The 69,851-nt window shown below is 36.8% G+C and overlaps 1 protein-coding gene across 1 annotated transcript; it reads right to left on the bottom strand.

Moving 5' to 3' along the window:
- Positions 1 to 10,943: 10,943 nt before the first annotated feature.
- On the bottom strand, positions 10,944 to 51,919 carry LOC102926342 (vomeronasal type-2 receptor 116-like). Its single transcript, XM_006990878.2, has 7 exons — positions 51,849 to 51,919; positions 48,155 to 48,446; positions 46,944 to 47,750; positions 45,762 to 45,989; positions 44,964 to 45,087; positions 30,352 to 31,233; positions 10,944 to 11,170 (listed from the first exon to the last, which is right to left on the bottom strand). Exons 1-7 carry the CDS (start codon positions 51,917 to 51,919, stop codon positions 10,944 to 10,946), a joined length of 2,631 nt encoding a protein of 876 aa, XP_006990940.2.
- Positions 51,920 to 69,851: the final 17,932 nt, after the last annotated feature.

The following is a 69,851-nucleotide window of genomic DNA, read 5'->3' as shown; positions in this document are numbered from 1 at the left end:
ATTTTAGACAAAAAGAGAGGAGATGTGGGGGTATTGTGTTCCCCAAAATATTGTGTACCTTAATAAACTTACCTGGGGTCAGAGAACAGACAAGCCACTAGTTAGGCAGTGATAGCACACGCCTTTAATCCTAGCATTGCAGAGACAGAAATCCCTCTGGATCTCTGTGAGTTCAAGGCCACATTGGAAATAGCCAAGCATGGTGACACACACCTTTAATCCCAGAAAGCCAGCCTTTAATCCCAGGGAGTGGTGGTAGAAAGCAAAAAGGTATATAAGGCGTGAGGATCAGAAACTAGAGGCATTTGGCTGGTTAAGCATGCGGCTGGTTAAGCTTCAGGCTTTGGAGCAGCAGTTCAGCTGAGATTCATTCTGGATGAGGACACAGAGGCCTCCAGTCTGAGGAAACAGGACCAACTGAGGAACTGGTGAGGTGAGATAGCTGTGGCTTATTCTGTCTCTCTGATCTACCAGCATGGACCCCAATAACTCGCCTCGGGTTTGATTTTATTAATAAGAACTTTTAAAATTCCTGCTACAGTAAAGGGTTGGGGAAAAACCTTTCCAATCTAATGGACCTAAGAAACAAGGTGATGTAGCTATCTTAATATCTAACATGTGAGAGCCCGTTTTTCAGGTTCCTCATGGCTTTACCCAGCAGGTCCACATAGAGAGGATGATTAGGACCACAGACCTGAATGCCGGTGTCTGAGATGGTCTGCACTTGGCTGTGCTGTGGGGAGGTCTTTTGCTCCACCCCTTTGCATCTCTGTAAATACCCTGGAGCAGAGATAGTCAGGGTTCATTGGAACAAGTTCCAGGCCCTCTCGAGGCTATCCTTTATTTTCTATCTTTTTATCTCCACAGTCTAAATCCTTCTATCTAATGTTTCCTGCTGCTCACACTCATGAAAACTCTAGGGAACTGTGGGACTGGTGGGTAAACACCCTACAGAATGGCACCATGAACTAAAGAAAAAGAAAGAAAGAAAAAGAAGAAAAAAAGGGGAGGGAAACTAAAGACAAATGAACAGGGACTAAAGACAAAGTAAAAGGAACTAAAGACAAAGGAAAATAATAGTAATATTTAGATTTATCAGAGTTTTTGGTGAAAGTGCTGAGTCAGCCCTGCCAGTGGAAAGGGGCATGCCCAGTGTTATGAAATATATATAAATATAAATATATATTTATTATTATTATTATTATTATTATTGTTATTATTATTAAGGGGCAGGGGGTTTTTATCCTCAAGAGAAAATGAAAAACTGGACTGGAAGGATGTCTGATGCTGCAGTGCAAAAGTCTCTTCTGTCAAAATTTTCTATCTTCCATCCCCCTTTCAGTTTCTATCTGTGAAAAATAAGTATAAGGTATAGTGTAGTAATATAGTGTAGGAAAAACTTAGAAATGTAAGACCATATAGAAAAAAATTAAGATAACTAAAAGCAACTAGACAGGAAAACTCTTCAATTTTTAACTTTGGGGGCTATGAATGCAAACTAGGGAAAAAAATCTTTCTTTGAGCTTTACTGTTAGTAAACAATCCTCTTTGAGCTTATCGGGCAGAAAAAAGTTTCCTATGGAAGCTTTGGCCTGGGGACAGCTAAAATGCTAAGTCCAAGTGGCAGGACAAAGTGATTCCTCCCTGAGGCAAAAATGGGGGTGTAAGAAGCTAAGAAGTTTAAAGTTCAGAAGTTTAGGGAAAAGTTGGTCTTTCTCTCTTGGGAAAAAAAATCTTTCTCTTAAACTAAAAGCTTTTATTGGAAAATTTGGGGAAAGAAAGAAAAATCTCTAAAAAGCCTTAATCTTTCTCAAACTAAAAGCTCTCTTAAAAAACTTAAAGGCAGCCGGGCGGTGGTGGCACACGCCTTTAATCCCAGCACTCGGGAGGCAGAGGCAGGCGGATTTCTGTGAGTTCAAGGCCAAACCCTGTCTCGAAAAACCAAAAAAAAACAAACAAACAAACAAACAAACAAACAAAAATAACTCTCTCTCAGGACAAAAATTAGAATCACCTGAAGATATTAGTATGGGCACCACCTGTGATTAGCTCTAAGGGAAAACAACAAACCTCTTAAGACAGCAAAACCTCTCTAAATTCTGTCTTTCAAGCTTTAAAAATCCTCCTTGCAATTCAGGAGTCAGGGATAGAGTTCCTAAAAACCTCTCTTCTGAGCTGTCTCTTCAAGCTAGTAAAAGACATTGGGTCAAAATCCCCTGAGGGAAATGCTTAGAAGAGTAAGGGTGAAGAGCCATAAAGAGCCCATTAGGGTAGGAAACTATTTACCTGGGAAAAGCAAAAAAGCCAAGTTACAGCTTTCAGTTTACAGCTGAGCTGAGGCATCAAGGGTTTTGTTTCTGAGTGAGGTCTATGAAAAAGTGCTCCTAATTGCCCTAATGCAAAGATTCCCTGAAGCAATGCAAAATCTGTTAGCAATGTATCCTCGATTTGGACCAACAACCCAGAGGTGACTGGCCGGTGTCTCTGAGTTGAAATGCATTTCAGGGATACTAGGGTCCCTGCAGTTGTAAACTTCCTGGAGCACAGAGCTGAGGCAGCAAGGTGCAGGACCCAGGGGAAGATTGCTAATGAACAAAGCTAAAGCCAGCGGAACAGCACAGTTTTCCGCTTTCCTACAAGTCCCAGGTTGATAGTGTCCACAGCTGCAAAAAGATCTGAGAAAAGTTTTCCTATCACAGAAAGGACCTTTCTGGGAAAACAGTAAAGCTGAACTGTGTTTGAAGCAGATGCACAGCTGAGTCAGAACGCTGTCTGGGGAAAGAGCCCAGCTAGCGCAGCACACAGAACTACCCAGGAGTAAAAGTTTTCTATCAGAGAACATCCTTATGAGAAAAGCTGTGTTTTGACTGACTCCCGCAACCCACTGGGGGATTCGGCCAGTTGAAGACCTGATGAGGCAAAACACCTGTTATAAATGCAAGCTTAGGGGAAACAAAAAACTCTCTTGTTAAAAAATCCGGGTGGTGGTGACACGTGCCTTTAATCCCAGCACTCGGGAGGCAGAGGCAGGTGGATCTTTGTGAGTTTGAGGCTATCCTGGTCTACAGAGCGAGATCCAGGAAAGGCGCAAAGCTACACAGAGAAACCCTGTCTCGAAAAACCAAAAAAAAAAAAAAAAAAAAAAAAAGCGGCAGAAGCTTGATTTTCAGTCTGTATGCAAACCACACTGACCCTGAAATGAAAATAGAGAAGGACTAAAGCCCCTACCTTCAGTAGCAGGAAAAGCCACCACTGTAGTGTCAGAAAATGTTTCTGGGGCAGAAGGAATAACTGAGACCAAACTGAGAACTGTCTGGGAGAAAGACTCTCAGATGAAGAAATGGAGAAGGGACAGATTCCTCACCAGATGATGCATGACCTGAGAAAGCTGCTAGAGTTTGCAGCAGATTCGGAAAAAAAAGCCCCTACCTCCAAAGGCAGCTAGCAGAGGAGCAGAGCCACAGCCTGAGATCTGAAGCTCTGCATCTAACTGCCCTTCCAGAGGTCCTGAGTTCAATTCCCAGCAACCACATGGTGGCTCACAACCATATGTAATGAGATCTGGTTCCCTCTTCTGGCCTGCAGTCACATATGCTGTATACATAATAAATAAATAAATAAATAAATAAATAAATAAATAAATAAATAAATAAATAAATAAATAAATAAATAAATAAATCTTTAAAAAAAAACCCTCCAACTTAAAAAAAAAAAGAAAGAAAAAGTGAAATGAGATAAAGACCTATCAGTGGGAGAAAATCTCTCTGGAGGAGCTATGGAAAAGCTCTGTTGTAAACGTTTTTGTTTTTCACTGACTGGCTAAGGCAAACACAGCCCTGAAGAAAGTTGCTATCAGGAATGCCAGCCTCAATGTGTGCTAATGAGGCAGGTGCAGTTCTGATTCAGGGCTGGTGTCCAATAAAGCAGAAACACCTGTTAAAGCCAACTGAGGAGAGAATAGAAATCTATCAATATTCCATAATTGAAAATTCAAGCTCAAACCTCCCAAGCAAGAATTTGAAAGCTCAGTAAGAGAGAACCAGAAGTTGGCTTTTAGACCTGAAAAAAACTATGGGAAATGAAGTCCAAAAGCTAGCTCGCAACAAAGGACTGATGTAAGAGAAACGCATTCTGGGAAAGATAGTTTTTCCACTAAAGATGGTGAAATTGCCCTGAGAGACTTGTCAGCTCGCAAATACGTTCATGGTAAACTTAAAATACAGCTTTTAAAAGAATAAGAAGAAGGAAAATCTCAGAGTTTTTTAATGTTAGTTCCAATGAAAAATTGAAAGGATACGGAACTCGGAGAGTCAACATTTTTGGCACCTTTGCAAAAATATCTTATTTTTGCTGTACAAGAATTTTTGCTAGGAGCTTTACATTACTTCAACGGGAATTTCACTCTCATCCTGAAGTGATGAATTTGGGTAAAGGGACAGCCTCTAACTAAAAACCGTTTATCAACAAGACATTATGGTGATATTTTATTTGTATTAAAATGTTATTTGTATGTTAATAAATAAAGTTGCCCAGGGGTCAGAGCTATTAGCAAGCCATAGGAAAGCTGGGCGGTGGTGGTGTACGCTTGTAATCCCAGCACTTGGTAGGCAGAGCTAGGTAAGTGTCTGTGTGTTCAGGGATACAGCCAGCATTGGATACACATGCCTTTAATCTATCAATACCAACCATAGAAGACCTGGAGGTCTATACAGACAGGCAGTGACGAGGCGGTCATGTGGTTGGGTTTACAACCAATGAGAAGGCAGAACAGAAAGTCTATATAAAGACTTTAACACAGGAAGTAATTCTCATTTGGAGAGGTAAGACTACCGCAGGAGGAAGGGTAAGGTTTTTAGCTCTCAGCTATTGCTCTGACCTCTTGGCTTTCTTCTTAGCATTGGTTCTGTGTTTCTTATTTAATAAGATGGTTGGTTACATCTACAAGACATTTTAAAATCCTTAACAAGAGAAAGCAGTCTATATACTGAACTTTGTTTTAGAAGAAACGTAGGGGAAATTTAAAAAGTTCTTTGCTTTATACAAACAACCTGCTGAATGATTCCTTTGCAAATATAATAAGGGGATAAGAAAACAGGTATACAAAAAGAAATGACTGCTTTTTAGATGGGAACAAACTTTAGAAAATTTAGCTGTCTTACAAAGTGGAATTGCTTCACCTGAAGTTCCTTATAAGAAATCAATGCTAAATATCAGGGCTGATAATAATAACATCAGGAGTTAAAGCTAATGAAGTGAAACACTAAATCCTGAAAATGCTTTTTCTCAGAGTAAGCTAATGAAGGATATTTTTTCATGATAGAACATCTGTGTTCTTAAGTCCTTTGAATATTAGAAGTTTTGGTGAAAATATTGGGCTAATAAAAGTCTATCAGAAACATCACCATTGTTAAAGAACTCAAGGCAAATACAGCTTAAAAAATTAAGAAGGGGGAAATTGTATCAGAGTTTGAGTATGAAAAGCAGCTAAATTAGTTTTCCTGATATTAAGGTTCCATCTTGCAGTCTGGAGATAGTAGGAGTATAAAGAGGCTTCCAGACTGTTGAGGAGTTTGAGACAATTGTAACTAAGTTTCAGCAACATTTTCAGACCTGCTGAAAGCTGCAGGTCTGGAACCTCACTCCAATTAGACAACTATCTTCTCCTTTTGGGAAATTGACTGTTTTGGAATGACTAGTTAAGCAATTCAGAAACAGAATATTGCTTACAAGGTTTTTCTTTCTTTTTGGGTTTGCCATAAACAGAGATAGCTCTTAATAGAGTTTTTGTAAAAGATCTGAAATGCATAAGTTACTGTTTAGCAACAGAACTTACTAAATCCCAAAGTTAAGGAAGCAATTATATAGATTCTCCTTTCCAAAGAACTCTTAGAACTATCAAAGCTGATTATAAGCTCTGAACTCTAGAAATGATTTGCATACTTCCTGTCTAGTTAAGAGAATCTTTCTAATAGAGATAGTGATAATAATTAAGAGTAAGAAGTAGAAAATTTATTGTCTTGTAAAAAAATGTTAAATCTCTAAGTGTTAAGAAATCTTTAGGTGTTTGCTAGTGTTAAATATATGCTAATGGTAGCCCTATATAAATTTGTAAAATAGATCTATAAAATATAAGAATATAAGCTTGCAAGAAGTATCTAAGGTACTCTTAAGACATGTAGTAATAAGCTTGTAAGAAGTAAAGATACTAATTGTAAATGTAAGTTTTAAATAAGAATATAAGAAGTAAATAAGTAAAGATGCTAGTAGTAAGTGAAAGTTTAAATAAGGATATAAGAAGTAAATATAAGTTTAAATAAGAAGTATATTTGCTAAAGTAGTCTTACAGTTTCCTTATAGAGTTTCCTTAAGGATATAAGTAAATAAGAAGTATATAAATATATGTTATATGTGAGTTTGTAAAAAAGTGTAAATGTTGAATGTGAGTCTAAATGCTTTGCAAGATATGTTATGTGAGTTTGTAAAAAAGTGTAAATGTTAGTGTGAGTCAATGCTCAATTGTATACGGTGAAAAAACCTGAGACACAGAAGATAGTATCATAGTAGACTGCAAAGCAGGCAGTCTGAGTGGGTTTCAAAAATTCAGAAGCCACTAAGAAGCTAAGAGATCCATGCAAAATCAAGCAACACAGAAAAAACTGAGCTAACATTAAAAAGGGCGTGGTTTAGAATACTATAACTAAAAAGATCTGTTCTTGAGAACAAAAGTTGCAGAGACGCTTGTTTTAACTAAAATTGTTAACTGCAAAACGTTTTGGTTGTAACACATCTCTTCATTTTGGGAAGTGAAAGTCTAGTAACCAGAATTTACTTTTTAAACTTAAAAAAATGAGATAAAACTACAAAAAGATTTTTGTTATGTATTTCTTCATATTTGGAAGGCCCGTACCAGAATTTATTATTTGAATTTTGGGACTTAAGAAATGAAATGAACAATAGTGATTTCATTGCAATGGGACAATTTTGAGTTTACTTATAGTAATGACCTGGGAACTGTTTTCTAGAATTATTTGTGTTAAAAATGGAACTGTTTAAATGAAGAAATTTATTATTTCTACCTACAGTCAAGATGCAGTTTTGTGTATGCATATGTTTTATTAACTGGTGATTCATGAACTGTTTTATGGGACTGCTTATGTAAAAATGGAATTACTTATGGAACTGGTTTTGTGTTACAAATTAGAACTGTTTAAATGGAAAAGTTTGGGTTTTCAAACTAGGCTTGAGATTTTGCTTAAAAAATATAAAGAAAAGGGAGAAGTAATATTCCTTAGTGTATTTAATTTAAAAAATATTTTATTTGAATGGATTAATGTTATGTTTTTATTATTAAGAAATACAAATGGGTATACTAAGATTACTTTAAAGTGTAAAGAGTTTTATTAAGAAACTGCTTTTGGATGTTTTGCTAAAAGTTTTCAAAGTATTAATGGTTATGGGTTTGCAGGAATTGTGTAAATTTAGGTTTTTCTAACTAGGTTTGAGAGATTGTTTTAAAAAATATAAAGAAAAGGAGGAATTATGAGTGAATTAAGGTTGAATGTATGTTTGTAGAAATTATGTTAAATTATTGATACCAATGCACCCTGGTTTGAAGTTAAGGAAATATTTAAGTTTGTGTAAACATCAGAAGTTTTCCAATGTTCTGTTAGCAAGAAAATTAAAATGATTCTATTAAGAGTTAAAGTTGTAAGACTGAGATAATTGTTAACTATATATAGCACCATTTATGTTAATTCAAATGGTTCTGTTAAGAGTTTGCTTTAAGTTATAAGAGAGGGAGAATTGTGACTATGTATAGCAATATTTATGTAAGCCTGTTAATGGTAATGATGAAGCTAAGGGATTCTTTAAGCTTGCAATTGCATTAAGTTTTTGGTTTAGAAAGGGCTTGATGCAGCTAAGACTGCTGTAGTCACCTTGGACCTAATCCAAAAAAGAAAAAGTCATCTTTATCATCCTCTACTCCCATACTGGGAGATGTAGCAGCTATGGAGATTTCTGTGAACTCTTAACGAGTTATTTTTTATATATTAAGGAAGGGGGACCCGTGAGAGCCCATTTTCAGGTTCCTCATGGCTTTACCCAGCAGGTCCACATAGAGAGGATGATTAGGACCACAGGCCTGAATGCCAGTGTCTGAGATGGTCTGCACTTGGCTGTGCTGGGGGGAGGTCTTTTACTCCACCCCTTGGCATCTCTATAAATACCCTGGGGCAGACACAGTCAGGGCTCATTCGAACAAGTTCCAGGCCCTCTCGAGGCTATCCTTTATTTTCTATCTGTTTATCTCCACAGTCTAAATCCTTCTATATAACATTTCCTGCTGCTCACACTCATGAAAACTCTGGGCAACTGTGGGGTTGGTGGGTAAACACCCCGCACTAACAGACTAGACCTAAAACTAAAATTAATCAAAAGAGATGGGGAAGGACATTTCATATTCATCACAGGAAAATTCCTTCAAGATGAAGTCTCAGTTCTGAACCACTATGCCCCAAATAAAAGGACACCCACATTTGTAAAAAAAAAAAAAAAAAATACTATAGCATAAATCACATATTAATAGTGGGAGACTTTCCCACCACACTCTTACCAGTTGACAGGTCTGCCAACCGAAACTAAAAAGAGAAATGAGGAAACTAACAGATGTTATGACCCAAACACAAAAGAATATACCATCTTCTCAGCACCTCATACAGCCTTCTCTAAAATTGACCACATACTCATTCACAAAGCAAATCTTAACAGATACAAAAAATTTGGAATAACCCCATGTATCTTATTAGATCACCATGGATTAAAGTTAAAATTCAACAACACCATAAATTGAAGAAAACCTACAAACTCATGGAAACTGAACAACACTCAACAGAATCATCACTGGGTCAAGGAAGAAACAAAGGAGGGAATTAAGGATGTCTTAGAATTCAACGAAAATGAAACCACAACATACCCAAACTTATGGGAAACTATGAAAGCAGTGCTAGGAAGAAAGTTCAGAGCACTAAGTGCCTACATAAAGAAGTTGGAGAAATCTCACACTAGCGATTTAACACACACCTGAAAGCTCTAGAATAAAAAGCAGCCAACTCACCCAGGAGGAGTAGAAGATAGGAAATAATCAAGTTGAGGGCTAAAACCAATAAAATAGAAACAAAAAGAACAATACAAAGAATCAATGAAAGAAAGAGTTGGTTCTCTGAGAAAAAATAAGATTGAAAGACCCTTGCACAAACTAACCAAAAGACACACAGAGAGAATATCCAAATTAACAAAATCAGAAATGAACAGGTGGACATAACAACATACTAAGAGGAAATCCAGACAATCATCAGGTCATACTTCAAGAACCTGTACTCCACAAAATTGGAAAATCTAACAGAAATGGACAATTTTCTGAATAGGTATTACATATTGAGGCAGATAAGCCCGAAAAGAACTGGGCCATTTCTTAAGCTAACAAAGAGCTTCTGACATGCACAGTAGGATCCTGACCCAGAGGACCCTGAAACCAGATCTTTAAGATGACCACTGCTGACATATGACCCACAGCCAACCACGAAACACCACAGCAGCTGGAAGCAGAGCCCATCAAAAAGTAAGCACATAAATACCTCTGTCCTTTGTAATAAACCAGATTGCTTATGACCTTCCAGAGCCTGCATCATTTTGTTCTGTGTCTGCATCAATTCACTCCCTTCCCCTGGGATCAGATACAGTGGGGCCCCAGCTGCAGAGCAAGCAACATTCTGGCGCCAACATGGACAATATGGACCCATTCCTAGAGCTTGCTTTATGGGTCCTCTTTAACTTCCTTTTTTGGACATTCTTTATTTTTTTGCTGGCCAGCTTGCTGTCCTGATTCCAATTATGACTCTGTTGTGATACACCCCTACAGCTGATTCTCCATGAATAGACCCCTCCTTCTCATCTGTTTGTTCTTCTTCCTTAACTGGTGAGTGTTGGGGTCTCCTTCCCTCCCCCCCCCCTCGCCTTCATTGCCTCCCTTCACCATCTTTAGGTTACATACTATTTATTTTCAATTCATCCCAGCATTTCCACATAAGGGCTGGCCACCCGAGAAACAGAATTAAGAACTGACCTCTCGAATAGTCTTTTCCGTTCATAGACACTGTGTGGGGAAGCCCCCCACAAAGCATTTACACTAGGTACCACAAACACAAGCCTTTTCTTTCATATCTGGCCCAAGACTTCATGAAGGACCCTCCATGGCTCTGAACCAAGTGAAGTTTCTTGCCTGGCGCTACTCTCCAGGAGAAACTGAAGGGCTCTCTTCCCACTTCAGGAACCCTGACAGCCCCTTTGGGATGTAGTCGAAGGCTATTAGTCTATTATTCCATCCTTGAATCCGGTTATATGATCATCAGTTGAAAGCCGTTAAGGGCGGTGACCATTATCTAAAATTCTCAGAGAGGTGTTCTGGCTACTCCCTGCAGGAATCTCCTGCTCCCTCCCCCTGGGAGGAGTGGGAATGCTCCTCTCATGGTATGCCAGTTCTTTTAGTTCTGTTGTTCATCTGTCTGTCCTCTCCCACCTTTCCTGCCCATCCTCATCCTGCCTTTGTCCCGCCAGGCTTTGTCCCCATGCAGGTCTGTCTTAAGCGCAGGGAGCTGCTTCAGCTGACTGTGGTCCCACCCAGCAGCAGCATCCCTCCTTGTCCCTGGTGCCCTCAGTGAGCACAGGAAGAGGCTTTCACTGGCTGTCCCGGCTAGCTGCCTAAGGCTCTTCCTTGCAGCAGTGCCCCAACCTGTCCTGGCTGTCCCCAGCGAGTGCAGGGAGAAGCTTTTGCCCAGCCAGGGCTTTGCTTGCCAACCTGTCTTTGCTGCAGTGAGTGAGTGAGTGCAAGGTATCTGCACAGTGGCATGGCTGTGCCCTGAGCTACCAGAAGCCCTGCTCCTGGCTTAGGCTGCCCTGGCGGTGCACTCAGCAACTACCTCATCCGTGGCAACTTGTCCTGGCACCACATGGCTACCCAGCCCTTGGCGGCTTGCCCCGGCTCTGTGCAGCTGCCCCACCCACGGTGGCTTGCCCAGGCAAGGCACAGCTGCTGTGGTGAGCCACAGTGGCTGTCTGGGTATTTGCACGGTGGTGGGGCCACGCACCTCGATCAGGGAGCCAGAGCCACGACCTGAGTGCCCCAGAGAGAAAAAGACTCAGGCGATAGCTGAGGCGGGTGGCAAGGGCCAGGCATAACAAAGGCAGCAGAAGTGTGCTGTCCCACCTTGCCCATCAGGCAGCGGCTCACAAACACTGTCCTGTGCCTACTCATTTTGAGATAAGCCTGCCTCTAAGGCCAAACCAAATGCAGGCTAACCTGGCCTCTCCCCCCTCCCCCCAGGTAAGCCCATGAGCTGTCCCCCCCCCCTGCTGAGAGGGCGTGTCCACCTGAACCCCAAGGGCTTTCTTCTACCCACCAGTCCTGAGGTGGAGAGAAGGAGGATCCCCCTGAACCCTGAGCACTTTCTCCCCCCACCTGGTTGTGGGGGCAGAGGACTCATCCTCCTAAAATCTGAGTACTCTGTTGTGCCCATCTGGTCTATGGGCAGGAGAGAAGACGTGTCCCTTCTGTCTGGTCTCCAGGCATCAGGTGACTGTGGCTGCAGCTGCAATCACTAAGGGGCTTTTTGGCCCCAAGCTTCTGCAGGTTTCATGCCCTGCCTCAGAAGCACCCATCCCCATTCAGTGGCTGCAGTTCTGATCAGAAAAGGGCTACAGCTTTTAACTGCTGATGACAGCTTTCTCAAGTATCCCCAGGAGAGTATAATTTTACCCTCTCTTTAACAATGGGTAATTTCCCTGTTACTGCAAAAGAACCTCAGATATTAGCACTTAAAGCTCTCCTACAGACCAGGGATATTCATACCAACTATGCAAACCTAGCTAGCTTCTGGGCTGAAGCCTCTGCCATAGCACCCTGGAATATCTCCTGGTAATATCTGGGACCCAGCCCTTTGGATGCATATCTTATTCCTACCAAAAAAACAAAAAAACAAACAAACAAAAAAAAAAAAACAGAAGTTCAGGAAGGTAAATCTTCTCATGCATCATTTATTCCTATTTTATTAGGTATTATAGCTTGTATAAAAGAAGGTACCATGGATGATGTTTTAATGACCACTGTAAAACACAAAAGATGGATACCCTCTCACTTGACTTCCCACCTCCAGATGTAGATCCAGATTCTGAGGATGTGGGCAACCCATTAAACAAACCTCCTATACAATCCCCTCCTGCCTCACCTACCAAAGAGGAAAGTCTTTGTCCTTGGTCAGACCTACCTTCATCCTCATGCCCTGAAGAGAATCACTGTGATTCCCTTAAGGCAAAACCAACCTCAGTAACTAAGGCCTGCCCTGCCCCACTCCAGTACCTGAGCCCCTCATGCAAGCTCCAACAATAAAGTATCAATCTACTAATCCATTAGCCTTTCCAGTTAATTTAGGATCTAATGCTGCCACCCAGCCCTGGGTACCCACCCCTCTATGGATCTATGCTTGATTCATAAAGCCACGAATGAATCAGATCCTGACTTGACATATTTTGAACAGGTGCTATGACAATGGACAATACATTTACAAAACTATTATGCTTGGTTGCAATTTAATGTATTAGACCCCACAGTTTTTCTTAATTGGCTGAGTGCTTATGAACAAGCTGAAACACAGGCATGTCTAAATAGTCAATATAATATTGCTATATCCCTAGACATACTGACTGGCAGGGGCCAATATGCTAGTCCCATGACCCAAGCCCAAATTGACCTGAATGCCCATTTTCAGCAAGTCTCTCACCTTGCATTTAAATCTTTGAAATTCTGTACTCCTCGGGAACCAACTGCATACTTTTGTAATCTAATACAGCAGCCATGGGGAATGTTTACTGACTTAGCCTACGTCAACAAGGCAGTGGAGAAATGGGTCAATCCTGGCCCAACCAGGGAAATGATCTTTAAGCAATTAACATGGGGAGGGCTTAATTCTTCTACCCACAATGCAATTGCAGATGTGTGTAATGAGGACATCCATAAATGGGTGATCACTACTCATGATCTGGACCCTCAGGCAGGACCCATAGCTGCCCTTACAGCCTCCCTCAATGCACTATTAGCTTCCAAAGATAATGACCTTGGGAAGTCCTCCCCCTATCCACCTGACCATTCTTTCTGGGGCTGTGGTCAGTCAGGTCACTTTCATAATGATTGTCCCAAAGCTAAACCCAAAATTAAATGCCCCAAATACCAAAAAGGCTTTCATTGGGCACATGATTGTAGGAACTCTACACAAGTTCCAGAATAAAAAGAGACTTTGGAATAACAGCAGCTATAATGGCCACTATTCTGCTTGCTGTGTCAGGTGGCACAGCAGCCATAGCTTCCCTGGTTCAAATGGGAGCCACTGCTTCAACACTTAATAAGGCCATAGAAGAATCAGCCTGAGCATTAAGCACTCAACAGCTGATTAATTTCCATTTCCAGTCAGCTATACTCAATTTACAGCAACAACTAGATTTATTGGATGAAGAAATTCAGACATTAAGATGGCTGGTAAGAGGAAACTATGATTCCCAATTTTCCTCATTTTGTTTAACCCCTTACTCAGTCTCAAATATAACAAAAGCCAGGAGTCAAATAAGGGATTGCATTGGGATCATGGAGCAAAGAGTTCTTAAACCTTTCAGTACAACTCTCTAATAAAATCTTAAGCCTGAACTCCGTACATGTGAAACCACTGGAGGTACCTACAACATTCTTTCACAAATTTGAGATGATATAAGATCAATTATAGACCCTTCAAAAATTATAGCATGAGAAATGATAGGGGGAATGATAATCTTAATAATTCTGTTGCTTAAGTTCATGTTTCCTGGTAGTGCTGCATCAATATAATGACCCTGAAACTGCTAATGGTTCTGGTACACCCCAATCATTGCCCTCCATAAGGAAGTAATAAAAGCTTGGCTCACGGAAATTCGTGATGCCTCTGTCTGATGCATCTGTCTAATGCTCTTGCACCCTAGGCGCTTTCCAGGGGAACCACCCTCTGAGGGCTGGTAGCCAGAACCAGGTAAGAGCCTGTTAGGCAGGTCAACCTAAGACAGACACAGTCACCATGTTGGGGGACCCCTGAGGTGGGGATAACAGGACTAGAGCAAAGAACTCTAATTCCCACTAGTGGCCACAAAATAAAATAAAAAGGGTGATATGAGGTGGATAAGGCCAAAAGCACTGGGCCATGCCTTAAGTTAACAAAGAGCTCTGTCATGCACAGTAGTATCTTGACCGAGAGGACCCTGAAACTGGACCCTTAAGAGGGCCACTGCTGTCATATGACCCAGAGCCAGCCAGGAAACACCATGGCAGCTGGAAGCAGAGCCTGCCAAAAAGTACACACATAAATACCTCAGTCCTTTGTTTAATAAATGAGATTGCTTATAACCTCCCAGAGCCTGTGTCACCTGGTTCTGCATGTATTCACCCCCTGCCCCTGGGATCAGATATAGTGTGACCCCAGCTCAAATCAAGCAACAATATTGCAAAATTAAATCAAGACCAGATAAACAATTTAAATAAACCTATAAACTCTAAGGAAATAGAAGCAGTCATCAAAAGTACAACCCCCCCCCCCCCGGGAAAAATACCCAAAAAACAAACCAACCAAACAAACAAACAAAAAAACAGGACCAAAAGGTTTCAGCACAGAATTCTAGCAGAATTTCAATTCTCGTCAAATTGTTTCACACAATAGAAACAGAAGGAACATTGCCAAATTCTTTTTACAAGGCTACAGTTACCCTAATTACCTAAACCATATAGAGACACAAATAAGAAAAAGAATAAACAAAAATTTACCAATCTTCCTTATGAACCATGATGCAAAAAATACTCTCTCTCTCTTTCTATATATATATATATTACAATAGCAAACAGAATCCAAGAACACATCAAAATATTAACCATGATCAAATAGGCTTCATCCCAAAGATGAAGGGATGGTTCAATATGCAAAAATTTGTCAATGTAATACACAATATAAACAAACTGGAAAAAAAACCCATGATCTTCTCATTAGATGCTGAAAAATCCTCTGACAAATTCCAATACCCCTTTATGATAAAGGTCTTGGAAAGATCAGGATACAAGAAACATACCTAAAAATAATAAAGACAATATACAGCAAGCCAACAGCCAACATCAAACTAAATAGGGGGAAATTCAATGCAATTCCACTAAAATTAGGAATAAGACAAGGCTGTCCACTCTCCATATCTATTCATAGTACTCAAAGTTCTAGCTAGAGCAATAAGACAACAAATGGAGATCAAGGGAATATAGATTGGAAAGGAAGAAGTCAAACTTGTGCTATTTGCAGATGATAGGGTAGTATACATAAGTGACCCCAAAAATTCTACCAGGGAACTCCTAGAGCTGATAAATGCCTTCAGTAATGTGACAAGATACAAGACTAACTAAAAAAAAAATCAGTAGCCCTCCTATATACAAATAATATAAAGGTTGAGAAAGAAATCAGAGAAATATAACCCTTCACAATAGCCATAAATAAGATAAAATATTTTGGAGGTAACTCTAACCAAACAAGTGAAAGACCTGTATGACAAGAACTTTAAATCTTTGAAGAAAGAAAATTTAGGAGATATCAGAAAATGGAAAGATCTCCCATGCTCCTGAATAGGTAGGATCAACATATTAAAAATGGCAAATGTGCCAAAAGCAATCTATAGGTTAAAGGCAATCCCTATCAAAATCACAACACAATCCTTCACAGAACTTGAAAGAACAATACTAAACTTCACTACTTCAGGATGTAACCAAATGGTACTCAGAGAAATGAAATCTGACAGATGGATGTGTTTCATTTGAGCATCTGCATAATTCACTGCTCAGAGATGTGGTAATGGTTCCTGAAATGAGTACTTTAAAGTTTTCAAAGAATGACTTTACCTGTCATCCATACTGTTTTGTCTTCTTGTACACGTAGACACATATCCCACTGCTCAAAATGTATAAAATATTGTTTTCATTTTGGTGGCCACTATTCAATTTATGTAACATAACACAATTCCTGGCATATAGTAGATGACATTTTTCTTGAATATATAATTTAATTTCTTGGTTATAAATATACTCAGGAGATGTATTTTTCAACTAAATAATAATAAAAAGTTATATTACTGTTTGAAATAAAAAAAAAACAAAAACCAAATAATCCAATTAAAATGGGGAACAGATCTAAACAGAGAATTCTCAACAGAATTCAAATGGTCAAAAGACATTCAAGGAATTGCTCAACATCCTCAGCCACCTGGGAAATTCCATCCTATGCCTGTCAGAATGTCTTAGATGAAAAACACTGATGATAGCTGTGGTGGTATTTTATTTGTGTACCCCAATAAAGCTTATCTGAGAATCAAAGGAAAAAGCCAGACACTATTTTAAAAACAGAAGTCAGGCAGTGGCAGCACATGCCCTTAATCCTAGCATTCAGGAGGCAGAGATTCATCTGGATCTCTGTGAGTTCAAGACCACACTGTAAACAGAGCCAGGGATGGTGGCACATGCCTTTAATTCCCAGCATTAGTTAACCGTAGAGGTCTGTGGGTCTGTACAGACAGACAGGAAGTGATAGAGCTGAGTAGAAAGAGGGGGTGATGTAGGTGGGTGGAGAGACGAAGTGAGATGTCAAGGCAGAGAAAAGATACAGGCATAAGCATACAGGAAGTAGCTCTCTCCAGAGACTGAGCAGTCGGTAAGGGAAGGTTGGCTGTGGCTTGTCATATTCCTCTGGTCTCTGAGTTTTTACCCCAATATCTGGCTCTGGATTTTTTTTTTTATTAATAAGACCATTTAGCAAATCATCTCACATCTGGAGACCCAAAGTTGGTGGCATGAATTCATGAAAAAGCTGCTTGCCTGGGGGTCATGCCTAACATGTACTCAGCCATAGTCTCCAACCCACATGGGCCAGAGTCTCTTTGGCTTCTTCTCTACTGGTGTGTTGTGGGCTCTCTCTGGATCCCCATCTCAGGCTGATACCACACTAAGTAGCTGTCTTGAAACTTGCTTGAGCAATATTCAACTTTGTACTGAAAAACCAACACCGAAAAACCTAGGATAGCTAAAACAATTCTGTACAATAAAATGACTTCTGAAGGAATCAATATCCCTGACTTCAAGCTCTACTAGAGAACTATAGTAATAAAAACAGCTTGCAGTTGACATTAAAACTGAAATGTGGACAAATGGAATCAAATTGAAGACCCTGACAATAGTCTGCACACCTATGAACACCTGATTTTTGATAAAGAAGCCAAAACTGTACAATGGAAAAAAGAAAGGATCTTTAACAACTGGTACTGCCATAACTTGATGTCAATGTGCAGAAGATTGCAAATTGATTTATATTTATCACCATGCACAAACTCAAGTCCAAGTGGATCAAAGACCTCAACATAAATCCAGTTAAACTGATAGAAGAGAAAGTAGGAAGTTGTCTTGAGTGCATTGGCACAGCGGACTACTTCCTAAATCTAATACCAGCACAGACATTGAGAGCAACATTTAGTAAATGGGACCTCCTGAAACTGAGAAGCTTCTGTAAAGCAAAGTACATAGTAAATAAGAAAAATGACAACCCAAGTCCCTGAAGCACATCAAGCTACACAACTGTCTCTCTTATGCAGAGGGCCTAGTCCAATGCCATGCAGGCTCCAAATTGTTGATTTAAATTTCATGGGTTCCCATTCCCACCAGCAACTCATACTTTTTAAGCATAATACATATTGTCTGTAAGTCCCTATGCAAATATAAAAATATCAGTAAGTATAAAAGGACATTTCCATCTATTATTCTCTATATAGGCATCACTGAAGTAAATTAAATAGTAACACTGTTGTCTGTCATGAACAGATGTTTCTTTCATGTGGAAAAAAGACTACACTTATTTGCAAAGTCCATGATTTTGTTTTTCATTACCATTGAATAATATTCTACAGTGTATATGTGCAACATTTATACAATCCATTAGGTGATTGTAGAAATTTTAGATTACTTATAATTTTAACTATTGCAAATACGGTAATGAACATGGCAGAGCAAGTATCTGTAGAATAGGATGTTGAGTTCTTTGGACATATGCCAAGGAGTGGTATAGCTGGGTCATATGTGTAGATGTAACCAACCGTCTTATTAAATAAGAAACATAGAACCAATGCAAAGAAGAAAGCCAAGAGATCAGAGCTAAGAGTCTTACCTGCCTGCTGCAGCTAGCCTCTTAAGCCAAGAGACCTCTCCGAAAGAGAGCTACTTCCTGTCTGTTTGTCTTTATATAGACTTTCTGTTCTGCCTTCTTATTGGTTGTAAAACCAACCACATGACTGCCTCATCACTGTCTGTTGTACAGCCCTCCAGGTCTTCTATGGTATTGAAATTAAAGGCATGTGTCTCCAATGCTGGCTGTATCATTGGACACAGAGAGATCTACCTATCTCTGCCTACCAAGTGCTGGGATTAAAGGTGTGCACCACCAACGCTCAGCTTTTGCTATGACTCTAATTGCTCTGACCCCTGGGCAACTTTATTTATTGACATACAATTAAAATCACATTTCAGTACAAATAAAATACCACCATATTTCCCCCTTTCTATTTTAATAAAAAGAAAAAAGGAAAAAGGTTATAACTAACATAAGAAAAACTATATACAGAAGTACAATAACTATATACAATATATAACAAGTAATAAATACCTAAACAATGTCTAGTCCATTTGTATTTGACAAATTCAGAGAAAATAATTCCATTATCTATCCTATTTTGGTAAGTCCAAAATGTATCTAATTCACTTTCTATCCTAATTAATCTTCAACTATAACTAACTAATCTTCAACTCCCTCAGAGACCCAAGAAGGAAATAATATTAGCTAACAAAAATAAAAACAGGAAGTGCATGCAAGCAACTTCCAAAAAATTTGTGAGTTGACAGACACAGCCAGCTGCCTGGACAGTCCACCTGAGGTTTCTCCTCAGTGTTGGGACATCATCTTCAGCCTATAGGCTTAGCATATCTTACAGACTCATTTGTGAAGTAGGATGTACACACGGTCAACAGTTCAACCTCACATTGGGTGAGAGCAGTCCATGTACCAGAAACACCTGAATTCCACTAGTGTCCTGTCATGATTCAGGATTTTAAATTCTGGAAATTCTTGACGGTTTTTGAATTCAGCTGTCCATTCTTCTTGGCTGTGTATATATGGCTTCATCTCAGCATCCTGTTTTTCTCCACATCCCTCTATTAAATGCCATTCTACTATTCAAAGGCATGAGCTTAGTTACTCTTCAAGAATAACTGTTTCATCTGCTGTTCCATTGCACATCAGAAGCCATTGGCCCACTGCCTGTTCAGCTGCCTTAGAAGAAAAGAGCACTGTACCTTTTCCGGAGTGCAAAGGCCACTTCAGGGATGGTGCCATGTTGTCCTGGTCCCCAGAAGATGCCTTTTGATAAAGCCATAACCACACTTGTTTTGGCAAAAATCAGCAGTCCTTTGTTTCGTGTCCTGTCTGTCCTGTTTGTCAACAGTTGATTCGAGGATACTTTGTTGTCCAGTGGTTAACTTTTACCACAATGAAAGTTAACTCCATATGCGGTTTCTTCAGTGCCCATATTCTCTCTGAAGTAGATTGGTACTGCCAGGAGCCGACATGTCTCATAGACATAACAAAAAAGAAAAAATTTCTAAGTTATTAAAATATTTTAAATGCCATATTCTGTAGATTTCTGAAGGGTTTGAAGATGACCTGTCTATCTAAAATATATTTGCTCAATTTTTAAAACATATCTAATATGACTACAAGTTCTATTGTAATGTCTAACTACTAACTTTCATTTCTTTATATCCTAATAGTTGGTAATATTAACATTCAAGGATCAGAATATTGCATTACATTGTTAAATGAACGGTATAAGTACAATTAGAAATATACATATAGCATTTTCTAACAATATCAATTTCTATATATATAATTTGTATACAATATAAAACAATCCAATCCAATGTAAAGTATCTAAAACTAGTAATTGTTTTTTTCTTTTCTTTTCTTTCTTTCTTTTTAAAACAAAAACCTTAAATCTAATCTCGTTTGCTTAGCATTTTTCTTAACCCTTGACAACAACTTGTAACCAACCCCTGTAAACAATGAAAATTATCCCAGATCCAAACCCATTAAAAAGACCAAAAGACCACCCGCGCCACGTCACCTCTTTGGGAATGTGGGTGTCGTATTCTTAAAATTGCTTCCTGCTGGGTATGGGTGAAGTTATCTTTATCCTGAAAGAAAAATCTTAGGTTAATTGTCAAATTCTAGGAAAGGTAACTATATCCTTCATTATCCAGTCTGTGTATAATGCCAAAGTTCAGGGTTTATCTCAAGTCCTTATTCAAGTAGTCTTTGAGACTGGATCATCTCAGCTAGCCCTCTCAAAATTGCTCTGAGCACTTTGTAGTCCAAAGCTGACCTGTAGATGATGTTTGTTAGCTTAATGATATTATTATTGTCCACGTGGAATTGTTGTTGTTGTGGGGCCCCATCTTCTTCCTGGAGACTTCAGTTGATGTTAGGCCTGGCCGTGATTTCCTGCAGAAAACTGATAAGAGACTCAAACACAAAGACATATATATGCAGCTAATTGAAGCCTTTTTTTCTAGAATTAGTTAGTACTCTATATGACCATTCATATCTTTTTTTTTTTTTTTTTTTTTTTTTTTTTTTGAGCTGAGGCTTGAACGCAGAGCCTTGTGCCTGCTAGGCAAGCGCTTTACCACTGAGCTAAATCCCCAACCCCTGACCATTCATATCTTAACAAAGTTTAAAATGTATATATATATATATATATATATATATATATATATATATATTAAATTTCAATATAAAATTTATACTTTAAGAAAAGTTTGGCCGGGTGGTGGTGGCGCACGCCTTTAATCCCAGCACTCGGGAGGCAGAGCCAGGCGGATCGCTGTGAGTTCGAGGCCAGCCTGGGCTACCAAGTGAGCTCCAGGAAAGGCACAAAGCTACACAGAGAAACCCTGTCTCGAAAAACCAAAGAAAAAAAAAAAAAAAAAGAAAAGTTTGAAGAATCAGAATAGAATCAAAGAGTTGAGATTAGTAATGGAATAGTCCCTTAATTAATTTGGCTTTTGTCCTGTACCATAGCAGAAGATGGCTCTTTTCTTCTGGCATGATACAGGGAGTTTGCATTTTCCTTTTAACAACATGCTTGAGTTTAAAGAAGGAGAGAGTCATTCTCCAACTCCAAAGTCAGCTCTAAATTTTAATTGAACTGGAACTATTAGAAGACCAATAGTGTTAAATCTTAAGAGAAAAGCAGAAACAAATATTTAGGAAGACATAGCATACCCATATGATATACCCATATGCCATTTTACTCTGTTTCCTGGGATAGATGATTTGTCCCTTTTCTTCAGTTGTCTCATTTGTCCAGTGTTGTTCAGATTCCTTAACCTTCATTCTCCTAAAAGACAAAAACAAAAACCTTCCCCCAAGTCTAATTTTGGGGATGTTCCTTTTGGCAAGTTATTATCTGATAAATGAAAAGGCATGTGTTACTGGTATAAGTTAGTTTAAATTGGTTGTTCATGCTGGTTGATGAACTATCACCTTCTCTAATTAAGAGGTCTCTCTTGTTCAAATCGAACCTCTTTCAGTTTTGATGGTATCCACAGCTTATCTTCTCCTGTAGAAACAAAAGCAAAACCTCATCCCCAACGTAACACATATCCTGGTTTCCATTCTGAGGTCAGCACATCTTTAAAGTATATAGGCTGATTTAATTCTGTAGTTTTTTCTATTATCCAATGTCTCTCTGCAGCTCTTGTACCTTTCTCATTGGCATTGAGAAAATTCAAAGTTAATAGAGCATTATGTAATCCATTTCTGGGGGTTTTTGTTACCCCTTTCTGTTTATTTAGCATATACTTTAGAGTTCTGTTTGATCTTTCTATAACTGCTTGACCTGTAGGATTATGTGGTATGCCTGTAATATGCTTTATATTATAATAAGCAAAAAAACTGTTTCATTTTAGCAGAGACATATGATGGAGCATTGTCAGTTTTGATTTGTGCAGGTATACCCATGATGGCCATAACTTATAGCAAATGAGTGATTATAGAATCAGCTTTTTCAGAACTAAAAGCAGTTGCCCATTGAAATCCTGAATAAGTATCAATGGTAGGGTGTACATATTTCAATTTTCCAAATTCTGCAAAGTGAAACACAACCATCTGCCAGATTTCATTCCTCTGAGTACCCTTTGGGTTATATCCTGCTGGTAATGGCGTTTGATTGTAGAAGGAACAAGTAGGACATTTCTTTACTATTCCTTTGGCTTGTTGCCAGGTTATGGAAAAATCATTTTTTAAACCTTTACTATTGACATGGTGGTTTTTTTATGAAATTCTGAGGCCTCCAGCACATTTCCTATCACTAATTTATCAATCTTATCATTGCCTTGAGCTAGAGGGCCTGGCAGACCAGTATGGGATCAGATGTGAGTTATATATAAAGGATGACTCCTTTTCCTGATTGTATCTTGTAATTGAATAAATAGTGTAGTTAATTCTGAACCATCAGGGATAAATTCTGCAGTCTCAATATGTAATACTACTCTTTCTGCATACTGAGAGTCAGTTACTATGTTGAGAGGTTCTGAAAAATCCATTAATACCAACAGAATAGCATACAATTCTGATTTTTGAACTGAATTATACGGACTTTGAACCACTTTACTTAAATTTTCTGATTTGTAACCTGCCTTTCCTTGTTTGTTGACATCTGTATAAAATGTATGAACTCCAGATATGGGTTTTTGCCATACAATTCGAGGCAAGATCCAATCAGCTCTCTTTAAAGATCAATTCTCTCGCTTTTGGGATATTTGCTGTTAATTTCTCCCAAAAAATTACTGCAAGCCCTTTCCCAAGGTTCACTTTCTGTCTATGATTTTTCAATGTCCTCCTTAGTTAAAGGTACAACCATTTCTGCTGGGTCTATTCCTGCTAATTGATGAAGTCTCAATTTTCCTTTCCAAATCAAGTCAGAGATTTTTTTTCACATAAGTTTTTAATTTTTTATTTGGTTGATTCGGTAAAAATATCCATTCCAATATAATATCTTCCCTCTGCATTAATATTCCTGTAGGAGAATGTCTAGAAGGTAAAATAACCAAAATGTAATCCAGGTTTGGATCAGTATGATCCACATACCCTTCATGTACTTTCTTTTCTAGCAAGGCCAATTCTTTCTCAGGTTCAGGTGATAATTCTCTTGGACTATTTAAGTCCTTGTCACCTTCTAAGGTTTTGAACAAATTATTCAGTTCATTATTTTTTACCCCAAGAATAGTTCGTAGATGAGAAATATCTCCAAATAATCTTTGAAAGTCATTAAGAGTCTGTAGTCTATTTCTCCTAATTTGCACCTTTTGGGGTCTAATTTTTTGTAGCTCTATTTTGTATCCTAAATTATTAATAGAATCTCCTCTTTGTATCTTTTCAGGAGCAATTTGTAATCCCCAGCAAGGCAAAATTTTCTTTACTTCTTCAAACATTCTTTCTAAAGTTTCTGCATTTGAGTTAGCTAGTAAAATATCATCCATATAATGATAAATTATAGATTTAGGAAATTTTTTACATATCACTTCCAATGGCTGTTGTACAAAATATTGGCACAGAGATGGACTATTTAACATTCCCTGTGGAAGGACCCTCTATTATAATCTTTTAACTGGTTGAGAATTATTATAAGTAGGCACTGTGAAAGCAAATCTTTCTCTATTTTTTTTTCTTGTAAGGGTATTGAAAAGAAAGTCTTTTAAATCAATAACTATGAGAGGCCATCCTTTTGGTAACAGAGTAAGCAAAGGCATCCCAGATTGTAGAGAGCCCATTGGCTGAATTACTTTGTTAATTGCTCTAACGTCTGTTACCATTCTCCATTTACAAGATTTCTTTTTAATAACAAATACAGGAGCATTCCAAGGGCTGGTTTATTCTTCCATATGCTGAGCATTTAACTGTTCTTCTACCAGCTCTTCTAAAGCATGGAGTTTCTCTGTTGTTAAAGGCCATTGCTGGTTAACAGGATGGTCTGTTAACCATTTTAAAGGTAGAGCTGTTGGTGTCTTTGGGAGATCATCAGTTGTGCCCTGTTTTTGTATAATATGGATGGCTGGTGACCACTAAGAATAATGCCTTCTAATATTTTTTTAAATGTTTCACTTTTGTGAATTGTAGAGACAGAAGTCTGACACAATTATCATTAAATTGTTCTAAATAACTCATACTTTTTGAATATTGTAGATGTCATTTATAAAACCCTTTCCTAACAGTCAGTCTATTATCCTTAAATAGAGTCATCTCTGAAATAAATTAAATTGTGAGTGTTTCTGTATATACAATATCATCTTATAAAAGTATCTTTTATTATTTTGCTCACACATTATTTGGTTGTGTAGGCTTGTGAGCTCCAGTGCAATGAGAAAATCAAAGGACAATTCTGTGGAGTAAGTTATCTTTTTTCTCTTCTAACTTGATAATAAATAAGACCAGAAAATAAAATCACATTATACATTATAAGGCTTGTGTAGAAAGGATTTATACTGATTTGAATGAAAATGGCCATGGTGGAGTCATATATTTAAATACTTGGTTCACAGTCAGTGGAAAATTTGAGAAATAATGAGATTAGTCCTCATTGTAGGTGGTGTGTCACTGGCAGCAAGCTTGAGGCTTCAAAAGCACTATGCTCTTCCTAGTGTACTACTTATGCCTTCTGCTTGTAGATCAGATATAAGCTGTCACTTTCTGTTCCATCTCTATGTTCTTTCATCTGCTCTGCCATCAGAGACTCTGTCTTGAACTGTAAGTCACAAAAAACCAATGCCTAGGTGATGGTGTTTAAATCACAACATAAAAGTAACCGAGACAGCATGTTCATATGTTGATTCATTGTAAGAGACCCTCATATATTCTTTTATTTAACATTAATTTATTTAATAATTGACAAATTTATAAAAGTTAATATATTCTAGTCCAAATAAGTCCACCATGTTCTCTAATAATTCTCATCTACAATAAATTTTTTCTTCCAATAAGCACCTCTTTCGCTGTTACATCTCTTTATTTTGTTTTTGCTTTGTGACTCACTGAAGGAAACTAAGTCCAAATATGGTAATTTTGGAGTTGATATATCCACTAGAGATTGAAAAAATTACCTACAGCTACAAAACTTAAGACAATTACTCCCTTTCCCTATGTACTCCAAACAACCAATGGCTGCCAATGAAGTAGACAATATTCTGTAGGAGGAAGTTTCTGAGCCCTGCCTAGTCCCAGAGTCTGGATGAACATCTCACACTTGAGCTCTCACAGCTGCTTATAAAATAATCACTCAGAGGCATACATTAATTACAAACTCTATGACCTATGGCTCAGGCTTATTATTAACTAGCTCTTATAACTTAATCCAACCTATTTCTATTAATCTACATGCTGCCACATTGCTGTGGCATTACCAGTATGCTGACATCTTGTTACTTCTTGGGCTGGCAATTCTCCTGACTCCACCCTTCTTCATCTCTGTCTTCAGTTTGAATGTACTTCCTTACCTTACTCTGCCTTGCTATTGGCCAAATAGCTTTATTTATCAAACGTAAGAAAGACATCCCACAGCAATACCCACTATTTCCCCTCCAATCTATGACTAAATATTGACATGTACAGTCTTGTGAAAAATAGTTTCTATGATTTCATTATTGTATAAGCTGTGCCATGGCCAGAAGACAACATTTAATAATCTTTCCCCTTCATTGATCTTTTGCATTCTAAAACAGTTCCACTTTAATAATGTTTCTTCAGTCAAGGAAGGACTTACACTGGATTTTTCACAAGAATAGAACACACTGCAGTCAACTATGTACTCTCAGCACCCTGACCAGCCATATGGCTTTGAGTTAACTAAAAGTAGGATTCTTTCAGATACACCTTTTCAGGGACTTGTTTTTCATGGTTCAAGTGCTCCATGTTGGCTTCAAAGAAGTGATTTTTATCATTTCCCTTTACATTTCATCTATAGTAATATGTAGAATTCAAGCAGTGTCTTCATTTGGTTTTATGTATATTATCCACAAAAATCTGGCAATTACTGAGACAGACTTACAAGCTCACCTACACTTGTGATTATGTAACTTCATGGTCTTTCCTAATAACTATTTCAAAAACATTTGCAGCATATTATTAACATTATTGAGATTATAGACTTCAGATACCTTAGTTAAGTTAGGTAAAATGTAGAGTTTATTGTTTATATTCTCAATGTCAAAAACAAGAAAGTTGATAGAATTTGTTCTTTGAATGTACCCTACATAGGCAGGAAAGGGGTAGAATGATTATTTCCAAATACAGTGCAATGGCTACCATGTCCTAAATATTCAGGTTAAACAATGTCATAATTGAAATCATATGGACAAATATCATGGTGTTAGAGTAAGGGATTCTTGAGCAATTATTTGCAATAGACATGTTGATGAGATCCATGAATACAGTTAGTGTCAATCATTTTGAATTCCAGAAATGTCCTATTTCAATTCTCTGTCATTCAAAGACAGAACAAACATTTAAAACCAAAAACTAGGCCTAAAATTATCAGTTATTTTCAAATAGCTGAGTTTAAAAAATCTAGCAACAAGTTTAATTTTAATTGTGTCTTTGTATTTAATCCATTTAAACAAAATAGTTTGATGTGCCCAAGAAGCCAGATAAATACCTCAGTACTGAGTGGTGATTTTCATTAACAATTTTATTTTATTATGATCATTATGTGTTTTATTTTTAAATAAAATGGATAATAAGCTCCTATTTTAAAATACACTGTGTGGGAATCATCGATTCATATATGTATACTTCCATAGATACAGATATAGTCAGACACAGATACATAAACACATATGAAAGAAATTTGACCCATATTTATCTTGCCACTGTCATGTCTTCTTCTTACTCCTAATTTGTCCAGTTCACAATACATGCAGAGATCTCTATAACAGCAAAACGATGGAACAACATGATCAATAGACCTTAGGCATTGAGGAAAACTGAGAAGACTCTTGGTGCACTGCAGGTGCCATATAGCCTGGAGATGCCCACTCTAAGTAAAAGACATGTTTTGTGTGATAAAGTGTGGTTATGGTAGAGAGTGTTGGTATGTTTGAAAATTCTCAGTATGGAGAGATTTAGAATATTTTTGCAGATAGGGCAGGTGGTTCAGAATGCTGTTGCTGAACTTGTAGAGCCTTTAATGAGATCACAGTATTGTTCAGGGAGCAGCACTTAAGATAGAGCTTAGAAGAATAGGAAAAGGTGAGCTCTCTAAGGCCGAGTGAATCTCAAGATGTGTGGCTTCTCATAGACATTTTCTGAGTCAAGGAGTAAATGAGAAGTAATAGTAGCCTGAGATATGAAGGCATGGTGAGTTGTCTGATGGGTTTGGAGGAATCTTGTGTAAGAAAGATGGAGAGCATAGGAAGCTGGGCTGCTCAGTGAAAAGGCGAGCCTTGTCAGTAAGCATAATATTAGCTACACATGCCAGTAACAGTGTGTTACTATCTCTAGATAATCATCTGGAAAATCCTTTGGTTCACCAGTTTACACATTCAGTGTCATCAGAAAACATGATGACAACAAGGTGCCTCTAGAAATGATGGTATTGTGGAATAAGTTAGAAGTCAGGATTAAAAGGGGTCTTTATGACTCAGGAAATGAAGTGTTATCCACAGGCAACATGTGGAAGAGCTTGTCAACAACATCACAAGTCATATCCAGAAATATGCCAGGGAAGGAGAAAACAAGGCTATAATTTAGAGACCTGAAATTATTAAGTGTTCTAGATTTCATGTTCCCAAGCTGTACAAAGAAATTGATACATAGAAGTACCCAGCGCCTAATTATAGACTGTCATCTATGAGCAGTGATCCAAGGTTCCTGGTCTAACTGCACCCCCAGTTTAGCTTCCTTTATTAAAATGGAGAAAAAGACATTATCAAAGTCTAGGTTAAAAATCAAACTCAAATGTGAATATATCACAGACACATTCAGAAGATTGTTTCCTATTAGATCCTAGATCCTATCAACTTAACAATAAAGATTAACTATCACAATAAATAATCATAGTTTTATCGGTTGAAGCGTGTGGATAAGGATGAATAAAGATGAATTGGGCTGATAGAAAACTTTGAAGCCCTACCTGTTAACAGCTGTACTAGGTGGACATGGAACTCCTAGCAACTAAATCTCCAAAATGCAATCCTTGGAGAAATAAAGTATCTCTAAAACAAAGCACACCATATATGGAAATAGGTATCACATTTACAGTGTTATTCTAAATAGAGTCTTCAGTACTATTTTAATAAAACTTTAATGAAGATTCCTCAATTTTTGTGAGGGAATATCTCTCAAAATATTGTATTTTGGTGGATATAACTCAAAAAATGCAAATGCAGTAAATCAGATCATTTGAAGAACAAATTTTAATTCCTATTGTCAGATGCACAAGGAAGATATTTTACAACCCTGAAATATGTAGAGAATCTCATATGGTTTATCTCTTCTCACAACCTCTTATTCATCAGTAAGTATTGTGCATGGAAAATAGCAAAACTGCCAACATAAAAGCCACTAATTTGGAAGTTCACCTGCTTGCAGTTTCTTTTTCTTCATTTAGAGCCACTCCTCCCAAACAGCTCCATGGCCAAAGACGATCTGTTTGCCCACTGTGTACACGTTCTAATTGCTCAATCTTTTTTTTTGAGACAAATTTTCCCTGTGTGCCTCTCCTGGATCTCATTCTGTAGAGCAGGCTGGCCTCAAACTCACAGGGATCTACCTGGCTCTGCTTCCCAAGTGCTGGGATTAAAGGCATGTGCTGCCTAACCAAACAATTGCTCAATCTTGTAGAATATTTTTACCCCCCTTTTCAAAAACTTACTTGTAGAGAAAAGAACTGAAATACCACTGTCTAATTGTAACATTATTTTCTTCAAGCATTCTGTTACTATGAAAGTATTCTCAAAGACATGCACCTGTATTACAACATTTTATTATGGAGGAAAAGTGTGAGTGCCAGACAAGTTGGGTTAACACATTTTAGCCAAACAAATAAAACATAGTATGTTTCTTGACATATTTCCACATAGATGATACCTAATATATTAAGAATTACACAGACTTTCTGTTTAAAAGTGAAAATTCCAAGAAATAGGTAGGTTCATGGGGCTATAGACTCCCATTACAAAGATTGAGAAAGATGTGAGTAATCACTGGAAATAAAGTATAATTTCTTATTCAAAGATGTAGATTGATTTTTAAAGTCCCAATTCTTTTAAAACAGTGAACTTCTCAGGGGAAGTGAGGACACAGGAAGTCTTCAGAGTACAGAAGCTACACAAGCTGCAGATACAGGTAGCTTGATAACAGCTGTGCCTTTTCTTCATTTAGATATACTTTTTGGGATTACCCAAGGATTTGTTGCTGGCATTGGCTGAAATTAGATATTTTTTCAAATGTTAAATGATGGCAAATAAAGATACAAATGAATAGTCTCCAAAAACATCAATATAGCAATTCAGCCAGAGTTTAATAGGCAAAGACTCATAAAAAGCCAAAGTTTAAAACTGTTAGAAAAATTAAAGATGATTCAAAAACTGCTGTTAAATGATAAGGTTAAAGTTAGTATATGAAGGGAGTATGTGGATATATTCAATGTAATTTAGAAAATATACAAATACATGTACAATTTAATACATTAGAAGATAAAAATACAATGTAACAATAGGAATTTTGCTACGTGTAATATGAGATAATGAAGTGCAGACATTAAAAGTTTGGTTTGGATGATATAATGTCAGAAAGCAAAATATCTGGACTGAATAAACAGGATACCTGTTTTATCTTCTAAGGTGACGAGGTACATGTTTGAGGCAAGAATCACATTATTTATGAAAATAAATTGGGGGGAATAAAAGGGAAGGGGCTAATGATTACACTTTATAGTGCTTTAAATACTAGAACAATCCAAGAGCCATATGTTTGTAAAAGCAAAACCAAGAGTGCAATTTGATGATTGAGCTGTATTGTAAGTGACCCAAGATCCTCAATTTAGGAAACAAACAAATTCAATTTTCAGAAGACATTTTAGTTCCAAAATGTTTTTTATTCCTACACTGATAACTATAGATTCTTTCTGGCCTTAACAAAATAATGTAGCACTTGGGGAGAAAAATGCATCCTAGTAGGCCAGCACCAGAAGCCAAGATAGAAAATACCTCAGTGGCCACCACAGCCTTACCCCTGGTGCTTTGGTAGACAGGAAGGAAGGTGACCCAGACACTACAAAACACCAACATGCTAAATGTTATCAACTTGGCTTCATTAAAAGTATCTGGCAGGTTTCTCACCAGGAAAGCCAGGGTGAAGCTCCCCATTGCCAGGCAGCCCAGGTATCCCAGGACACAATAAAAGGCAGTGACTGAGCCCTTGTTGCACACAATGATGATGTGATCATATTCTGAGTGTGTATCTATGTCAATAAAAGGAGGTGATGTCCCCAGCCAGATGCCGAAGGGAATAAGTAGGATCAGAGTGCAGATGGGCACTATGAAGTTAGGTACTCTTGATGTCAGGAACCACCTCATCTTTCTTCCTGGAGAGGTAACTCTGAAGGCCAGAACCACAGTAACAGTTTTGGCTAAGACAGTGGAAATGGCTACAGTGAACACAACTGCAAATACAATCTGCTGCAGAATGCAAGTGGCTGTGTTGGGATGACCAATAAAGATCAAAGAACTAAGAAAACAGAAAGTGAGGGAAATAAGCAGAATATAACTAAGTGTTAGATTATTAGCTTTCACAATTGGAGTGGCTCTGTGTTTCACAAAGACACCAAGAACAGAAACTGTCAGTCCAGAGAAGCACAAGGACAAGGAGGTTAAAATCATCCCCAAGGCATCTTCATAGGATAGGAAGGTCACACTTTTTTTAATGCAGTGAATTCTCTGTGTATTGGCATATTGATTAACTCCACACCTTAAACACTGCTCCATATCTGTTGTGAAACAAAAAGGTTTGAGGGATGTTTATTAGTAAGAGACTAGGAAATGAAGAGATTTCTCAATAGAGCTCTCTTGTCACCAAAGGAAACCTACAGTACTTGGAATGGTTTTCATCTAATGGACTGTCCTGAGGGGCCCCTGTGAAAACACCAAACAATACAGGCCTACCTAGCATATTTTGTACACTCTACAAACTAATAGCAAGGTCCTATTGCTGAAGACACACTGCCTAGGAAACTTGATAAAATTTGAGAAAATGATGGGTTGCCTAACTAAAGCCTTCAGTCCTATTAATAACTAATATAAATGATACTGCAAGTTACTCCGAATCTAACAAAAGATGATGGTAAACAGTACCCTAGCTATAAACCCTTTAATCCAAAATGCTAACCTGTCTGTAAGATACATACATTGTTGGCAAAAATGTTGTGGTAATAATCTACCATTTTTATTCATATTTAAGGTCAACTCAATAAGAGGGAACCTATGTCTGACACTACTCATGTGCCCATGAACAAAAGATTAGAAAGGCCATAGTTTTAGAATACCAAGCACTGCACTATGGTTTTGTTAATGCAATGCAGCAGTAAAATGACAGATAAAAGCATTCTGCTAAACTTATATATTACTATCTTGTTCAACAATCATCAGAAAAGCATTATCTTGCAGTGGATTTGAACAAATACAAGCAGCCTTAACTAAACACTTTGCAGAGAGTGAGAAAACTTAGAATGCTCAGTCCTAAGAAAATGTCCATCAAATCCTCCCCTCAGGGCTCAATGACCTCTGATGAAGAGGAAGCTGAAAGTGTGTAAAAGCCATTGCAGATGGATGGAATAAAGGGAACAATGCCTTATGGGCACAATAGAACTTTCACATATAAGAACTCAGTCTGTTGCTGTATGTATAAGACTGGCATGACTTTAAGCAAGATCGGGATCCATGGTGGTAGGGGAAGTGGATACAAGCATCCATACATATCCTAGAAGCTATCTCCAATTAATAATTGCTCATGAAGGAAAAATTAATTTTCTTTTTTTTTTTTTTTTTTTTTTGGTTTTTCGAGACAGGGTTTCTCTGTGTAGCTTTGTGCCTTTCCCGGAGCTCACTTGGTAGCCCAGGCTGGCCTCGAACTCACAGAGATCCGCCTGCCTCTGCCTCCCGAGTGCTGGGATTAAAGGCGTGCGCCACCACCGCCCGGCCAAAAAATTAATTTTCTTAAACAGAGTCTTATTGAGTATACAAACCACATTTAAGTGCAGGTCTTATGCCCATCAATAAATGAATAACACAAAACAACTATTTTTAGTTTTTGTTTTATTTAAATTTTTGTTTTGCTTTGTTGTTGCTGTTTTATCTCACAATGCTTTTTCTGGGGTTTTATCCTTTTCATTTTTTCTTTTTGTCTCATAGGTATTTTGCTTGTATATCATGGTTTCTTATTCAGTTCCTTTATGGAATTTATCAGTGTGTGAATATGTGTGTTTCTACATGTTCTTGGGCATTTTTATGACTCTATTTTTCTATTTATTTGTTCTATCTTACTCTGTTTTCTTTAGTTTTTTTTTTGTTGTATTTTATTTTATTTTCTATTCCTCTTTATTTTCTAATGAAAGAGAAAAAGAAAAGTGTAAATTTGATGAGTAGAGATGTGGAGAGGATCTGAAAGGAGTTGGAAGAGGAAAAAAAAAACACAATCAGAATTTATTGCTGGAAAAAATATATTTCCAATACAGTGAACTTTACTTTTGTAATTGTTAATCTAAAGGCCTGAAAATCAATATAAAAATTACATACCAAAATTAAGCATACAATTATCCTATGCAATTAATGAAACTAAAAACTGTTAGAATTTATATCGGAAAGAGAAACTGGATAGTTTCACATTGAATTTTCCAGTTTCAGAATATTATATATATTTTTTCCATTTTTCTTTATTAAAAAATTTTCTCCTCACTCTATATACCACCCACAGATCCCACCTCCTCCAATTTCCCAGTCCTCCCTCCCAAGCCACCACTATAACCCAACAAAAATCGTAACAAAATTAGAACTAGAGAAACATTTCAATGGAATCTTTTAAAAACAGAAGATTCTGGAGCCATATACTTTAACTTTCAAAACACCACAGTTGCCAAGCAAAACTATCTGCATATTTGAAGGAGAAAGAAAAAACTTTTCAAAATATTAACAGTCTTAGTATGCATGAAATCTTTAGCCTGTTCTATAGAGAATACTAGAATTAATGATTTAGGCTGAGGAAACTAATTAGCATATTAAAGAGGGTATACAAAAAAGTAAATTTATAATTATTGAAGTAAAAAAGTATGACTAAGGACATAAATAGTACAAAATCATCAACATGACAGTGATCCACTCACATTTTTCTGTAACTTTAAATGTTAAAAGATTCAATTCCCCAACCAATAGACACAGGAAAGTTAAATCCATTAAGAAACAAAAGACATACTTTCATTTGTTTAGAAGAAATTCAACTTGTCTTCAAATCAGACATCACCATAGAATTAAATGATTCAAAAAACATTTCTAATCAAATGAGACCAGGAAACAAGCTGGTGTCACTCTTTTAAAATCTGACAAAATGGCTTTCAAACAAATTTAATCAGAATACATTAAATAGGACACTTCATTCTAGTCACAGGAACAATAAGCCAAGAATTCATTACAGTCCTATGCATATGATATCCATACACTGGCACAACCAATTTCTAAAATAACATTTTACTATAAATCAAGATGCTGATTAACTCTAATTCAGTATTATTGGTTTCAATATTTTGCCTTGTCAAACATAAGATCATCTAGGCAAAAATAAATGGAGAGACATAAGAACTAAATGACACTATACATCAAATGTATCTCACAAATACTCCAACCAAACACTAAAGAATATACCTTGTATCCAGCAGCCCATAGACCTTTCTATGAAAGAGATGACAATTCACATATGTTTATAACACAAAAAAGCCAATAATAAAATAAAATTTCAATAACTCCACTGATTATGTTCATAATATAAATTTTGAAACAAACAGCAAAAGAACATCTAGAAATTATGTAAACTGTTAGAGGTTCTATGATACACTATTGAAGAAAAATGTGTTAGAAAGTAAACAACAAGGAAAGTTAAGTTTCTGGTAACATAGAAAATCATATACAAAGCACCAAGTATCTTGGAGATCCTAAAAGTGGGGCTATGAGAGAAACATATGTGCCTGCAAAAAATCAAGTATTGTACAAATACATCTCTTAAATTTTCAACTCCAGAATTAGGTAAAACAAAAAATAAACAGTCCTAAATTCAATAGATTGGACTATGTAATAAAAACCAGTCTAGAAATTAATGCAATAGTAACAAAAGCAAACCAAAAAATGAAACTAAGTGCTAGTTTTTTGAAAACATAAACATTTTGACATAATCTTATCAAAAATTAAAGAAACAAGGAGTCAAAATATATAAAAATTGGAGATAATTAGGAAAATATTATAGCAAACAACAAACAATTTCACAATGTTATAAGGAATATTTAACAGCCTAAATCTTATTATACTGTAAAAAGTTTAAACAAATAATTGAATTTCTATACATATCTGAACGACAAAAAAGTCTAAGAGGTAATGAACAATGTAAACATATAAACAGAAGTAAGATGATTGCTCCATGAATAAAAAAACTTCAATCTAAAAGAGCCCAGGTTAAAATGGATTCAAAATTAAAATCTAACAGATTTTCAAAGAAGAACTATAACCATTACTTCAGCAGTTACTCCAACAGATAGTAATAGAAGGAATACTTGCAAACTGCCTTTAAGATGACAAAATTATTCAAATTACAATGCAAGATAAAAACAACAACAATGAAAAAATAATTGTAAACCAATATCACTGATAAAATTGGCTCCCGTCTCTCAATAAAATAACTGCAAAATGAATGTCATTACATAGCAAACAGATCATCCAGCCAAATCAACTTGGCTTTATCCAAGATGTGCAGGTCAATAAAAACAGTCCATCATACATATAAACTTACAGACAAAAATAACATGATCATCGCAATAGTTGTAGCAAATACCATTAATAGAATTCAGCCCATCATTATGCTTAAAATTCTAGAGAGAAAAGGGCATAATGGAATATACTTTAGCATAATTAAGTATATATCTGACTAACTTGAAGCCAATGTTGTCCTAAAGAGGAAAAACAAAAATCATGTTATTAAAATCAAGAAAAAGTGAATAAGTTTACTATGTATAATAGTAATAATCCTATATGCCAAAATGTGGGACAAGGTTTTCTCCCTAAAACTTGAGAAAGCTTAAAAAAAGATTCTAAAATAGAGCTAAAAGCAGCTTCCTAGATGTCTCTCCCAGGACAGCTGCAGCCTGCAGACTTGAGCTACTCTATAGTGGGTCCATGGCTTGTGGTCTTGACCTACAGCATGGCATATTCCCACTGAATTACACAGAAGTTTATGCAAGCTGTGCAACATGGTGTGTGGTGGATATAGCTTTTGCTACAAAAAAAATAGGTTTCTGGGCTACATGAACTGTTTCCCTCACATATTTAATTGCTTTTTCATGGGTTTCTTGGCTTTCTTTAGGGGATTAATTTTGTTATACTATATGTATATTTCTACTCTTGTTTAAGATATTAATTTGTGCAGCTCATTTAAATTGTAGTAGATTATTAAGAGATACAAATTGGATTGCACCAGAGATGAATGACTCTTCCACACAGAGTCCTGCCACTAGGACCCAGGCCCTGGGACACAGCCAGTCCCCAGGAACCCCCACCCAACTCTGCACCAGTTGCTGACCACCAGTTGCTTCCCCTGTGGGAAGGCCCCACACACCAAAAACCCACAACAGACCCTGCAATCTACAAGTTCCACGCCCTGGCCAAATAACCATCCACCAGTGATCCTGGTAACTTTCAGAGACATGGAAATCAAACCACCAGCTCTTATTGGACCAAGAGTAACTTCCTAAGACAGGGAATCCACCAGCCCTCATTGGACCAAGAGTGGCTTTCTGAGATACAGAGTCTGCCGGCGCTCATTGGGCCAAGAGAGACTTCCTGAGACACAGAATCTGTAAGGTTTGACTGGACCAAGAGCCCTGATAAGACCAAGAGTGGCTCTGTGAGTCACAGAATCAGCTAGCTTGGATTGTGCCAAAAACAGCTCCCTGAGATACAGAGTCTGCCAACTAGACTGTGAGCTAAGATTGGACCCAGAAGGGCCCTATGAGACACAGACACAACAAACACAGAGTGGACCAATAGCAACTCGTTCAGACACAGGCACTTCTTGCACCTATTAGAGGAAGAGATGGGCAAATGTCAATGAAAATACATACAACAAAACAAAGAGCAATATGGCATCACCAGAAGCTAACCCTCCTCTAACAGCAAGACCTGAACATTACAATGTAGAAGAAGCAGAAGAAAGTGACCTTAAAAATAGCATCATGAAGATAATAGAGGCCATTCAAGAAAAAATGAAAAATTCCCTTAAAGAAATTGAGGAAAAGACAAAAAAATGAAAGAAATCAATAAAACCCCGAAGAAAGCGAAGAAAACCATGAAAAATCAATTAAACATGTGAGGGAAACAGTTCAAGAACTGAAAAGTGAAATAGAAACAATAAAGAAGAAACAAACAGAGGGAATGTTGGAAATAGAAAATCTGAGTAAATGAACAGGAAACACAGATGCAAGCATAACCAACAGAATAAAAGAGATGGAAGAGAGAATCTCTGGTGTAGAGGATACAATAGATGAAATAGATTTGTCAGTGAAAGAAAACACAAAAGCTAAAAAAGTCATAACACAAAATGTCCAGGAAATCTAGTACACCATGAAAAGGCCAAATCTAAGAATAATACGGATAGAAGAAGGAGAAGAATACCAACTCAAAGGCACAGAAAATATATTCAACAAGATCATAAAAGAAAACTTTCCCAACTTAGAGAAGGAAATATCTATGAGGATACAAGAAGCCTATAGAACACCAAACAGACTAGACCCCCCCTAAATTCCCCTCACAACATAACAATTAAACCACCAAACAAATAGAAAAAGAAAGAATATTAAGAGCAACAAAGAAAAAAGGCCAAGTGACTTATGAAGGCAGACCCATCAGAATAAAATCTGACTTCTCAATGGAGACTTTGAAAAACAGAAGGAACTAGACAGATATAATGCAGACACTAAGAGACCATGGATGCCAGCCTAGACTAATATACCTAGCAAAACTTTCAATCACCATAGATGGAGTAAACAACACATTCCAAGACAAAACAAGATTTAAACAATACCTATCCACAAATCCAGCCCTACAGAAAGCACTAGAAGGAAAATTCCAACCTAAGGAAGTCAGATACATCCAAGAAAACACAAGCAATAGATAAGCCCAGAGCGGTAAATCCCAAAGAAGAGAAACACACACACCACCACTACCAAAAGATAACAGGAATTAACAATCACTGGTCATTAATATTCCTTAACATCAATGGACTTAACTCACCTATAAAGAGACACAGGCTAACAGAATGCATACATAAAGCAGGACTCAACTTTCTGCTGCATACAAGAAGCACACCTCAACTTCATAAACACTACCTCAGAGTAAAAGGCTGGAAAAAGTCTTTCCAATCAAATGGTCTTAAGAAGCAACCTGATGTAGCTATCCAACAAAAACGACTTCATACTAAAATCAACCAAAAGAGATCAAGAAGGACATTGCAAACTCATCACAAGAAAGATACACCAAGAAAAGGTTCAATTGTGAACATTTATGCCCCAAATGCAAAGGCACCCACATATGTAAAAGAAACATTACTAAAGCTTAAATCAAACATCAAACACCACACATTAATAGTGGCATACTTCAACACCCGACTCTCACCAATGGACAGATATGCCAGATTGAAACTTAACAGAGAAATAAGGGATCTAACAGATGTTATGACTCAAATGGACTTAATATCTACTGAACATTCCACCCTCACAAAAAAGAATATACCTTCTAGGCACCCTATGGGGCCTTCTCTAAAATCGACACATACTTGTTCATAAAGCAAATCTCAACAGATACAAAAAAAATGGAATAACTGCCTGTATTCTATCAGACCACCATGGTTTAAAGTTAGATTTCAACAACAACAAAAATTAAAGAAAGTCTACAGTCTCATGGAAACTGAATAATGTTCCATTGTATCACCAATGGGTTAAGGAAGAAAGAAATTAAAGACTTCCTAGAGTTCAATGAAAATGAATGGACTACATAAGCAAACTTATGGGATTCTATGAAAGCAGTGCTAAGAGGATAATTCATAGCACTAAATGACCACATAAAGAAGTTGAAAAACTATCACATTAATGACCTAACAACACACCTGAAAGCCCTAGAACAAGAAGCAAAGTCACCGAGGAGGAATAGATACCAGGAAATAATCAAATTGAGAGCTGAAATCAATAAACTAGAAACAAAGAAAACAATACAAAGAATCAATAAAACAAAAGGTTGGTTCTTTGAGAAAATCAACAAGATAGACAAGCCCTTATCCAAACTAACCAAAAGACAGAGAGAGAACATCCAAATTAACCAAATCAGAAATGAAAAGGGAGACTTAATAGCAGACAATGAGGAAATCCAGAGAATTATCAGGTCATACTTTAAAACCCTGTACTCCACAAAACTGGAAAATCTTAAATAAATGGACAATTTTCTGGATAGGTACCACATACCAAAGTTAAATCAAGACCAGATAAACTATATAAATAAACCAATAACTCCTAAGGAAATAGAAACAGTCATTAAAATTCCCCCTCCCCCAAAAGCCCAGAACCAGATGGTTTCGATGCAGAATTCAACCATATTTTCAAAGAAGAGTTAATACCAATACTCTTCAAATTGTTCTACACATTAGAAACAGATGGAATGTTAACAAACTCCTTTTATGAGGCTATAGTTACTGCTTCCCAAGTGAAACAAAGAAAGATCAATCTCCTTCATGAACATTGATGCAAAAATATTCAATAAAATATTGGCAAGCAGACTCCCATCAGGAATACAGGGAACATACCTAACCATAATAAAGGCAATTTACAGCAAGCCAACAGCCAACATCAAAGTAAATGGAGAGTAACTCAAAGCGATTCCACTTAAATCAGAAACAAGACAAGGCTATCTGCTCTCCCCATACTTATTCAATATAGTACTTGAAGAGCAATAAGATAACAAATGAAGATCAAGGGGATACAAATTGGAAGGAAGAAGTCAAACTTTCACTATTTGCAGATGGTATGATATTATACATGAGTGACCCCAAAAATTCGACCAGGGATCTCCTGCAGCTGATAAACAACTTCAGTAATGTTTTCAGGATACAAGATTAACTAAAAAAATCAGTAGCTCTGCTATATACAAATAATACATGGGCTAAGACAGAAATCAGAGAAACATCACCCCTTACAAATATCCACAAATAATATAAAATATCTTGGGGAAACTCTAACTAAGCGAGCAAAGAACCTGTATGACAAGAACTTTAAGTCTCTGAAGAAAAAAAATTAAAGAAGATATCAGAAAATGGAAAGATCTCCCATTCTCATGGATAGGTAGGATTAACAGTAAAAATGGCAATCTTACCAAAAGCAATCTACAGATTCAATATAATCCCCATCAAAATCCCAACACAGTTCTTCACAAACCTCAGAAAAACATTAGTCAACTTTATATGGGAAAACAAAAAACCCAGGATAGCTAAAAGAATCCTGTACAATAGAGCAACCTCTGAAGGCATCATGATGATGCCTAATTTCAAGCTCTACTATAGAACTACAGTATTAAAAACAGCTTGGTACTGATATAAAAATCAACATGTGGCCAGGCGGTGGTGGCGCACACCTTTAATCCCAGCACTCGGGAGGCAGAGCCAGGTGGATCTCTGTGAGTTCAAGGCCAGCCTGGGCCACCAAGTGAGCTCCAGGAAAGGCGCAAAGCTACACAGAGAAACACTGTCTCGAAAAACAAAAAACAAAAAACAAAAAAATCAACATGTGGACCAACGGAATGAATTGAAGTTCCTGATATTATTCAGCACAGATATGAACACCTAATTTTTGAAAAAGAAGCCAAAAATGTACAATGGAAAGAAAAAAAGCATCTTCAACAAATGGTGCTGGCATAACTGGATGTCAACTTGTGGAAGATTGCAAATAGATCCATATCTGTCACCATGCACAAAACTTAAGTCCAGGTAGATCAAACACCTCAACAAAAATCCAGTTACTCTGAAACTGATAGAAAAGAAAGTAGGAAGTAGTCCTGAATGCATTGGCGCTGGAGATCACCTCCTAAATATAATACCAGTAGCACAGACACTGTGAGCAACAATTAATAAATGGGACCTTTTGAAACTGAGTTTTTGTAGGGTGAAGGACATGGTCAATAAGACAAAACGACAGCCTACCGAATGGCAAAAGATCTTCACCAACTCCACATCTGACAAAGGGCTGATATCCAGAATCTATAAAGAACTCAAGAAACAAGACATCAAAATAACTAACAATCTGATTAAAAAATGGGCTATAGGGCTAAACAGAGAATTCTCAACAGAAGAATTTCAAATGGCCAAAAGACATTTAAGGAATTGTTCAGATCATCCTTAGTCATCAGGGAAATGCAAATCACAATTACTCTGAGATACCATTACACCTGTCAGAATGACTAAGATCAAAAACACTGAAGACATCTTATGTTGGAGAGGATTGGAGCAAGGGGATACTCCTACATTGTTGGTGGGAATACAAACTTGTAAAACACTTTGAAAATCAGTTTGTTGGTTTCTCAGAAAATTGGGAATCATTCTTCCTCAAGACCCAGCTACACCACTTTTAGACATATGACCAAAAATTGCTCAATCATACAACAGGGACACATGCTCAATTTTATTCATAGCAGCATTATTTGTAATAGCCAGAACCTGGAAACAGCCTATATGCCCCTCAACTGATGAATGGATAAAGAAAATGTGGTATATATACACAATGGAGTACTACTCAGCAGAGAAAAACAGTGACATCATGAGGTTTGTAGGCAAATGTATGGAACTAGAAAATATCAACTAAGTGAGGTAACCGAGACTCAGAAATACAAATATAGTATGTACTCACTCATAAGTGGATACTAGATGCAAAGCAAAAGATAACCAGACTGGAACCCACAGCTCCTGGGAGGCTAGCTAGTAAGGAGGACCCTAGGAATTATGCAAGGATTGTCCAGCAATAGAGAAGTGGATGAGATCTACATGGGCAAACTGGGAGGGAGGGGGATAATGGAGGCCAAGAGATGGGGGAATGAGAGCCCAGGTGAGCGAGAGATTCGAGTTGGAATAGGAACAGAGTGGGAGAGCAAGGAAAGAGATACCATGAAAAATAATGGCACCATGGGGGTATGGAGAAGCAGAGTGCTAGGGATGTTCCCAGAAATCCACAAAGATGACTCCACCATAGACTACTGGCAATGGTCGAGAGGATGCCTGAGCTGACCTACTCTGGTGATCAGACGGCTGTATATCCTAACTATTATCATAGATCCCCCACCCAGTTACTGAAAGAAGCAGATTCAGAGATCCATGAACTTATCCCAGGTGGAGCTCCAGGAGTCCAATCAACAAGAAAGAGGAAGGATTCTTTGAGCAAGAGATATTGAGACCATGATTGGAAAAAGTACAGAGACAACTAGCCAAACTAGTGGAATCACATGAACTGTGGACCAATAGCTAAGGAGCGCCCATGGTACTGTACTAGGCCCTCTGGATAAGTGAGACAGTTGTTTAGCTTGAAATGTTTAACGGGCCCCCAGGCAGTGGGAATGGGACCCATCCCTAGTTCATGAGCTGGCTTTTTGGAGCTTAGTGCCTATGGTGGGACACTTTGCCCAGCCTTTTTGCAGGGAAGAGGTGCTTGGATTTGCCTCAACTGAGTGTACCAGGCTCTGCTGACTCCCCATGGGAGACCTTGCCTAGGAGAAAGTGGGAATTGAGGGTGATTTTCGGGGGAGTGCTGGAGGGTGGGAGGAGGAAGGACAAGGGAATCTGTGGTTGGTATGTAAAATGAGTAGAAAACATCTTAATAAAAAATAAGTAAATAAAAAGAAATACAGATTAATAATTAGTCTTCTATGATAATCAAACTTACAGTCATGTTAGTTAAGTTTCCTAGGAATACATAGATATAATTCAATTAGGTAGGTAATCTTCAAACACTTCAAAGACCTACAGATATGGCATTTGAAATGTTTTAAAAACTTGGACTTTCCTGGAAATGAGATGTATCTGCTCCTGGCAGGACTGATTTACTTCAGAGAGGAGGATGGGTATCAAAGACACTCCATGTGGTGTTTTTCTTTTTCTTGGCAAAGATAGCCATTTGGGTAAAAAACTGTTCTTGCCTGGACTGCTTGATAAAATGTTGCATTGACTGGACATGAAGGACCCATAGAAAGGTAACCACTGACCTTTGCTAGGCAAAATGGTCCTTCAAGTTCCTGATTCACAGAAGAAACAGTCAGATATTCTGTAGGACACAGAGAGAAGTGACTGAGAGACTATAGACTTATGGGCTGAAGATGGATGCCCCAACATTGCAGAAGTACTTTGAGTGACTGTCTGGGCAGCCATCTGTCTCTATCATTCAAGATTTTGGGAAGTTGCTTACTATGCTCTTCCTGTTTCCTTAGATAATATTATATCCTTCTGGAGTCTCTGATGTAATTGAAGACTAGATAGTTATAATTATGGTTTTCCTTGGTTATGATAAGAGATAAGGTAGATATGAAACCTTAGACTCACAAATATAGGATAAATAAAATATTTTCTTTACATTTGCCAAATATAAAGAGACTAGATATTGTAAATGTAGTTCTTTCTTGATAACTGTTTTGTTATATAATTTTACTATGTTAAAACTAAAACTTTCCTTTTTAATTAAACAGAAAAGGGGAAATGCTGTGGGATAATGCTTTTGTATACTGGTTTAATAAAATGCTGACTGACCAGTAGCCAGGCAGGAAGTATAATTGGGATCAGCAGACAAGAAGAATTCTGGGAAGATGAAGGCAGAGCAGGAGATGCCTGTCCACAGTCCAGGGAGCAGCATGTAATGGCATGCAAGTAAGCTGAGGAACATATGGCAATATATAGATGAATGGAAATGGGCTGAGTTTAAATGGAACAGCTTGTCAGTGGTAGGCCTGAGCTAATGGCTGAGCAGTTTTAATTAATTTAAATTAATTTAATTAATTTAATTTACTTAATATAAGCCTCTACATGTTTACTTGTGTCCAAATGGCTTTGGAACTAGCAGGTGAGAGAGATTTGTCCTGATAACAGGCCAGGCAGGACAGAGGAAAACCTCCAGCTACATAAAACCACTACTCCATTCATATTTTGGACACCTTATAGCAGATTCTAACCAAATAAGTCCACCTTATACCTTCCTCCACATGACTTTCTTATCCCCCAGATCCAGATAAAGCCCAACATCCATTGTCCTGGCCTATTCTAAACAACCCATCTATGTTACTCCAATGTTCATTGTCTAAACACAACCCACACTTCCTTCCCACAGACTCTCTCTCTCTCTTTCTCTCTCTCTCTCTCTCTCTCTCTCTCTCTCTCTCTCTCTCTCTCTCTCATATATATATATATGATATATAAAATCTTGAATAGCACACCAAAACTCTTTGCCCAGACAGATACTACACATCTTGTTTCCATTTTTGCATATGAGACTGCTTGATCCTCCCCTTCACATAAAATCCATTGTCCTGGCCTAGACTGGAAAACACTGCTTGGCACTGTATCCATATTCTGTGCACAGATAAGTACATAGATTCCAAATGCCAACCCAATGTACTGTACCGATCTCATTTCACTTCACTTAAGCCATCTCCAACCTTTATGGCCAACCCAAACTGCATATCTTGTATTCTCTTCCATCTTACTGTGTCTAAATCAGTCAGTGAAATGATAAAATGATTCTACATATACAGATCTCATCATAAAAATATAAATAAAATAAAAAGATCAAAAGAGTATTTCATTCTCTGTTAATTCATCATCCTAACAGAAATGGTCTCCCACAAGGATTAACCAGATGAAATACAGGACAAAGAATTTGAAAGAACAATCACAAATACCATCAAAGAATTAAAGGAGTTGAAAGAAGACATGAAGATATAGCTCAATAATTTTTAAAAAGCGTGAAGACAGAATAATGCCTGAATTATCTTTATGAAAACAAAAACATAAGGCTGATTAAAATGATGGTGACAACCTAGAATTTGAAAACCAATTTATTAATGGAATAAAAACTTTGAAAAGAACTAAAGCTGAAATGCAGGTGGGAGATTCAACTAATTTTTAAACAAGTAAGACAACACAAGAATTCTAGTGTCCTGGCAAACACAATGATATCTTCTCCAAAAATATAATTATCAATACAGAGTTGTGTTTCTGTTTTGTACATCATGCATTTTTGTTCTCTCATCTTAATTACAGATTTTTTAAATAAATAACTAAATACAGGTAAAGTTATTTGGTTTTGCGGATATTTTCTAATACTTCTCCATTTCTTGGATTTCAAGAGGAATAATAATTAGATAAGATAATTGTGTCCATAATGTTTATACTTACTTGTTTCATTAGAAATTTCATTTTCTGGGCAAGGGGTACAATCAAAGCAACAAATAGTCTTTCCTTCCACATATGATTTCCTGAATCCAGGATGACAACTCTCACTGCATAGTGATTGCGGGGTCTGAGGAAAATCAGAGATGCACTAGTAATTCCTGAGGCATTCATGCAACTAACAATAAATATCATGACTCAGTGAACAGCAACAATTCAATATAACATTGTGTTTTTCAGTAACACTGATTCACTAAAGGCTGTTCTTGTTCATGGCCTAAAGACAGTGCTCTAATCATGATACTCCCTGAGAACTGGTAGAAGCTGTAAGATTTGGATCCAAGTTTTCACTAAATTGATGCTTTGGGTGTGGATACTTTAAACCTGGTACCAGATGTTTTTCACTTGCTACTTGACTATCATGTGGAGAATAATTTCCTCTGACATACTTCCACTGTAATACGACCTACCATACATGAAAAATATGAATAAATAACCATGGGACAAAACCCACCCACACTATGCATGTTCTTACAGGTTCAGTTCTTTGAACAGTTTTATAGTGATAAATGTTAATGAAGAAATTGTACATGAATTTTATGAAAAACATAAATCTTATGCAAACATTGACAAATACACAAGATCAATTCTATCAGTGTAAACAAAAATTGCTTAAATTATAATTGAGAAATGTACATTGGAGGCCTAAACAGAGCAACCAGAAATCAAGAATAATAAGACCAAGAATATGATGCTAGTTACTTGTTTGTAGTAACTGAAAATGTTATGTTAGCTTCCACCAACCTCTGTAAATCCTAAGGCCCATTCTATCATGTCCTCATGTAAGGACAACTGCTGACCAGGTAGAGCAAATGGAGAAAATTTTCCCACTTTCAAAATGTGTACAAAATTTGTTGGAAAATGGCAATAGTTGAGGATATCATATTCTGCTGCAGATTTTCTTTTCTCATCCAAAATTAGTTGGTTAGAATCCAAATGGTGAGGCTGAATATTTCTTATAAAGAAGTGCAGCTAGGAGAGATGAACGGTTCAGGTTAACAGAAAGCAGCATGTGGGAAAGCTTTTCATCTCCTGTATGCATTATGTCACAATGTAGATTTAGCACAGCAATAAATAAAGTGTATCAAGTTCAATAAGTTCAATGGTATGAGAAACCAAAATATCATAATATTTTAAGTTGTGTAAGATGAGACAAAATATACAATAAATCAGAACAAAATTAACTGTTGTTCATCCAGTCCTCAATAGTGTAGTGAAAGCTTCATATATCCAAAGATGACCTTTATATACATAATGCCATAAGTATGCTCACATAGTTATTATTACATAAAGTCCATTTTAAAAGATAATTTATATACAATACCCATGTTTTCTCAGCAACATTTAGTCATTCCTACAGTTAGGTTGTATATTGTCATCTCTTAAGGAATTCCTAGTCAAATCATCATTTTTATGTAGGAAATATTTTTTGTGGGAGATATAGAACTTATTTAAATTAAATAACTAAACCATAGGATGTTGGGGGGAGGCAAAGAACAACAGATGTGGATGATGACACCATGCTGGAAAAGATTAATTCAATTCTCAGAACCCACAAAGTAAAGGAAGAAATGACTCTCACAATTTGGCATCTGATTTCCTTGTGAGTACTGTAAAAATCCAGTCCCATATGTACATTGGTGAAGTCATGTACACAGACACACAAAAAACACACACATGTAAATTTTACAAAAAAAAAATGAGAATGTTGACTTAAAATGCATTTTCTGTTTCATGCTGGTCCTTTGTTCTTCAATATGATATCATTACCAGTCTTATTCTGACTTACTGAAAAGTGAAAAAGGAGTTTTTTTCTAAGATTTCTATAAAAACATATCCTAAACTGTTGACTTTCTGCTCCCATAAATTCTTTCTTTAGAAAATTATTGTTCTTATAATTTATGCCATCCAAAAAATGTCCATTACCTTCCAGGGGAAATGAACCAGTTCCTTTACACCACCTAATCCCTGAAATTCTACTTGGTGAAGTAATATCTCATGAAGAATATGAGCCACTGCATACACAGCATTGTATAGGTTGTAACTCTCCTCACTTATGGCCGTATCAATAACTGGATGAGATAACATTTCCAAGGAGGAATTGAGTGGACAGTTCTCCAGCATAGTACAGTCATGCTTAGAAAATGAGCAGGCAAAAAAGAAAAACCACAATATAGCTAAGTAAATGTCATTGGGGTATTTAGAGGGGTTAACAGTGTGGATAAAATTTCTAAAACCTGAGATTTCCTTATGGTGGTGTGAAAACATCAGAGAACCATGAGATGGGTGAAGAAATATACTCCATTGTATTTTGGAAGAATGATATGGTGAGGCCATGACCCAGACTTTGTGTGTCATTAAAGATTTTTCTACCATGTGAAAGAATGTGATCAGAGAATCAGAGTCAAAATAGACTATAATCACATTCACTGATGATTTCAAGATCTGATGATGATACGACCAGGAATTTGGCGATACTGACAATTCACTGATTGATATAATTTCCACAAAGGCCACACAGATACTGTTCTTGTCCATTTCTGTTCTAAAGTCTGACCAAAACTGAATGCTTCTTTCATCTTCTGAGATATACAGCCCCACCCAGTTCCAGCGGAAATGAATAAGTAAAGAGATCATAGCATGGGCCAGAAATGTGTCTTTTGGTGCCATCTGATATAAAGAAGTTAAATGAATATTGCCACTCAGGATGGGATCATGACGCCCAAAGGAGAGCTAAGGGAATAATAATATGTTAATTATAATTAATTATAACTTAATAATAATAAGTTAATAATAATATGAAGATGAGTCTCACCCAATTACGAGATCTTATTTGTACTACACAATAGCTGTTTTGGGAAGGAAGATGGACTTACCTCACAGTTATAGTTACCTTCCTATTCCTCAGCTTTTTTTGGAATATTAATAAGTAGACTCATATTCTGAAACATACATTGTCTTTTACAACCTCTACCACCAGTCTATTCCTAATAAAGACAGACCACTGAGTAAGTAACTTTAAACATAATTTTTGCATGATGCATGAATTCAGTCATTATTTTTCATTTTGCTCATGAATATGTCATTATCACTGAATGAGTAATCAATTCATTTCTCTCTATGCCTACAATACTCACCTGTGGAAATTTGTACAGCTCAAGCAATGATCCAATAAGAGCAGAGGTTGTCCATGATGGCCCTGTAAACATTATTACAGATTTTCTCTCTCTCCTACAGTTGTAATTAGGAATCATTGTGTCAATACCTGATAGCCACTTTAAAGAAATATACGTTGTGTTTGCATCAAGAAAAGGGACATTATGCACATCAAATCCCAAAGTTATGTTGGGTAAAATATGGGGGCTTCTGTTGATCTCTTCAATGGCAAAGAGGAAAGACAGAAAAAACAGGTAGGTCTTGGCCTTGAACCTATGAAGATGAGAAGAAATAATTTAGAGGAGGGTACAAGTCATGATTTCATTTAATAAGTTCATACTCATCAATCTACCAATTAACTATATTGAATTTTTAATTACTGACATTTATTAATTATACAAAACAAAGGATTTTATCATTAGATATCATATGTATTTTTAATATAATTTGATCATTTTCATCCTGTTATTAGCAAAATACTGGTTCCTGTCCTATGGTTCCATTTCATCTACTGTAAGTTCTCCTTATACTTTGCTGTATTGTCTCTATTATATTAAATTTAATCATTAATGTTACATGTATACATACTTAAAACTATATGGCTACAACATGCTGATTCCATTTAGTTTTGCTATATATTATATATATATATTAGGTATTATTAGTATATATTTGATATTGGATAAACAATTTTACTGCTCATTCTTGTTGAAGACTGATTATCCTTCTCTTGGTATTCCTAATACCTTGTAGGAAAAGGACTAGGTATTTATGATATTTCCTCCATTCATGTGGCTTTGTCTACTAGTGCTACTACTATTCAAGCCTTGTTTAGACTACCACACCATCGAGAATTCACTTGAACAGCTTTCCTGTCCTGTGTAGAGAACATAATCTCATAGGAGATGGCCTCATCCACTGTCTTCTAGAATCTTTCTAAACCCTCTTCCATGTTTCCCAGACATAGTTGTCGGAATTGAGGGTATATGTATCCATTTGGGTGAGGCACCCCATTGTTGCTTGTTTATTGTATACCAACAAGCTATGGCTTTCTGAAATTTGATTTTCTCTATCTATTGCAAAAAGAGTTTTCTTTGATGAAGATTGAATGCTATATTTATCTGCAAGTATAAGGATAAGTATTTCGATTGTGCTCAGAAATACTGGTTTAAGAGTGGTAACTCCTTCCCCTGTGCTTCATGTTCTGGCCCACAACTCTAACTGCTTTGCCAGAGGCTGGCCAGTCCTAAGCACCACAGCTCCAGACTGAACCTTCTCTCCTGGGCTCAATGTTCCTGCTCACAACTTCAGCTGCTTTACCACAGGCTAGGCTGGTTCTATGGGACCAAGGTTCTTACACCACCCACTGCCTGTTAGCACTCCTTAAAGCCTACCCAACAATTCCAGACTGCACCTCCTCCCCTTGGCTCCATAATCTCTCCCACAACTTTGGCAGAAAACATCCGCCTAACACAAGAAAAGGCCAATTCAAGGGACCTTAGGTCAGATACAGACTACTGACAGATAACATTCTGTAAAGCTGGCTCTACAGCCTACAACTGCACTCCCTCTCCTGAGCTACAAATTCCAGCCCACAACTTTGGGAGAAAACTTCTGCTTTATTGGAAGACATACCATTCTAAAAATCTCAGAGACCTAGCATGTACCCAGAACCCCAGAGACCACACAAATACTTGGAACAGCAGTGGCAAAGTTGGCATCCCAAACCCCAGAGGCCTTGCAGACTGCAAAACACCAGCAGAAACACACTACTGGACCTGAAGACTCACTAGTCACTGAAAGTGTTATACTTTTTGAAGGAAAGATATCCTGAGTGTTGTAAGTCAGACTATACCTACAGCAATGAAGTGGAGGTATACTGGAAGATTACAGCTCTAAAGAAAAAAATATCCTGACTGCCAGAAGTCAAAGAATACCTATAGTTGTGTTCTGGTGGGGGATGATCTCCCTATAGGTTGTGGCAAACTTGCTCCTTTCCAAGAAAGACATTACATTTCAGCTCTGCTCTATTCTGCTAAGATAGTTCCCAGCAGAAATGTCCTTTGCATCTCTGTTCCACTCCACTAAGGGAGTTTCCCAGCACAGAAGTCCATTTCTTTTCTGCTCTGGCAAAATCTGTTTCTTCTTTTTTTGGAGGGGGGCGGGAGGGGGAGGGGGGACAGGGATGGGACCTGCAGGAATGTAGCAATCTTCTCCTACTCCAAGAAAAGTTGTTACTTCTCTAAGGGAGTTTCTCTGCAGAGATGTTCATTGCTCCTCTGCTCCACTCTGACAAAAGAAGCTCTTCATCCAAAACTCATTCAAAAGATTTATTGAGAGGGAGGAATCCAGGAGAATGACTGGCCTCTGCCAGGATAGAAAAAGGAAGCTTCCAGCTGAACAGGCATAGGGCTTATATAGGTAACCTTAGGGATAGTGATCCAGAGTGAAGATTTTTTGGAAAAAGGAATTGGTCAGATTTCAGTCCCTGAGCACCTGAAAAAGTTCAGAGATTGGCTGGATTTCATGCTCAGAGATTGGTTGGTTTTGTGTTCAAGGATTGGTTTGTTTTCATACTCAGAGATTAGTTGCTTTCATATTTAGTTGGTGAAGGGCAGAATGTGTTTCTTTGGCTCTTGTTTCAGGGACAAGGTATATTTCTTTCAATGGCCATTTTTAACATTTTGGCTCTAGTTTCAGGGCCAGGTTGTGTTTTTTTCACTGACTCTGGTTTCAGTTACAATGTGTGCTTCTTTGGCTCTAGTTTCAGAGTCAGGTTATGTTTTTTTCTCTGGTTTTAGGGCCAATGTGTGTTTCTTTCACTGGCTCTGGTTTCAGAGTCAGGGTGTGTTTCTTGCCTGGCCCTTTTACCCTACAGTCATCAGAACCCCTGGCTACTTAGGCCAGAAGTCCAGAAAAGAAACAGAAACCAAGGAACAAAATAAGCATCCATTAAAGACAAACTCATGAATCTACAATTAGACATATAATCATGCCAAATCCAGATGCTTATCAGTGTAAGAACAAAATTATCAACCCAAAGGGCACTATGGCATCACCAGAGCCCAGCTATTCTAGGACAGCAAGAAATGAACATTGCAAAACAGCTGAAACACAAGAAAATAACCTTAAAAATAACTTCATGAATATGGTAGAGTTCCTCAAAGAAGAAATAAAAAAACATTCCCCTAAGAAAATGGAGGAAAAGATAGCAACAACAACAACAACAACAACACACACACACACACACACACACATACACACACACACACAAAAATAACCTGGAGGAAATAGATAAATCCCTTAAAGAATGCCAAGGAAGTCAAGAGAAAACAAAGAGATAAAGTAAACTGTTCAACACCTGAAAATGGAAAGTGAAACAATAAAGAAAACAAAAACAAGGAATTCTGAAAATGCAAAATCTGCATAAGTGAAAAGGAACTACAGATGCAAGCATCATCAACAGAATACAAGAGGTTAAAGAGAGAATCTTAAGCATTGAAGTTACAATAGATTCATTGATTACAGAAAATGTTAAATCTAAAGAATTCCTTTAAAAATTTTCAGAAAGTCTGGAACACTATGGAAAGCCCAAACTTAAGAATAATAGGAATACAGAGATGCCAGCCTTTAGGACCTAGGCCCTGGGTCACAATCCATACTACCCACATGTACCGAATGCTGTCCCAATAGCAGGCAAGTACGGAAGACACAAGCAGGCACAACTCCTCACCAAAAATCTCCATCGTACCCTGCAATCCATAAGACCCATGACAAACACCAATTAGAACAAGAGGTAAGATAACCCCAGAGCATTCAAATTCCAAAGAAGGAAAATACACATACATTACTACCAACAGATAACAGGAATTAACAATCACTCATCATTAATATCCCTTAATATCAATGGACTCAATTCACCTATAAAAAGACACAGGCTAACAGAATGGGTATGAAAACATGATCCATGATTCTGTTGCATGCAAGAAACATACCTCAACTTCACAGACAGATGCTACCTCACAGTGAAAGGCTGAGAAAACATTTTCCAAACAAACAGACTTAAGAAGCAAGCTGGTGTAGCTATTCTAATATCTAAAAATATGGACTTCAAACTAAAACCAATCAAAAGAGATTGGGATGGACATTACATATTCATCACAGGAAAAATTGACTAAGATGAAGTCTCAATCCTGAACATTTATGTCCCAATACAAGGGCACCCACATATGCAAAAGAAATATTTCTAAACTTGATTCATACATCAAACCCTACACATTAGTAGTGGGAGACTTCACTACCCCACTTTCACCAATGGACAGATTTGCCAGACTCAAACTTAACAGAGAAATAAGGGATCTACCAGATGTTATGACTCAAATGATCTTAATGGATATCTACTGAACATTCCACCCTAACAAAAAAGAATATACCTTCTCAGCATCACATGGAAACTTCTCTAAAATTGACCACATATTTGGTCACAAAGCAAATCTCAATAGATACAAAAAATTGGAATAACCTCCTATATTTCATCAGACCACCATGTCTTTGAGTTATATTTCAACAACAACAAAAATTACAGAAAGCCTACCATCATATGGAAACTGAATAAAGCTCAAGTGAATCACTAATGTGTCAAAGAAGAAATAAAGAAAGAAAGACTTCCTAGAGTTTAATGAAAATGATTTTACTACAAACCCTAACTTATGGGACACTATGAAAGAAGTGCTAAGAGGAAAACTCATAGAACTAAACGCCCACATAAGGAAGATGGAGAAATCTCCCACTAGTAACTTAACAGCATGCATAAAAGCTCTAGAAGAAAAGAAGCAAACTCACCCAGGAGGAATAGACACCAGGAAATATTCAAATGGAGAGCTGATATCAATAAAATAGAAACAAAGAGAACAAAACAAAGAATCAATGAAACAAAGAGTTGGTTCCTTAAGAAAGTCAACAAGATAGATACACCCCTAGCTGTGCTAACCAAAAGGCAGAGAGAGAATATCCAAATTAACAAAACTGGAAAGGAAAATGGAGATATAACAACAGACAGTGAGGAAATCCAGAAAATCATCATGTCATACTTCAAAAACCAGTATTCCATAAAATTGAAAAATCTAAAAAAAAAAAGGGACCATTTTCTGGATAGGTACCACAAATCAAAATTAAATCAAGACCAGATTAAGTATTTAAATAGACACTTAAACACTAAGGAAATAAAAAGTTATTAATCCTATATTTCACCAGACCACCATGTCTTTGAGTTATATTTCAACAACAACAAAAATTACAGAAAGCCTACCATCATATGGAAACTGAATAAAGCTCAAGTGAATCACTAATGTGTCAATGTAATACACCATATATACAAACTGAAAGAAAAAAAACAGGATCATCTCATTAGATGCTAAAAAAGCCTCCAACAAAATTCAACACTTCTTCATGGTAAAGGACTTGGAGAGATCAGAAATACAAGGAACATACCTAAACATAATTAAGGCAATTTACAGCAAGCTGACAGACAACATCAAATTAAATGAAGAGAAACTCAAAGCAATTCCACTAAAATCAGGAAGAAGACAAGGCTCTACACTTTCCCCATATTTATTCCATATAGTACTCAACGTACTAGCTACAGCAATAAGACAACAAAAATAGATCAAAGGGAAACAAATTACAAAGGAAGAAGTCAAACTTTTGCTATTTGCAATTGATATGATAGTATACATAAATGACCCCAAATATTCTATGAGGAAACTCCTACAGCTGATAAACACGATTAGTAATGTGGCAGGATACAAGATTAAATCAAAAAATTAGTAGCTCTCCTATATACAAATGATAAATGGGCCAAGAATAAAATCAGAGAAACATCACCCTTTACAATAGCCACAAATAATATAACATACCTTGGGGTAATTCTAACTAAGCAAGTGAAAGACCTGTATGACAAGAATTTTAAGTCCCTGGAGAAAGAATTTGAAGAAGTTATCAGAAAATGGAAAGATCTTCCATGCTCATGGATAGACAGGATTAGCATAGTGAAAATGGCAATCTTACCAAAAGCAATCTACACATTCAATGCAATCCTCATCAAAATCCCAACATAATTCTTCAAAGACATCAAAAGGACAATATTCAACTTCATATGGAAAAAAACTCAGGATAACTAAAACAATCCTGTATAATAAAGTAACTTCTGGAGGTATCATCATCCCTGACTTTAAGCTCTACTATAGAGCTATAGTAATAAAAACATCTTGCAATTGTCATAAAAACTAAAATGTGGACCCATAGAAAAGAATTGAAGATCCTGACAGAAATCTGCATACCTATGAACACTTTATTTTTGACAAAGAAGCCAAAACTGTATAGTGGGGAATAAAAAGAATTCTGGCATAACTGACTGTCAACATGCAAAAGATTGCAAACAGATCCGTATCTATCATGATGCACAAAATTCATGGCCAAGTAGATCCAAGTCCTGAACATAAATCCAGTTACACTAAACCTGATAGAAGAGAGAGTAGCCTTGAATGCATTGGCATAAGAGACCACTTCCTAAATATAACACCAGCAGCACAGACACTGACAGCAATATAATTATTGGTTAATTATAATATATAAAATAAATGGGACCTCCTGAAACTGAAAAGCTTCCATAAGGCAAAGGACATGGTAAATAAGACAAAATGAGAGCCTACAGAACAGAAAAAGATCTTCACCAGCCCACAACTGACAGAGGGCTGATCTTCAAAATATATAAAGAACTCAAGAAACTAGACATCAAAATATTTAAAAATCCAATTAAAAAAAAAATGGGCTACAAAGTAAAACAGAATTATCCACAGAAGAATCCCAAATGTCCAAAAGACATTTAAGGAATTACTCAACAACCTTAGTCATCAAGGAAAGGAAAATCAACATGACTCTGAGATACCACCTTACACCTCTCAGAATAGCTAAGATCAAAATCATGGATAATAGCTTATGTTGGAGAGGATGTGGAACAAAGGGAACATTCCTCCACTGTTGGTGGGAGTGCAAACTTGTAAAGCCACCTTGTTAATCAGTATGACAATTCCTCAAAAATTGGGAATAAATCTACCTCAAAAACCAGCTATACCACTCTTGCTCAATCATACAAGGATACTTGCTCTACCATATTCATAGCAGCATTATTCATAATAGCCAGAAACTGGAAACAACCTAGAAGCCCCTTAACCAAAGAATGGATAAAGAAAATGGGGCACATATACACAATGGAGCAACTACTCAGCAGCAAAAAAATGACATCATAAAATTTGCAGGCAAATGGATGGAACTAGAAGATATCATTCTGAGTGAGGTTAGCCAGACTCAGAAGGACAAACATGGTATGTACTCACTCATAAGTGGATACTAGATGTAAAGCAAAGCAAAGGATAACCGGACTACAACTCACAGCTCCAGAGAAGCTACCTAACAAGGAGGATCCAAAGAGGGATGCACATAGTTATCCATCAACATGAAAAATCAAGACACTAAGATAAACAAGGACATGTGAACAAATGGAAAAAAGGAAAACAACAAATATTGAATGCTGCTTTGAAGAACACATTTTGGTTTTGTTGTTCCATTCTGCCTCTATTTGAGTTACACAATTTAGATATGTTTAATTTTGCTAAGTCAAACTCTGTTTAATGCCATACAATTGCATTACAATTGTATGTATTTGGATGATGGATCTCTGTAATTTCAACTAGATCTGTGTTGATCACATTTTACAGTGAGTAATTCTTTTATTTCTACAACTGAAGACTTTCTCAGTGGCACTGCTTGAAGTGTGAACTAACTTATAGTGGGCTTATATTGTGATTTAAATCAATAGAGAATGGAAGTGAGGAGAGTGAGGAGAGATAGGAGAGAGGATTCCTCAAATTGTAAAATTTTGGACTATTTTAGGAAATATGAGGTTGAAAACAGGATAGAAAATTATATTTCTATCACCAAGGGGAAGTTATAATTATCTCTACCAACACAATGTAAGAAATCAGAAAAGATGTTTCTTAATCTCAGTAGTCCAATAGTTTCAGTAAGCCCTCCAACTGATTGTGATTCATGATAAACTCTCAGAATTAATAATAAAGTTAAAAGAAACAAGAACACATGAATAATGTATATGCAAAAACATGAAAAATATTGTTAAAGTGTACTATAATAATAATAATTCAAAACAGATTTTAAAATACAAAAATAATATCACAAAATATAAATGGATGTGAAAACATGATAAAATGTTTTCAAATACACTAAGACAATATGTTGAAGGAGATTATAAAATACACAGCAGTAATATAAAAGGAGAAACAAAGATTTAAAGATAGTATTACCCAAAAGCAAGAATTATAAAAAGACATTCTAAATTTGAATTTAAAGTAAAATTTAGATTTTTTTTACACAAATATAGAGTAAAATCTATTATGAAATTTAGGAAAGTGCCAAGAATATGCTTGATTTTTCACTGGAAATGTTCCCAATTAGCCACCAAATAATTATTTATTTCTTACTAACTTTATAAAAATGGAATTGCCAGATTGATTTTACATAAAATGAAACTAATACAAAGAGGGAAGAATTATTCACTTATTGAACCACTCTCAACTTCCTTGTTCAATCCCTTCAATATTTCCTAGTCTGCTGCTCTCATGCAGTCTTCACCTGGCATTATGTATGTATTGATGACAAAGAGAGCTTTCTTCTTGGTGGAATTTTTCTGTGTAATTCATCTGTCCACTACTATAATATATGTCTAACATATTGTCAAATTATCTAGAGAAAAGACTTGTTTCAGCTCACAGTTTCAAAGGTTTCGTTGTTTAATTGGCATTCTTTATTTCTTTTATGCCTTCTATAATACAGTACATAATGGCAAGATCCTTTGTTAGAATAACACCATATACATGACAAGAGAGTAGAAAGAATAAAATATCCCATAGTCACTTTCAAGACTTTGCCTGCAATGATCATAAATGTGCTATTATATCCCTCTTCTTATTTATGTCAACAACATCAAAATCAGCAGCCTCTAAATTAAGATTCCTATCTCTGTGATAAAAGACCATGGCAAAAGCAACTTGGCTAGAAAGGGTTTATTTCAGCTCAGAACTCTCAGGTTATGTTGGCAAAGTCAAACCAGGAACTCCAGGCAAAAATTGGAGGCAAGAAGTGAAACAGAGACCATGGCAGAATTCTGTTAACTGTATTGCTCTGCATGACTTGACTAACCTGCTTTATTGTAAAATTCAGGACTGTCTATCCAGGTTTGGTAATGCTTCTGTTGGTACAGGCCCTCCTATATCAATAATTTATAAAGAAGTCCTTCAGTTTTGCCTACAGGTGATCTAATGGAGGCATATTGTAAGTTGATGAACCAGATTCCCATATAAGCATAGCATATAAAAACTGGCCCATTAAAAGTAGCCAGGAAAAGTAGCAACAAATGAGTAACTGCATTAATAGGTTGGATGTAGAGGACAGAAACTCCAAAATATTGGATCCATTATGTTGCATCACTGAAGCAATCAATGTAGAAATATGTTCTGTTTATACTTAACAACAGTAAGCTGTAGCTTAATACATTGGCAAACATAGTTGAAATAGGCAAGGACTAAAAAGTGGCATAAAATATTGATGTTTCCTAAATAACTTATATAACACCTAAATCAGTGACTGAAATGATGAATAAGTTTAATCTGAGAGTAATATATATTTCTTTTCTATAATATATATAGAAGAAAATCTGGAAATCAAATAGCATCTGGCATAAATTACAGGTTAAAATGTGGTCAGAGATTTGAGATTTCAACTAAAAAAGACAAAGTTTATCTAAAGCACATCTACAATGATTTTAAATGAGAAAACATATAAAAATCTAGTAACAACATGAAACACCTTCCAAATGTGACAGAAGTAATAAACACAATTAATTCTTCAGAACGAATGGTTGTAACACTTACATTTTTACAAAACTAATTTTAAATATTGAATTAGAACATTCTATTTTTTGTGTTCTTTGTTCTAGTCACAGCTTCAAATGAAAACAGCCTACGTGTTTATCAACTGATGAATGGATAATGAAAGTGGGGTACATTCACACAACTGAATGTTATTCATTGTCAAGAAAAATGAAATTTGAAATTCATAGGTAAATATAGAGAGTGAAACCCTCTATTGTTTGTGGGAACATAGATCCAGAAAGACAAAAATTTCATGTATTCTTTCCTTGGTACATACTACATTTGAATTTAAAGTGTATGGTTCAAGTAGAATATACACTGAGGTCAGGGAATAAAGAACTGGCCATATGAAAAGATATGATTTTAAGAAAGGTGACATAAAATTCACTGATACAAAAGCTTCAAAGTTAATAATATAGTAGGAACACTTAAATTAGAGTAACAAGGAGGAGGCCCATATAGAGGTGGGAATATGGATTGGGATAAATAACCTTTAAGGTGTTTTGAAAAAAATACAAGAAGAAACCTAATATCGCAAAAGATTTTTGACGTATGTATGTGTGTCTGAATTTGTATGTATGGTGTGTATCCCTGATATATTTATGTATTTCTGATACTATTTATTCATATTTAGAAATATATAGTAATGTAGATAGAGATATAGTTAGACATATTAGAAAGAAAAAACTTGAAATGGAGTTATCCTAATAGGGCAATTGTGGTGACATATTGTATACCCTAATACAATTTGCCTGAAAATCAGAAGGATCAACAAGCGACAGTCAAGATAATCTTTTGCCAATGAGAAATGACCTGAGGGGCCTCTCACAGGCCTCCATGTCAAATTTGGTTCAGTCCTTTCCTGTCACCATAGAAGAATCTCCTTCCCAGATCAATTAATGAATGAAATGCCTATTGTAGAAAACCACATTCTCTGGATGATAGAACAGCTATAGAAGAGAGAACAAAAATTAGAAGAAATTATAAATCAAAATTAATAAAGATTAAGTTGGAATCTCCTCAAAGTTAGGGTTGTGAAAGGTTTTTTTTGTTTGTTTTTCAGGAGAAAAAAGGCTAAGGAATCTGAAGAACAGTGGACAAATGAGATGTCTGAAGAAAAAAAACAAATCATACAGAAAAAAAATGTCCCACAAAAAAGATTTCCTACAGTGAACCATGACCATGCCTAACAGTGACTTTGAAATCTCCAAAAAGATAATGGAATGTGGGATGACTCATGCCTAACAGGCTTGAGGGCCAGCCTGACCAAACAAGTAAAAAAGATACTTTCTGAGAGCCAACCTGGGTCTGCCTAAGGACCTTAGCAACAGCAACTGAAACATAATCTGGAGATGACCTGGACCAATGAGAAGCATCCATGTCACACCAACAGATGCATATTTATCAGACCTCCCCCCAGCGTGGGGTTCAGGGTAAATAAGGATTGCCTCTTACTAAATAAACTGAGCTTGTCCTTTCAACATTCTCCCAGAGTCTGTGTCATTGACTCTGTGCCTACTTGGCCCTGTGCCCCAAAGAGAACAACAGGACAGGACCCTGCTACAATGGGAAACCACAATGATGATCCCATCAGAAAAATGATCACACCCTTAAGCTGACAAACACCACCCAAAGATTGGCTTTGGACTATAAAGTGCTCAGGACAAGATCAAGATGGCTGGCTGAAATAAAGTCTCACAGACTGCTCCAATCATGACTTGACCATAATCCTAAATTTTCTTTCTGTCCCCAGAAGACTACTAGCACCCCAAATCAGCAACAAGTAGACTAGAAAACTACACCTACATTCCAAAAAAATGGATTATGAATGTTTGTTTTTGTTTAGGGATTGTTTAAAAATTGTTATTTGTCATAGTCTACCTCTTTCTAAAAGAAGAAAGAGGGATATGATACAGAAACATATTATATAGAAATGATAGGATAAAAAGGAAGATTGTTGAATCTACTCTGAAAAAAAGAGAGATATAGAAATAATAGGATAAAAGGGTAGATTATAGAATCTACTCTGAAAAGAAAAAGGGGAGGGTATAGATATGATAAGATAAAAGGTAGATTATTGAATCTATTTTTAAAATACAACTATGAGTTTTAAATATTTTACATTGGATTGGATTTTTGTATATTGCATACAAATTTTGTATATTGATACAAATTTGAGATTATTTTTGTTAGAACATACTATACATACATTTCTTATCTTATTCAAGATATTGTACCTATATAGCTAATTTAACAATATTATGCAATTTTTTTAGTCTTTGAAAGTTATTACCAACTAATTATGATATAAAGAAATGCAAGTTAGTAGTTAGTCACCTATTACAATTGAACTTGTAGTCATATTAGGTATGTTTTCTAGGTCAAACAAAAATATATTTTAGGTAGACAGGTCAACTTCAAACACTTCATGATCTACAGAATATGGCATTTAAGATGTTTTAATAACATAGTTTTTTTAAATTGGGACAATGATAAAATTCTTGGCAACTACTTCAGAGAAGATAATGGATGTCAAAGAAATTCCTTATGGATTTACATTCTTTGTGGAAAAATTTAACCACTGGGCAAAAAAAAATACCCTTGCCTTGATGGCCGACACTATGCTGTCCTAATGGGACAAACAGGATACAAAAGAAAGGACTGCCTGATACAAACATTGACAAGACAAAGTAGGATAGCCCTTCAGAAAATCCTACTTCATAGAAAAGTCTGTCAGATATGCTAAACCTATAGGCCAAAGATGGATGCCCCAGTGTTCCAGAGGAACCTTGGATGACGATCCAGGCAGCCAACTGTTTCTGTCATTTCTGACATTTTTTTGAAGTTCCTTGTTTGCACTTCCTGCTTACTTAGGTAATATTATTTCCTTCTTGGGTCTTTGATGGAGTTGAAGACTAGATATTTACAGTTTTCCTCATTAACAAATTCAGAAAAGAAACTCACTAATGGGGTATAAAGTGTGCAAGTTTGAAAGACATCAAAATAGAGTTTTGGGTTGGTAATACAAGTTAGGATAGAAAGTGAATAAGGTACAACATTTTGGACTCACTGAAATAGGATAAATAATGGAGTATTTTCTCTGAATCTGTCAAATGTTAATGGACGGGACATTGTTAATGTAATTCTTGATTGTATATATTGTATATAGTTATTGTACTTACGTATATAGATTTATTAAATAGGTTATAACTTTCTTGTAGCTGGAGATTTCTCTAGTCCCGCCAGGGCCTGTAGCCACTCAGACCCAAATAAACACACAGACACTTATGTTATTTATACTGTTTGGCCTAATGGCTCAGGCTTCTTGCTATCCAGTTCTTATATGTTAAATTAACCCACTTCTATCAACCTATAAGTTGCCACGTGGCTTGTGGCTTAACAGTACTTTCACACCATGCTTCCTCTGCCTCTGGCTGATGACTCCTGACTCAGCCTTCCTGTTCCCAGAATTCTCCTCTCTTCTTATCCTGCCTATACTATACTTCCTGCCTGGCTACTGGCCAATCAGTGTTTTTATTTATCAATCAATCAGAGCAACACATTCACAGTGTACAGAACATCCCACAGCACCCTCTTTTATGATTTTAGACAAAAAAAAAGGGGAAATGTGGTGATACATTTTGCACCCTACTAAAATTTGCCTGAATATCAGAGAACAGAACAAGCCACTAGATTAAACATAGAGGCCAAGCAATGGTGGCACACAACTTTAATCCTAGCACTGAGTAAGCAAAGATCTGCCTGGATCTCTGTGAGTTCAAAGCCACACTGGAATACCTGAGACTGATTCAGTCTAGGAGAGAAACAGAGCTAGGCAGTGGTAGCACACACTTTTAATCTCAGTTCTTGGGAATCACATACCTTTAATCCCAGCACTAGGAAGGAAATAATATGGCTGGGTGAAAAAAGGTATATAAGGCATGAGAAGACAGGAACTAAGTGCTTTTTTTTCTGAATCCCTTTTTGGCTAGTCCCCTTTCGACTGAGGACTCAGAGACATTCAGTCAGAGGATTCATGGAGTTGGTGAGGTAAGAAAGAGCTGTGGCTTATTCCTTTATCTCTCCAATCTTTCAACATTTACCCCAATATCTGGTTCTGGGATTTTTATTAAAAGATCTTTTAAAATTCAAGCAACAGGCAACAGTGGAATTAGTAGACACCTTAGGTGTGGTGATATTGTGTCCCCCAATATATTGTACACCATAATAAACTTATCTGGGGTCAGAGAACAGAACAGCCACTAGATAGACATAGAGGCCAGAAAATGGTGGCGCACACACACACACACACACACACACACACACACACACACACACGCCTTTAATCCTACCATTCTGGAGACAGAAATCCATCCAGATCTCTGTGAGTTCAAAGCCACATTGGAATCATCCAGGCCTGGTGACACACACCTTTAATCCCAGGAAGGATGGTAGAAAGCAGAAAGACATATAAGGCATGAGGACCAGGAACTAGAGCCCCTTTAAGCTATGAGGCTTTTAGCAGCTTTTCAGCTGAGATCCTTTTCAGATGAAGACTCAGAGCCTTCCAGTTTGAGAAAACAGGATCTGCTGAGGAGTTGGCAAGGAGAGGTTAACTGTGGCTTGTTCTGCTTCTCTAATCTTTCAGAATTCACCCCATTACCTGGTTCCCTGGTTTGTTTTTCATTAATAAGACCTTTTAGAAATTCAGCTACACTTAGGCTAACAAATAAATAGAATGTGCAAGCAACAGTTTATTTTTGTTTTATAGTTCATGGACATAATGACCCATAGACCCCTAAATATTACAGGCTACTGCCAATGCTCTTTATTGCTCTCTATTACACAATAGTAAGATCCTAATGCTAACACACACACACACACACACACACACACACACACACACACAAACACAAACACACACACACACACCTGAGTCATAGAACATGGAGAAATCAGGTTTGAACTGACATGGAAGCTTTATCCACACTGGGTAACTATCCACTGCTCTGAATGTCCATACACTAACAAATGAGAACAGTAATAATAACATTGCAAAAATACACAGTAACTGTCCTGGCAATACATGCCTACTAGTGCATTAGTGACACGAACATAGTGACAGTAAACAATGAATTTTGGAATAGACTTGATCCAATGCCAAAATGTAAAAGCCATACCATGCACTTTAAATGAGGCAAAAAAAAAACCCCAAAAAATAAAAATAAAAAACACCACCTGTAGGTAGATATGTTACATGTCTTAGGGAAAAACAATTTTTTTTTTGTCTAAATGTCCAAAGCATTAAACAAACTCTTTTTTTTTTTTTTTGGTTTTTTCAAGACAGGGTTTCTCTGTGTAGCTTTTGGAGCCTTTCCTGGAACTCACTCTGTAGCCCAGGCTGGCCTCAGACTCACAGAGATTAACTTGCCTCTGCCTCCTGCATGCTGGGTTTAATGGCATGTGCCACCCTCACCCTGCTCAAACAAACTCTTAATAACTTCTGGTGATAGTGTCAGAGTAATGCATCTGTCAACCCTCATTGTAGAAGCTATAATCTATGGTAAATAGTGATTATCAGTAATATCTGCAATTGCCCAAATGAAAAGAATAAGAAATTGTCGAATGCTCTGGCCTAAATATACCACGTGTCCTCCTCTGAACTTTGAGGATCAGTGTAAAACATGGGAGAAAAGCAATCTAAACACTAGATGTGTTAGAGGACAACAAGAAAATAGTGTCTTCTGGACACAAGAGGGCAGCTCCAGATATTAAATCATAAAAATTTTGGCAACATACAAAAATGATGATAGACCACCTAGACAAAATCCTGCCAGAGAGAAGGGTTTGGACATGAAGTAAAATCCATAAAGGAGAATCAATTGAGAAGTGATAGCTCCTGGGAAAGGTGCAGAAATGGAAGTTATGTTTAGGAGTGTAGCCTCTGGCGTGTGGAAAGATGGCTCAGCAATTAGAAGCACTGGTGTCTCCATCAGAGGATGCAGGACCAATTCAAAGTACCCATAAGGCAGCTCACAACTGTGTGTGATGCCTGTTTCAGGGTATCCAATTCCCTCTTCTTACCTCCACAGGTATACTTATGGTACAGAGTCATGGAAGCAGACAGAACATCAATACACATTAAATAATGAAATAAAATAAAATTAAAAAGCAATGGTAATTTAACATAAAAATAATTAGTCATAGCAAGCCTGTGACTAATATCAAATTAAATGGAAAGAAACACAAAGCAATTCCAGTAAAATTAGGAATGAAACAAAGTTGTCCACTCTCTTCATATCTATTCAATATAGTACTTGAAGTTTTTGGTAGAGCAACAAGACAACTGAAGGGGATTAAAAAGACACAAATTTTAAAGTAGTCAAAGTATTATTATTTGTAGAGTATATGATCATAATCATAAATGACTCTTAAAATCCATCAGGAAACTACTATATCTGATAAACACTTTCAGAAAAGTTTCTGAATACAAGATTAAAAAATAAAAAGTATCCTACTCTATATAAATGATCAGAGAAATAGATCTGGGAAACAACATATTTCATAATAGCCTCAAATAATGAAAACTATCTTGTGGAAAGTCTAAGGAAGCAAGGGAGAGATATGTATGATAAAAACTTCAAATCTTTTAAGAAATAAATTGAGTAAGATATCTGAAGGTAGAAAAATCTCCAATGCTCATGGATCAGTGAAATTAATGTAGTAAAAATGGCCATACTACCAAAGTCAATCTATAACTTCAAAAAATTGCCATTAAACTGCCAACACAGTTCACAGATCATGAAAGGACAGTTCATAATTTAATACAGAAAAAAAAACAGGGTATCCTTGTGGTGACATTTTATTTGTATATACCAGTAAAGTTCATCTGGGGATCAGAGGGAAAAGCCAACCACTATGTTAAAAATGGATGTCTGTCAGTAGTAGCACACACCTTTAATCTTAGCATTTAGAAGGCAGAGATTTATCCAGATCTCTGTGAGCTCAACGTCACACTGGGAACAGAGCCAGGTATGGTGGCATACACCTTTAATTTCCAGCACTAGTTACCATAGAGGACTGGAGGTCTGTACAGATATACAGGAAGTGATAGATAGGGGCAGAAAGAGGAAAGTGATGTAACTGGGTGGAGAGAGGAAATAAGATGGCAAGACACAGAAAAGGATATAGAAGTGAGTATACAGGCAGTAGTTCTCTTTTTGGCTTAGTATTTCCTAGAGGTAAGATGTGGCTGCTTCTTTCTGCTTCTCCGATCTCTCAGTTTTCACCCCCAATATCTGGTTTTTGTATTAATAAGATCATTTAACAATTTATCTTACATAGCTGAAACAATTCTAAACATTAAAATAACTGTTGTAGGGTCCATCCTTCCTGATTTCAAGTTGTACTACAGAACTATAACAGTGTATATCACATGAGATTGGCATAAAAATTGACACATTGATCAATGGAGTTGAACTTAAGGCTGAGATATATATCCACAGACACATAGACACATGATTTTTTGATAAAGAAGCCAAAAATTCACACTTGAAAAAAGCATCTGGAACCAATGATTCTGGTCAACCTTTATGTTTGCATGTAAAAGAATGAAAATATTCATCCTTCTACAAAAGTCAAGCCCAAATTGACCAAAGACCTCCACATGAAACCATGTACACTGAACCTAATAAAAGGAAATTGGGGAATATCCTTGAATTCATTAGCAATTGATACGATCTGAACAGAACATCAATAGTGCAGGGACTAAGATCAATATTTAATTAATGGGACCTCATGAAATGGAAAAACTTCTATAAGACAAAGGACATTGTCAAACAGACAAAGAAGCAGCCTTCAGAATTTTCCCCAACTGCACATCTCATAGTGGACTAATATCTAAAATACATAAATAACTCAAAGAGATAAAGTTCAAAAATCAAATAATCCGATTATGAAATGCAGTGCAAATCTAAACAGAGAATTACCATGGAAAAATTTCAAGTTGCTGAGAAACAAATAAATGATCAAAATCCTTAGCCATCAGGGAAATGCATATCAAAACTACTTTGAGATTCCATCTTACACGTGTCAGAATAACTATGATCAATAACACATGTTCATGCTGGCAATAATGTGGAACACGAGGAAAACTCCTCCATTGCTGGTGGGAGTACAAGTTCATACAGCCACTATTGGAATAAAGATGGTGGTTCCTCAGATAATTGAAACTGATCTACCTCAAGACTGAGCTATACCATAAGCAAAATGACATTCCATCCTACCACATGGATACTTGCTCATCTATGTTCATTGTGGCTATATTAAAAAAAAAAAGAAATTGGAAACAACTTATTCCGTCAACTAAAGAATGGATGAAGAAAATGTGGTTTATTTACCTAATGAGTAATACAGAGAATTGAGAGATGGCTTAGTGGTTAAGAGCACTGGTTACTCTTCCAGAGGTTCTGGATTCAATTTCCTACAATACACAGTGGTTTGCAGCCATCTGTAACACCAGTTTAAGAGGATCCAACACTCACTTCTGGTCTTGAAGGCCATTATACAGATAAACATGCAGGCAAAATACCATATACTTAAAATAATAAAGTTTAAAAGGTGGCTGGAGCCAGGCAGTGGTGGCACATGCCTTTAATCCCAGCACTCAGGAGGCAGAGCCAGGCAGATCTCTGTGAGTTCAAGGCCAGCCTGGGATATCAAGTGAGTCCCAGGAAAGGCGCAAAGCTACACAGAGAAACCCTGTCTCGAAAAACCAAAAAGAAAAAGGTGGCTGGAAAGATGACTCAGCCTTTGAAGTCTAGGATCACAACCAAAAATATAAGAGTATTACTCAATTGTTACAAAAACATTGATATTAAAGATGGTTCATGGTGACACATGCATTCTGGAGGCAGATCTCTGAGTTTGAGGCCAGCCTGGTCTAAACAGCAAGTTCTATGACAGCAATGGCTACACAGAAAAACTCTGCCTGGAAAATAAAAAAGAATAAGAAAAAAATGAAAAGGAAAAAATTGCATTATGAAATTTACAAGCAAGTGGATTGAACTAAAAAACATCATCCTAAATGAGTTAGCCCAGACTCAGAAAAAACTAATATAACATGTATTCACTTATAAGTAAATATAAGCCCTTAAGGAAATATTAACTATACTGTAATCAGTAGACCCAGAGAAGTTTGGTAAAATGGAGGGATTTGAGGAAACACAGGGCTCTTCCAGGAGGGAGAGATGGATTTTATGGGTAGACTGGGTGTGGATGGGGATGGGAGTAGGTTAAATAGTTTGGGAGGAGATGGAGTGGAAGGAGAGAGCATATGGAGAAAAGCCTGGAATTGGGGAGACTTTGTGGAAACCAAAGGCAGTGAAAACTTCACATAACCTATGTAGGAAATCCTAATGAGAACACCTAGTTATGGGGGATACTGAGTCTCAACTGGCTATCTCTTGTAGTAAGGTAAAGCTTCCAGTGGTGAGACTGGGCTGGTGTTTGCCGATTGAGTTGTTGGCCAAGAGCATCCCATGAAAATCCCCCAAATTTACAAGCTTATGCTAACATAAAAGGCTGGTCTTCTCAAACTGACAGTGGGGCCCCACTGTCAAGATTAACACCATACAAGTCATTGAACAAGGAGAAGCCAAGATGGTGCTTACATGGAACCTTCATCATTATGTTCCAGTCTTTTTGGGGTGGGAAGGAACGCTGCAGGCTAACAAACAAGACATCTACACATCAACCCAGCTGCAAAATCTTTGACCTATCATCTATATTGACTGCAAAATATGCAAAGGCAATGGTGGCACTGATCACTTCTTGTATAACCAAAAAACCTTAGACTAGATAGCCCAGAAGTCTAGGGCAAAACCAAAGGTATTTGTCAAAAAAATCAATATTATGATTCCTAATAATATTCTGCTATACTTGTAGAATAGTGTCTTTTCCAATTATCATCAGAAAAGATTCCTCTGGCATTGGATGGAAACTGATACAGATAGATATCCACAACTAGACATTATGTGGAAAGAGTCTAAATTAAGGATCTCCATCTAATCTCTCCCCTCAGAGTTTGGGGATTCTATGGAGGAGGAAATAGAGAATTTCTAAGAGTCAGAGGGGATAGAAGACACCAGAAGAGCAATCCCTCTGAATCAACAAAGCAAGGACCTTATGAGTTCACAGAGAGTGAAGCAGCAAGCACAGAGCCTACATGATTTGCACCATGTGCTTAGCATATATATTATTGCTATTGATTTACTATTTTTATGGGAATGTTAGCTATGAGAAAAAGTAGGACTCTGATGTTTATGATGGATTTTAAGACTCTTTTCTCCAGTTGGAGTGCCCTGTCCAATATCCATATGATAGTTTTGCTTCACCCCATTATATCTTACTTTGTCATGGTTGTTATCTCTTATAATACAGCTCTTTTCTGATGAGAAAGAGAAAAGGAGTCGATCTAGAGAAGAGAGGAGGAATGAACGAACAGAAGTAGAGGAAGGGGGAACTATAATCAGGATATATTATATGAGAAAATGAACAAGTTTTTTTAAGAAGAATGATTTACTTTTATTTTTATGTGAATTTGTGCTTGGCCTGAACATATGTCTGTGTAAGTATGTAGGATCATCTGGAACTGAAGTTACAGACAGCTGTGAGCCACCAAGTAAGTGTTGGGAATTGAACCTGGGTCCTCTAGAAGAGCTACCAGTACTCTCACCACTCTACCATCTCTCCAACCCCAAGATTTTATTTTCAGTAAAAGAAAAACAATATAATTTTATTATAAAGGACAGAAACAGTAACAAAAGGTTTTTGTAAAATAAAAAAGCCCAACATCAGAAAAAAGCACAACCAGGCACAGATGGGTTCACAGCAGAATTGTACCACACTTTCAAAGAAGAGTTGCAAATAATACTCCTTTAATTGTTTTCCAAAAATAGAAACAGAATGATAACCCCTAAAGTCATTCTGTAAAGCCAATATTACTTTAATATACAAAGCAGGTAAAGACACAACATCAGCAATGAGAAAATAAACACAGAGTAATACCCTTGATGAACATAAATGTAAAAATTCAATAAAATACTAGCAAAACATATACAGGCACATGTTAAAGTCATACTCCATGAGCAAGTTGGCTTTGTTCCAGAAATGCCATATCATTTAAGCATACATAAGTCAATAAAAAAAAACCATGTATTGAACATAGAGTTGAAAAGTACGTGATCTTATCATACAGGTCCTTCACTTGTTTAGTTAGTGTTACCCGAAAGTATTTTATATCATTTGTGGCTATTATAAATGGTGATGTATCTCTGATTTCTTTCTCAGGCCATTTGTCATTTGTATATAGGAGGGCTACTGATTTTTTTTTAGTTAATCTTGTATCCTGCTACATTGCTGAAGATGTTTATAAGCTGTATGAGTTCCTTGGTCGAATTTTTGGGGTCACTTGTATATACTATCATGTCATCTGCAAATAGTAAAAGCTTGACTTCTTCCTTTCCAATTTGTATCCCCCTTATCTCCTTATGTTGTCTTATTGCTCTGGCTAGTACTTCAAGTACTATATTGTATACGTATGGGGAGAGTGGACAGCCTTGTCTTGTTTCTGATTTTAGTAGAATCGCTTTGAGTTTCTCTCCATTTATTTGAT

This window comes from Peromyscus maniculatus, chromosome 22, assembly GCF_049852395.1.
Source record: "Peromyscus maniculatus bairdii isolate BWxNUB_F1_BW_parent chromosome 22, HU_Pman_BW_mat_3.1, whole genome shotgun sequence".
NCBI classification, from domain to species: domain Eukaryota; kingdom Metazoa; phylum Chordata; class Mammalia; order Rodentia; family Cricetidae; genus Peromyscus; species Peromyscus maniculatus.
This window is presented reverse-complemented; position numbering and strand designations above follow the sequence as displayed.

Bases quoted from the DNA above. Each gene is read 5' to 3' on its own strand.
- LOC102926342 (XM_006990878.2), bottom strand. From the start codon at position 51,919: ATGGAGATTTTTGGTGAGGAGTTGTGCCTGCTTGTGTCTTCCGTACTT. The intron at 48,447-51,848 runs GTACATGTGGGT...TCATCTTCATAG, and splicing joins TGCTATTGGGACAGCATTCG to GTTCAAGGCCAAGACCTACC. The intron at 47,751-48,154 runs GTGAGTATTGTA...TTATTCCCTTAG, and splicing joins AGCTGTACAAATTTCCACAG to CTCTCCTTTGGGCGTCATGA.